At 32.8% G+C, this 52075-nt stretch overlaps 1 protein-coding gene across 1 annotated transcript; it reads right to left on the bottom strand.

Annotated features, from left to right (window-relative positions):
* Window positions 1-13594: 13594 nt before the first annotated feature.
* LOC124359734 lies at window positions 13595-51455 on the bottom strand. Its single transcript, XM_046812724.1, has 3 exons — window positions 51188-51455; window positions 24744-29387; window positions 13595-14692 (listed from the first exon to the last, which is right to left on the bottom strand). Exon 2 carries the CDS (start codon window positions 29345-29347, stop codon window positions 24902-24904), a length of 4446 nt encoding a protein of 1481 aa, XP_046668680.1. The 5' UTR covers window positions 29348-29387; window positions 51188-51455; the 3' UTR covers window positions 13595-14692; window positions 24744-24901.
* Between the last annotated feature and the right edge of the window lie 620 nt (window positions 51456-52075).

The following is a 52075-nucleotide window of genomic DNA, read 5'->3' as shown; positions in this document are numbered from 1 at the left end:
TGGGAGAAAGATTTTAATAAGAAACAGGATGCCGTTTTGGAGCATGTGAAATTAGAATTAGTATCTTTTGATCATAATGAGAGAGAAGAAACACAAGGAATTTTATCGGGGTCAATTAAGAATATTTATTAATTTCTCAAGTCAAGATGAACACAATGTGGTAGCTCTAAAGTGAAATTTGAAAAAAAAAATAATATTCTGACTGGTTAGACACTGTTGTCACACTTTATGAGCCTAAAAACGAATCAGAACATGAAGATGACGACAATATAGTAATAGAAAGACTATAAAAACCCCTTTTGTGAGCTAAGTGATAGAGAAAAGAAATGAAGAGTTCAACCTCCATTGGAGTAATACTCTCACAAGGAAAATGGATACGTTGATCACGGTTGTTTATATTATGCTGGAACCAGGCATGCCTCTTCAGTAGTTAAGGAAATATCTCAATACTCTAAGACAAGGGCGAAACATTTAAAATAACTAAGTGTGCAAACGCATCAAACAACTCCATTATATCCAGATGAAGCCCTTAGTCTTAAATCGACGTAGACTTATCACGTCACAGTTATTCTATAATATAGAAATTGTCTACGCAAAGGCAGGCCAATATCCATTATACCACAGAGTTCTAGAGACCAAAACATCATGTTATCCTGATATAAACTCAACATACATTTCAGAAACATCCGAATTATGCACGTTGCAGGCTTTAGTTGACCACACGAGCTCTAAAATAATGGCTCAGATGGATATCCTTAAATTAGCACATAGACATCCGAATCCATTGCTGACTCTTCTGTATAAGTGGGGATGCGATGGGAGTGCTGGACATTCCACCTGTAAGCAGAGGTATGAGAGTAGTGGAGAACATACCCCGAAAACTGATACCTCAATATTTGTAGTGTGCCTTGTTCCCTTAATGACCGTTTGTCACATGATGTTATCCCCCTGTAAAAATGTTATTTGAAAAGGAAATAGAAGAATTAATAAAGCGAGAAGTTAATGCAATTGATATTCAGATACAAGCTATTATACCTACTGTAGTATAATAGACGATTTTCTTATAAAAATAAAACACAAAGTGAGCCTAACAATGATTGATGGCAAAACGTTCAGTGGTTGCACAGAAACATCGGTGCAGACTTGTGGAGTTTAACGGGTCAATATGCTAATTCGGAGTTTGTGTGTTCTTGTAAATTTTCATTGGTGGACAAAATCGCTCCAGATTTTTCCAGTCCAAAAAACCTTCACTGGCTAATTTAGAGCATGTTTGTTAAGAACCAAATAATCTACGGAAAGCGCAAAATACCAAACCTGCAGCACTTTTTGAATACACAAAGCAATCTCTTGATATAGTTTTTCCATTTAATAGTTTCCTATTAAAAAGATTTGTTTAAATACCTTATTTTATTGCCAAATTCTCTTTTTGAGTTTTTAAAGTCACAATCTGTGTTCTGATTTATCCCTCACTTAATAATACAGTATTATTAGAATCATTTATCTTTCACTCAATCGTGTCATCAGTTATGTTAAAGATTTGTCGACAATTTTCACTTACTTATACGCTGGCATCAACGTTATTAAGTTCGATATCACTGCTCAGTTCTAAACTATCCGGTTCAGCAACACTTGTTTCTTGATCGATCGCCTGGACCCCTACTTGACACGTTGTGACAAGCAGCCTTCCCCACTTTCGCTAGGTTTATCATAACTGATACCTCCATCCCCATTTGCAACTAAGGGGGTTGGGGTGAGAGACAGAGTGGTAGAACCTCTCTAAAAAGTAAAAAATATATGTATAACTGCAATTCAACTGTTTGAAATACAATAGGTAATATTTTACTTCGAATTAAGCATATGTGTGGTGTGCTTTTCAATCAGATTCATCAATCATTTAGGTTTAAATCAATCACCATCTAATCATACGTTAACTATTAAAGTTTATTTTCACTTTCGTCTAAATGAAAAAAATATTTTGTGGAGGAATACCTTTATGTATAACAGTACACAGCATCAACCTTTACATATATGAGGATTTTAATTATACTTCAATTCAACAGTTACAATGTAGGACTGCCACACCTCTCACAGAATGTTGCTCTGAAGATGACCTTTCACTTGGCCATATTTGTATGATAATGGCTGCTCACACACAGGTGCTTCTAAGGTTGACCAGGTTAGTATAACCATTGAGTTTCAGAAACCACTTGATATTAAGTGTCGTAATCAGCATCAAGAGATATGTGGTATTCCTGTTTAAGTGTTGGTTGCAATCAAATTTCTACAAATTACTTATAAGAAAGCGAGGAAAATTGTTTAACTTAAAATGTAATAATTTAAACATTGTGAAGATAATGGTAGAATGTATACTTATTATATTGAGAATATTTGTCACATTGTAAAAATCATACCACTTTCCATGCTATTTAACTTGAATTCATTCACTTCATCACGTGCACAAGTACAAATTTCATACACTTAAACATTCAATGGATCAAATTATTATTCTTCTGTTTTGTAACTTTCATCGGTGTTTAATGATCACACCAACTGAGTAAATAGGGAGTTATCAGGTATTGTTTTCAGTTAGGATTTTATCGTTCATTCATAAACTTCATTCTACACTAAACAGTCAGGTGTTTTTCCGGTGCTCTCTAAATTATCTCCAGCACTGTCTTGTATCTATGTATGTAACTGGCCCAGTAAATTGGTAATCAAGTGCAGTTTCTAAAATACATAAGATTATTGTTCACAAAAACCCAGCTTAGTAAGCTTGTAAGATGAAACAATGAAAATACTTAATTATCAGAGTTCTGCAGGGTCAAGACAGAAGTACACATGGCTTGTAAAAAACTTGTAATTAATCAATTCAGACTAATTTTATTCAAAAATTCTCTTTTCACTTTCGTCAAAAACCATTTACAGTTAATTAGAAAGACCACTTGGCTGGAAGAATAGTCTACATGAGGCCCTCGGACAGATCTAGATATGATGTGCAATTGCTCTTATAAATTTAGTTAAGAGAGAATGGTTAAGTTTTCTCCACTCTCATTAGAGTGATTCACTCACTACGTACTGCCAAGTAAAGAGTTAAGTAGCAACCACAGTAACTGGTCAACCCTCTACAAGGTATGTATCCATTTATATACATCAACATGAATTTGACTATTACTCTCATTAGAGTGATTCACTCACTACATACTGCCAAGTAAAGAGTTAGAGTAGCAACCACAGTAACTGGTCAACCCTCTGCAAGGTATGTATCCATTTATATACATTAACATAAATTTGACTGTTACTCACATTAGAGTGATTCACTCACTACATACTGCCAAGTAAAGAGTTAAGTAGCAACCACAGTAACTGGTCAACCCTCTGCAAGGTATGTATCCATTTATATACATCAACATGAATTTGACTATTACTCTCATTAGAGTGATTCACTCACTACATACTGCCAAGTAAAGAGTTAAGTAGCAACCACAGTAACTGGTCAACCCTCTGCAAGGTATGTATCCATTTATATACATCAACATGAATTTGACTATTACTCTCATTAGAGTGATTCACTCACTACATAGTGAAAAGTAAAGAGTTAAGTAGCAACCACAATAACTAATCAACCCCTCTGCAAGGTATGTATCCATTTATATACCTCAATATGAATTTGACTATTACTCTCATTAGAGTGAGTCACTCACTACATAATGCCAAGTAAAGAGTTAAGTAGCAACCACAATAACTAATCAACCCCTCTGCAAGGTATGTATCCATTTATATACATCAACATGAATTTCACTATTACTCTCATTAGAGTGATTCACTCACTATGTACTGCCAAGTAAAGAGTTAAGTAGCAACCACAGTAACTCGTCAACCCTCTGCAAGGTATGTATCCAGTCAAGAGTCAAGAAGCTTTATTGTCATTAAATACAAAATTGTATAATAGACATAGTCATAAACTTAGTAAGCATGTACTATAATACTAATATAAGCTAGATTACACTAAAATGTTTTCCTTTAAATTATTAACAAATTTGTGCTCTGAAGAAAAATATTAATCTATATCTAGTGGTAGAAATTAAAAATTTATCAAATAAAATACATAATTTATTAAATAAAAATGCATAAAAGAGGAAGATAAAACAACTTAGTACTATCAGTGTGACTAGAAAGCTTCAATGTTAACACTTAAAATTAAAACAATTAAAATGATCAATTAAATAATACTAATAAATAAAAAAACAAAGTTACAGACAGATAATAAAAGAAATTTAAAAACAACAAAGTTTACAGTTAAAATATTAAGGTACTTGTATCACAGGCAAAGAATTCATTAACAGTGTATACGGGAGTCATCTTAAGCCAATTCTTAAGAACAATTTTAAATCTATTGATAGTTGTTGTCCATGCACTATCAGGTAACTTATTGAAAAGCTGAACCTCCATAAAGCAGTGACTTTTTTTACATTTCTCAAGTCTTACAGGAATTAAATTCAACATATGTTTGGCCCTTGTGTTGTAGTTATGAATGTCATGACGCATCTCATACTCATTCAGATTTTCTTTCACTTTAACTAAACAATAATATATATATATATATATATATATATATATATATATATATATATATAGATAGATAGATGGTACAGTCATTATTAAAAACTCTTTAAAAATTGGTCTACAAGATTCTATACCTTTTACATTCTTGATCAACTGCAAAGCTTGCTTCTGCCACAGGAAAACTCTTTGGGCTCCACTACTGTTGCCCCACAGAATTATTCCATATGACAGAAGTGAGTGGAAAAAGGCAAAATATGATGTTAATAACATATATCTATTTACACATAAACTTAACCTACGCAATAAATAAGTAACCCTAGATAACTTTGTACATAAACTACTTGTGTGAGTATCCCAACTAAGCCTGTCATCCAAATGAACCCCCAACAGCTTAACTGAGTTCTTGATATTTGCTACAGCAGAGCTTAAACTAAAATAAATATTTTCAGTTTTATTAGTGTTTATATTTAGATAATCTGCCCTAAACCATTCAAAAGCAACCCTCATAGCATTACTCTGTACAATGTCTATGTTAGTTAAATCTTTTCCAAAATTGAGTAAGGTTGTATCAACTGCATATAAGACAGACATACAGGGTACATTAAATGCAAAATCATTTATGGCTATAACAAATAAAAAAGGCCCAAGGACAGAGCCTTGAGGGACACCTATTTTAACAGTTTTAAACTCAGATACATGAGAGTCTTGAGCTACCATTTGCCTTCTATTATTTAAATAGGACGTCATTAATTGTACCTCTCTACCTTGTATACCATATTGGAGTTTTCTTAAAAGCAAATCATGAGATATACTGTCAAATGCTTTAGACAGGTCAATTAAAGTGGCAGATAATGTTTCCTTATTTTCTAAGCTTCTCAAGATTTTTTCAACAACCAATTCAACTGCTTTTATAGTGTTTTTACCAGGCAAAAAACCAAACTGCTCTTTACAAAGAAGTTTGCTCTCCAAAAAGTAGTTATATAATTGCTCTTTCATACAATATTCAAGAATCTTACTAAATATAGGTATTAGTGAAATCGGGCGATAACTACAGGGGCATGATTTATCTCCATTTTTGTAAACCGGTATAACTTTGACCACTTTAAGAATATCAGGAAAAATACTCTTCTCAAGTATCAAATTAAAAAGAAAAGTTAAGGGCTCAAGTATAATATTTATTATTTCTTTAACTATTTTGTTGGAGAAACCATAAACATCTTCACTTTGTGATGAGCTCAATCTAGAGACACACTCAAGCACATCATTTGAATATATCTGTCTCCAGTGGAAAATATTATTTCTAATATTTAAATTAGAAGTGTATGTACTCAAAAATTTTATAGCCGAGTTATTACAATTACTCACATTAGTTACTCCTTGAGTGATTGTGGAATTAATAAAATAGTCATTAAAAATGTCAGAATCAACTCTTATTTCTTTATTTACTGAATTTAAATTACCTTCTACCTTAATTACATTCCAAGCAGCTTTACACTTGTTTTTTGAACTAAGAATGTAATTTTCATGAGATTTTATCTTTGCCTGTTTTATTTTTGCCCTATAATGTCTTTTAGCTTTTAAGTATACATCCTTGTGTACATTTTCTTCTACAAGACCTTTATTGTTCTTGTAACGGTCATATGAATACATGACAAAATCTCTATATGACCTCAACTCTGATGTAAACCACTTATTTTTAAACCTATTTTTTCCTAAATCTATTTTTATTCTCTTTAAAACACAGCATTCTTCAAAAGAAGTTGTCAAGAAATTAATAAACTCATTAAAAATAAAGTCAACACTATTATATGTTCTTAAGTATGTCCAGTCAACCTCACTTAACACATCTCTGAAATGTCTAATTGCTTTGGGAGTTAAGTCCCTGACTAACTTCAAATTTGTTTGTTTATTAACGTTACTGTTAAGAATATCATGAAAGACTGCCCAAACACCAGAGTGGTCAGAGATATGTGGCTCGATGACTTTACATTCTATATTATTTTTTAACATATTAGTAAAAATATTATCAATACAAGCTTCATTTCTTGTGAATTCACTATTCAAACAATATAAATTAAAAGAGCGTAATAGATTTAAGAAGCTTTTAGTATTTAAATCATCTTTTAAAATATCAATATTGAAATCCCCTGAAATAATAAAATGGCTGAAAGGATACTTTTTATGCAAGAAATTAACAAAAGTGTCTAATGATAATAGAAAACAATCAATGTTAGAAGCTGGTATACGATATATAGTAGCTATAATTATATTAGTCTTAGTCATTAAAACAGCAGTTACTTCAAATACAGTATCAATACAAAATTTGTTGACATCAATGGGTTGGTAATCAATTCCATATTTTACAAAAATACTACATCCTCCTCTGGTTAAAGGTGGTTTTCTACAGTAAATATTTGCTAGACTATATCCTTGAGGAACATAGAGCTGACCTTCCTCAAAAACCAACCAATGTTCATTTATTGTTAAAATACTACAACTAATTTAATCTAAAAAAAGCTCTAACAATTCAATTTTTTTCCTAATTGATTGAACATTCAAATGAAAAACATTGAAAGACTTAAATTGATTATCATTATATGCTACTTTAGATGATCTAGAAGTATTAGTGACGAGTTTCCCGACGCCGTGGCTGCTTCTCCTTTACTTGATGCTGTCTCCTCCTCCTGTTGCTCATTCCCCGGGTTCTGTGTATCATCCAGGTTTAGCATGTTATCTGGTATTGGACTCTGATTTTGGGAATCGTCAATGGTGTTGGAGAAGGTCTTCACTGCCTCACTAATTTTATCCGCAAGCCACAGTTTTCCCTTATAATTGAGATGCAGGCCATGCCGGGTATGGAGCTTTCTTTCAGCATCATATACATTCACTAACTTGACATTAGCATATTGCTCACTAAAGTCATTCAAAACACCATTAGTCTTTTTGATTTCTTCATTGACACATGACCACTGTGCTAGATCACATCGATGTGGAATATTTACTAAAATTATATTTTGGTTTGAATGTTCTTCAAGTGTACTTCTGATCGTACTTATTGCTTCTTCTGATTCATTTTTTAAGACATCATTAGTACCACAGATCAACAGCAAAATGTCATTACCCTCCAGTTTCTCACCATGTATATTTACTGGGTTCAGAATGTGTTTAGCTCTACCTCCAGGGGTCACAAAACCTACTGTCTGATGAGTCCTAATCAAATTATTTAGATTCCAAGTCAAACCATGTCCATGACTATCAGCACACAACAAAATCTTATTATGAGTTTTATCAGGCTTATTTACTGTTGCATTGGAGGACTGTTAAAGAATTGAGCACTCAGGAAATTTTGATTCAGTCTCTGAAGTTTTTCTTTTGTTCTTAGGTCTATTTTTATTACTATTTTCATTAAGACTAGATTTAGTAGTATTTTCTTCATCATTTAAATCATCATCAGAGGATAAAATTCCAAATTGATTACTGCACTGTATTTGAAAAACTGTATTTCCTAATTGGGTAGGATTTTTAGACAATCCTCTTTTGTTATGTTGGACACCTTGAAAGATGGGGAAAACAGTGCATACATCTTGAATTTTGGGTTTTAAATTCAGAAAAATTATTTTCTAATGTTTTTTTGTCTTGTTCTAAAACTGTGATAATAGTATTTAAATTTTGTATTTCCTGCTTACAATAAATCAGTTCCTGCAGAATAATTTGTGTTTGGAAGTCTTTACATGAAGATTTCATTACAGTAGTATCTTGGGGATTAAAAATTAGGTGATTAGTATCTTTACTGTTCAAGGTAAAAGTTGTTCCTTCCTGTTCCACCTGTGTTATCATTTCCTCCCTCAGCTGTTTTTCAAGTTTTAGTTTTCTTTCTAAAGATTCTACTTTTATATTAAATTCAAGTTCCTTTTCACTATGGGTTTTTAACATTAATTTCATCTCTTCTTCCCTTTGTTGTATTTTATCTTCCAATTCTATTTCATAAGTAGATTTTTTATTTTTCACTTCATGCAACTCCTGCTTTAAATTTTCATTTTCTTGGAGAATGGCACTCCCTAATTGTGTAGCCAGTGAAAGGGAAAGATTAAAGTCACTGTTTTCATTTTCATTGCTGATATTTAATTTACTTAATTCACTGCATGATGGGCATAGCCAGAGTTCAATCTCTTGATCTGTCATATTTTTAACTGTTGAGTATGTCAAACCAATACATTTAAAATGGATCCATTTTTTACAAGAACCTGTGCAAAATATGGCTGCACTCTTGGCATACTTACCACACACTCTACAATCATTCACTCCAGTTTGATTCATTATAAGCACAAGTATAAACTACTGTGTTAACAGTGGTTTAGTTGAGAATTTGATTTTTTTTATCCCGTTATATAGCACCCTTAATTATATACAACTTAGAAATAACATTAATAGTTACAAAAATCAAGACAGATATATTAAAATAATGTTCAGTACAGTAACAACAATAAATAAATAAATACAACTCTCAAAAATAATATTTGCTCAATTTCATTTATCAAGCAAAAAGTACAGGCCTCCACTTGGATTTGATCCAGCAACCTTCAGACCCTCAGGCAGAGGTTTAACCCAGTGAGCTATCTCAGATATGACACTGGTTGATTATCAAGTATTAGGTTATCAGTCAGTTATCAGACATCCAACAATATAGTTGTTAAACATGCAATCAGCTGATTAGAATTAACTCAACTTCTGCTTCTGTCAGGTGTATAACAGTCTGGCAGTCAACCTGTCACTGCCTGAATCAAATCAAGTACTCAACTTCTTGTTAGTTTACCACAAACAATTTTTATAGTTAAAATTTTACTGTCACTATTACTTTAAAACCTTTCATAAATTACAACTTTATCACATAGAATTAGTGTTCCAAGAAAATCCAAGCTGCATTTACTCACAAAAACATTTAAATCACAGTTAAAAAACAATGCAGTAAACATGTGGTTTCATCTCCTACAGAAATGTAAGTTGCATTTTACTAAGTTTATAATTAAAAACAAAACTAAAAACTTAAACCTTATATACCAGTAGAACCCTTATATTTATTCAAGTGTAGTTAATAGATTTTGTGTAGTCAGTTTATTTACTATTAACATAAAATTTAAAAAAAAAACAGTCAACAGTCACTTTCACTACACAACTGTCACCAATCAAACCAATAACAAAATGACTACACATTTATATACATTAACATAAATTTGACTGTTACTCACATTAGAGTGATTCACTCACTACATACTGCCAAGTAAAGAGTTAAGTAGCAACCACAGTAACTAATCAACCCTCTGCAAGGTATGTATCCATTTATATACATCAACATGAATTTGACTATTACTCTCATTAGAGTGATTCACTGACTATGTACTGAAAAGTAAAGAGTTAAGTAGCAACCACAATAACTAATCAACCCCTCTGCAAGGTATGTATCCATTTATATACATCAATATGAATTTGACTATTACTCACATTAGAGTGATTCACTCACTACATACTGCCAAGTAAAGAGTTAAATTAGTAACCACAATAACTGGTTAACCCTCTGCAAGGTATGTATCCATTTATATACATCAACATGAATTTGACTATTACTCTCATTAGAGTGATTCATTGACTATGTACTGAAAAGTAAAGTTTTAAGTAGCAACCACAATAACTAATCAACCCTCTGCAAGGTATGTATCCATTTATATACATCAACATGAATTTGACTATTACTCTCATTAGAGTGAGTCACTCACTACATACTGCCAAGTAAAGAGATAAGTAGCAACCACAGTAACTGGTCAACCCTCTGCAAGGTATGTATCCATTTATATACATCAACATGAATTTGACTATTACTCACATTAGAGTGATTCACTCACTCATAGTGAAAAGTAAAGAGTTAAGTAGCAACCACAATAACTAATCAACCCTCTGCAAGGTATGTATCCATTTATATACATCAACATGAATTTGACTATTACTCTCATTAGAGTGATTCACTCACTACATAGTGAAAAGTAAAGAGTTAAGTAGTAACCACAATAACTAATCAACCCCTCTGCAAGATATGTATCCATTTATATAAATCAATATGAATTTGACTATTACTCTCATTAGAGTGAGTCACTCACTACATACTGCCAAGTAAAGAGTTAAGTAGCAACCACAGTAACTGGTCAACTCTCTGCAAGGTATGTATCCATTTATATACATCAACATGAATTTGACTATTACTCTCATTAGAGTGATTCACTCACTACATAGTGAAAAGTAAAGAGTTAAGTAGCAATCACAATAACTAATCAACCCTCTGCAAGGTATGTATCCATTTATATACATCAACATGAATTTGACTATTACTCTCATTAGAGTGATTGACTCACTACATAGTGAAAAGTAAAGAGTTAAGTAGCAATCACAATAACTAATCAACCCTCTGCAAGGTATGTATCCATTTATATACATCAACATGAATTTGACTATTACTCTCATTAGAGTGATTCACTCACTGTGTACTGCCAAGTAAAGAGTTAAGTAGCAACCACAGTAACTGGTCAACCCTCTGCAAGGTATGTATCCATTTATATACATCAACATGAATTTGACTATTACTCTTATTAGAGTGATTCACTCACTACATAGTGAAAAGTAAAGAGTTAAGTAGCAACCACAATAACTAATCAACCCCTCTGCAAGGTATGTATCCATTTATATACATCAATATGAATTTGACTATTACTCTCATTAGAATAATTCACTCATTACATACTGCCGAGTAGAGTTAAAGTAGCAACCACAATAACTAATCAACCCTCTGCAAGGTATGTATCCATTTATATACATCAACATGAAGTTGACCATTACTCTCATTAGAGTGATTCACTCACTACATACTGCCAAGTAAAGAGTTAAAGTAGCAACCACAATAACTGGTCAATCCTGTACAAGGTATGTATCCATTTATATACATCAACATGAATTTGACTACTACCCTAGAGTGATTCACTTACTATATACTGTCAAGTAAAGATTTAAACTAGTTATCATTATAAATGGTTAACTCTTAGCAAGGTATCTATTCATTTATATAATTCAACGTGAATGTGACTACTACTTTCATTAGAGTGATTCCCTCATTAAATACAGTCAAGCAATGAGTTAAACTAGTTACTACAATAACTTGATCACCCATCACATAGTATGTATATCTCCATATAATGCGCTTAAATTATAAACAAATTTATCTATATTGTGACAGTTTGAGAACGTCTACTTTTATTACTAAAATCTCCAGTTGTTCTAATCAATTATTATTCATTGGGTAAGGTTTTAAATCAGATATTTTAAAAAGTCTTGAGTTTTTGGCATTTGTAAATTATACCCACATGACAACAATCTTTGTCAGGATTTACATTTATTGTGTCAATCATGTTTTAATTGCATTGTAACCTACATTAAATTTGTTAGAAAAACCCCAAAACAAAGAGATATCATATGAGAGTTTGTCTGGTGACCCTAAATCGAATTTTTAACACAAATCACACAAGGTTTAATGCATGGATATCACCATATTACTTGTAAAAGACATATTTTTGAACATCCTAATTTAGATGAGAGTTTCTGCCGATCAGATGAAATTTGTACTTTCAATCAATAATTTTGTTGTGTCTGTTTGGAAGCATCATGTGAGAATGAGACAATACCTGCTGACCTACCTGTCCTTGTGTTGTGAAAGAGTCCTCCTTCCTAAGCCCACCTGGTCAGTCAGAGTCAAATGTTACCAGGTCCAAGGTCCACCAGACTGGAAGACAAATTGCACTAGGAGATTAATGTACAAGTTAGAATGTCTAATAAATAAAATTATTTACACCCTTTGTAAATTTTTCTTTTATAAAGAAGTATTGTTTTTAATGATTTAGAATCATATTTAGTAGATTTCACAAAATTTCTTATTCTTTAGTTATTTTAAAATACACAAATTTCATAAGGGAAATGTTTTAATATTGGCAAGATGGACGGATCTGTATAGTGTATCAATAAATTTAGAAATAGAAATTAAGCATAATGAATGGATAGCAGGTTTACTTTTAGTGGTTTATTTTAAAATCTAATCCACCAAAACTTGAAGAAATATCTCTGCATTCTTTGCTTAAAATTTGTTATTGATGGTGGATGATATGAAAGCATACTAGGATTTCAGTCATTTACCATCTTTATATGTTACAAAAAGTCAAACACTTCATTTTTGAATCTACCCTCTTCATACGCCCTTTTTTATATCTTTAGGAGGAGAGGAAAAAATTAATCCTAGAAACGTAGTGATGAACTTTTTTGTAACATATAACAATGGCAAATGTCCGAAATCCTACTATCTTTGCATTGTTTATGACTTCCAAAAATCTTTACCATTCTGAAATTTGTAACCCACATCATGCTTTTCCAATTCTAAATTAAATAAAATGAATCTGGAAAAGTTCTTGAGATTTTACATACTTTGTTAAAAAATGAGATAAGCAAAATAAAATAAAAAATAAAGAATTTAAATCAGCTATTATTTAAGTTAGGTTTATTTGAAGTAAAAATTCAATTTTTTACTTACCGGTACCAAAATTATAACACTTTGGGGCTTATTAGATGAGCCACAAAAAGTGAGGATTACAAAACTAGAACATTTTGAACTGTATATTTATCTCATTTGTGAAAACACAACAAACTCAAAGCTTGAAGTTTGTTTTTAACAATGGGAGGATTGTGAAGGAAACAGGATTTTTCCGGACATTACCATCATTTAGTGATACAAATATTACTGATTTTTTTGTATCACTGAACGATGGCAAATGTCTGAAAAAATCCTGTTTCCTTCACAAACTCAAAGCATTTAAAACTTAATAGAATATTTAAGAGCATTTGGTTTACATTTCAACATTTAAACTTCCACCGGACAAATCGATTTTGAAACGTGATCTGGTACACCAGAATGTTACCTCCAGGTTTAGAAATAAGTACACAAACATCATTTTAAAGAGGTTTATTATACATAAACACAACATAAAAAACTCTCTAAAACTTATTTGTTGTTAACAAAATTAAAAAATTCAAAGGTAATTATATTTGTTCAAAAACATACAAATGAATGAAATAATTATGAAACAAACCAACATAATGATATCCCATTTGTAAACCATATTATTAAACTTAACATCTGAGTACATTTTAACATTATTACGGTATTACAAATCAAATAATAGTACAAATTTAAACAAGATTGAATTTCTTTAAAAAAATCAGCAATAAACAAAATCTGTATTATTTAGTTAAGTTAGTTTAGTAGAAATGACAAAAGCAGTTTATGTTTTCTTGGAAAATTGAAAAACTTACATCATTATTAAAAAAATTGTAATGCCCAGCATATCAGAATGACATTCATTTTCTGAGCTTTACCCTGTAAAGCTACTGCCTTAAACAATCCTCAGTGTTGTTAAACAGTAAATATACTATGTATGTTGACTCTGACAAAAAAATAAGGGATGATTTGTTGAAATCAAGGAAACTTTATGTAGCAGTCAGGTACAGGAACTGTGATTATGAAAGTCTTACAGAACCAAAGAGCAAGTGTGAATTATCATCGAATTATAGTGGCATTAAATAGCCACTAAATAAATAGGGAAATTACTGTTTTATACACTAGTTTATCACAATTCATTTAATATATAAAATTAAATTCAACATTAAAAAATGGTAAATTTTAAATACAAAATTATAAAACTAACTTACTATGTAATAGAATCACAAAAAATGTATCATAATTAGTCTTCCATTGACTAGCAACAGGTGTTGTTTAACACAAACTGATCTGTAACAATTTTAGTAAAATACAATTTGGTACAAAAATATTTTTGTATATATACACAATAGCAGACATAAGGAAAAGTAGTACAACCTACATTAAACACTATTTACAAGCTAATGAACTATTTACATTAAAAAATGTGGGAGAAACAGTCCACAACAAACGAACAATTAATCTTCTGCCACTTGGAATGTATCTAGCCTGTCAAGTCGTTTCATTCCAGCTTAAAACTTTTGTCATGCAGAACAATGAGGACCTAACCTGAAATAAACAAAAATATGATCAATATAACACTTATAATACTTTACATCAGGTTATCATAATTTTATTAGCTATTCTGACTGTCTAATGAGCAGTTAATTAGTCTTCATGAGGAACTGAAAAAACTAAGACAATTGATCTGGAGACAAAAACCTAATCTCTTGCAGTATTGTTAATATTCTATTTCACCTAAGACAATCGATAACAGCAAAATAAATAAAAGGGTATAACAAAATTCTGTCAACTTGTAGCACACTAATTTGGGTATTACAATAATTATTATGAAAATTCAGTAATACTAAGTAATGATACCTGATATTACGCTTACATTTAAACAGTAGTAAAGTCTGCTAACATGTCATTATAGTTAGTACTAATACTGCAAATAATGTATATATACTTAGGTTTTTTGGCTTCTTATTCAACCCCTGATTATATCAGTTTCTTTATAAGAATATTTATTCTATTTCCTAGAAAAATTTCTCCATAAATGGAAAGCTTAAAATAAACGACAACCAAGCAATTTATAAAATTGACATTATAAACATTCCTATTTTTCTTCGTCATGGGTGGAAAAGTATCTTAAACATGATTCCTCAAATACTATTACATTGCTAATCTATCTGAATGTGAAGATTATAAATTTACAAAGAGAGAAGACCTTACATCCATCAGAACCTTGTGTCAGAAATCCTGTATGGTGATAGCAAATTCTGTGTAGCGATGAGTAGAGTAAAAAAGTAAAGAAAAGAAAAAATGTGTCTTATTTTACAAGGCGAAGTTAGGGCTAAGAAGCCCTCTCTAACACTTGGTGACCAACGGCTTAAAGGTGACTCCCTGTGCTGAGTTTTTTTCCAATTCAAAATCATTTTTGGATCCTTGTCCATTTGTTATTAACTGAATATAATAACCTTCTGGACCCCTTTGAAAATATTTGGGTACGTGAAGAAACTAAACTTTTCTGACTTCTCAGTGTCACAGAAATGGAATAAATATTCCATTTACTAACCTGGCTGTATCTATGCTCAAGACATCAGTATCAATGAGATCAAATATATCACAAACAGCAAGGAATATAATATAAAACTTTAATAAATTAACTTCTGAATCGACAAAACATTATAATAATTGTTATATTTTATTAGAAATGTTCTTAACTTTGGTAGTCTGAATACAAGTAAGCCACTCATGTACTGATAAAGTACCCAGATCTATAATTGCATCAGCATGTTATGTGTCAATGAATTTTTTTCTTAAATTATGAATGAGAAGTACACTGATTTCGATACCAATTAAAAGATGAGGTTCCGTAACATAACATACTGAGATTTTACTCGCCATTATTTTTAGTATAAATATAGCAGTAAATAAACTAAAACAAAGAAATTATTATTCACAACCAAATTGTACTGCAAGGTGAATCTGACAAAAATTTTGCAATGTTCACTTAATTTCAAATCTGTAAATAATAATAAGAAGCACATTTATTTTACAAGGGTTCTGATTTTTCTCATTAAATATTATAAAGTCATAAGTGGGTGATGCAGCACTCAGGAAATTAATATTCAGAAGTAAACGCAGAGCAGGCACCATAGCACTCAAAACAGTTGTAATTATATAACAATTGAATATGGAATTTAAAATTGCATACATCCAAACTGTTCTTATATTTTTGGTGCACTAAAATTTGCATTATCTGAAAAGCTGAACTAACATTTGGATTAAGAAAGAGAATCCTTCTAGCTAGTCCGCCTAGAATCAAGTTAAACAATTACTCTTATTTATTACCTGTTGTGCTACTACCTGGCAATACACACCAGTCTTGGTGTCAAATACTCAGAAATTTCAGCCGCAAGAAAATACTGCATTTGAAAATGATGACTCGTAGGGTACGGGGAAACCTAAGGCGAGGGGGCCAAGATGAAATCCTCAATCTGAAGGAAGACTTACTAAATGAAGAGGTCATTGATCAAGCCGTCAATCTGTATGGAATATTGAATACAATATCGGATAAATACACAACTGATGCCATAGTAGATCTAATCCCCCACCTAATGACTTTATAGAGAATTTTACAGAAATGAGTGATGAAATCTGTCAACTCAAAAGATGTTTAGAAAATGAAAAGATGAAACGAAAACAAGATTTAGAAGAGTCTCTAGTAATGGAAGGGATGGTTGACACTGAGATTGCTAAATTGAAAGAAGTTGACAATCTAGAGAAGCAAAAACACGTTTTGAAGCAAGAAAATGACTCACTAAATAAAAAAATTGTTACATTACAATCCGAACACAATAAATTGGAAATCGATTTTAAACTACAAAATGAAAAAAATGCCAAGAATAATGAAACTTCTGAAAATAAGTCGATCTTTCTAACGCCAAGAAGAACATTCAGACAACAAAATGGATCCTCAAAACGATTTACACTTGAAACATCAAATCAGTTTTCTTGTTTGGACAGAGAAAATTCCTCAGCGCAAAAGGATCGTCAGGACTGTAAGGTCACTACCAAAGCGCAAGTCCATCGATCTGAAAATGCCCCACCACCATCTGTAACACGTGAGACATGTGATCCAAAACACTGTAAAAAAATCATAGTGTTGACGGACAGCCAGGGGAAGGATATACATCCCTACATTCAAGACCTTTTTGGAGATTATGATGTTTTTGTGTACTCTAAGCCGGGAGCTAAGTTAAAGGAAATCATCTCTGAGGGTAAACCTTTTGTCAAAGACTTGTGCAAAGATGACTTTGTGATATTGTTAGCCGGCACAAACAACATTAGTGACCATGACCCTAGTCAGCTTTCAATCTCTCATGGACTTAAAGATCTGTTGACACTGCAAACAGATACGAATATAATAATTAACAGTGTTCCTTATCGTTATGATTTAAACCATCTTAATGATGCAATCTTCTATGCTAACCTGGCAATAGCAAAATTCATCCGAGAATACAAGGGTAAACTCAGATTGACGTATGGCGAGTTGAACTGCATCCTCTACAGAAAACACTACACACGCCACGGACTCCATCTAAACAAGCATGGAAAGAAGGTTCTGAGCTGTGTGATTGCTAAAACTGTCCAGTCACGAGTCCAGTCTTCTGTGCACTCATCTTCAGGACTTTGTCCGGCCTTGCCTGCAGAGGCTTCAAAATCTACCAGCACGACCACCTGCCGCAGAGAGACTGTGGATCTCGACCGCATAGAGCCCTGCCCCGGCCCCGACCCAGTGGGACCGCCCTCTACCACCCTGCTGCTGCCGATGGTCTGCGACTCTTCCGCTACGGTGTCAATAGATTCGCTTGTGGACTTTCCTCCTCTTGGCCTAAGCCCTGTACATGTGAATAGCTCTCTTACTCTAACAAAAAAATACTCATCGTGTAACCAGCTTAATAATGAAAAAAAAAACTCTTCTTTTTCAGACAATCTGTACTTAACAATCTAAACTTGACTTCATCTTCACAAAAAAATGCATTTCTTATAAAAAGCAGAATGAAAATTTTAGCTTAATCCATTTCAATGCTCGGAGTATTTGTAATAAAATTAATAAAATAAATGTTTTTTTGGACGACACGAATCCCGATATAGTTTGCATCTCTGAAACATGGTTACATGATGATAACTTAAATAATGTTTTTTTTTTCATAGTTATAAATTAGTTTCTTTTGAAAATAGAAGGAACCATGTAGGTGGAGGCGTTGCAATTTTTTCAAAAACTTTTCTGTGCACAGAAATCATGGAAAATGTAAAAAGCTTGAGTGTGGAATCACATATAGAGTTGACAGGTGTATCAATCTCTTTTATTTAGAATTAATGTAGTTGTTATCTACAGACCTCTAACTGGTAATTTTTCAATTTTTATAAATGGACTAAATGAATTATTTCTTTATCTTGAGTCTTCTAGTTATAGCACAATTTTATGTGGAAATTTTAATATACCCTTTCATAATCTGACTAATCAAGAGTGTGTAACTGTTAATGACATGTTTCATTTATATAGATTTGTAGCTCTTATAAAAGATTTCACAAGAATAACATCCACTGGTAACAGTATTATTGACAATATTGTGACTAATATGGACTCTAATCAAATCTTGCTGATAACAAATCTGGACATATCTTTTTCAGACCACAGAGCTCAAGTAGTATATTTTAATATTTCACCAGGTGTGCTATTTAAAAAACACATTCAAATAAAAAAACGTTATTTTACAGATAATGCTTTTGCTACATTTACAAATTTAATGCAGGCAGAGAGATGGGACAAAGTTTATAATGCTACTGACACAAATGAAAAATTTGCTACATTCTCAAGAATTTTTAGGTATTATTTTGATATAGCTTTCTCGCTTGAAAAAAAATCAATGTTAGAAAGAAACAGCCACAGAGATGGATAACTCCGGATTTAAAACATGACCATGAGAACATTCGTTTTTTACTCTCCTTATCACGGACACCTGAAATCGAACAAATAATTAATGAGAGGAAGCGTGAGTACAAAATCGAGGTTGACAAAGCAAAGCGATCTTTTCATGATAATCGAATCATAGATTCAAAAAATCATTCAAAATCAATTTGGAAAACAGTCAATGATACCTTGAAATTGAAACCACAAAAAAATAAGGAAAATATTGAACTAAGTGTCAATGACAAACGAATAAGGAATTGCAATGATGTTGCTGAGTATTTTAACAGTTTTTTTTTTTCAGGACTGGGGCGGCAACCCCTATCACAGCCTAGTGGGGCTTGGTATCACCGCACGCTTGAATAGTATGTATCTTTCTGAGGTGTCAGTTTCAGAGGTTGAGACGGCTGAGGAGTACAAATGCTGCTGGAGTGGATGAGATTCCTTGCACAGTGTTAAAGAAAATTGTTCCTTCTATAAGTGTTGTATTCTCTCACATTTGTAATTCCAGTTTATCTTCAGGTATATTTCCAAACCTCTTAAAAATCAGTAAAATCATTCCAGTCTACAAATCTCACAGTAAACAACTACCAGAAAACTATACACCGATTTCAATTCTATCGTCCTTCTCAAAAATTCTTGAATCAATTGTCTGTCAAAAACTTGTGGCATTCCTAGAAATCAACAACATTCTCTCTACTCAGCAGCATGGCTTCCGCCAAGGGAAATCCACTTCATCAGCCATCTTCAATTTTATAAACAAACTATCGCTTTCTTTGGACAATAGACTTCATTCCCTTGGTATTTTCTGTGATTTAAGCAAAGCGTTTGATTCCGTTGATCATAATATTCTCCTTGGAAAACTAGAAAAATATGGAGTTAGAGGTCACTTATTTCAATTCATGAAGTCGTATCTGTCTGATAGGAATCAAACCGTCCAAATCTATGATGGCCAAAATAAAGTTTTCTCATCATGTAGAGCCATTACTTGTGGTATTCCTCAAGGCTCAATTCTTGGTCCTGTATTATTTCTCATTTATGTATATGATCTTCCAAAAATTTCAACAGATCTCAAAGTTACGATGTTTGCTGATGATTGTTCTTTTCTTGTTTCCAATAAATCCCCACATTTGGCTATATCGAATTCAAACATCCAGTTGCAAAGTTTAAATCAGTGGTTCAATTTAAATAAACTTAAATTAAACATCAGCAAAACTAATATCATCCAGTTTCATCTAGGGAACACAAACCAGTTTAATATTCAGGGTCTTATCAAACTAGGAAGCGAGGAAGCCAAGCAAGAAACCTCAGTTAAATTTCTGGGTTTATATATCGATAATAGGCTCACATGGAGCGGCCACGTGGAACATGTCTGCAAAAGGCTTCGAACCATGGGATTTGCTCTCACCCGTCTCGCCAAGGTCTGTAGCCAAGATGTTCTACGAACAGTATATTTTTCTCACGTTCAATCGATTTTGAGGTACGGGTTAATTTTCTGGGGCCATCCAGCGTAGTAAATTTTAATAGAGTATTTGTCCTCCAGAAATGGTGTTTGCGAATAATCTCAGGACGTAGGAGATTCGAAACTTGTAAACCTCTTTTCAGTGAATTAAAAATACTTACTCTGGCGGGTCTGGTGGGGTACGAGCTATGCTCTTTTGTTAAGGGCAATCCAAAGCTTTTTGTAAGCAATGGGTACTACCATCAGTATCCGACCAGATCAAGAGAGCTGATATCTGTGGCTGCACATAGTACCAGCGCATTTGAGAGGGGTCCATACCACTTGGGTGCAAAAGCTTTCAATGCATTGCCATTGAATATTAAAAATGAGCAAAATCTACGCTTATTTAAAAAAAAAAACTAAAGACACACTTTCTTGATAAATGTTTTTACTGTGTAAGAGATTTGTTAGGTTAGATATAGTTTTTAGTATTTGACATGTAATGTAAAAATGTATTTTGCATTTACGAATAAAGATCTCGAATCTCGAATCCTTATTATTTATTATTTCCCACTAAATAATTTGAAAATAATTTTGTGTATTTTTATAGTTTCCTTATCACAATATTCCTTTTTCTTAACGTGTATCCATTTAGATAAATAATCCTGACTGTGTCTTTTATCATTAGCATTACTCATTTAATAAATACTGACAAGTAAAGAGTTAAGTTAGCTAGCACAATAACTGGTTCAAGTGATCTTTTAAAGGGTTAGACATATTAAATAAAAACTTAAATTTATTTACAAACCTTATAATATATATATACAGGGTGAGTTTTTTAAAGTGATCCAATAGCTAACTTTTTAATTACACGACTTACCACCACACTTTAAATTTGGAACTTGCTCAATTTTAAGTTTCACTCAGGGATACGCTTGATACACTTTCAAATTTTTTGAAGATGGCCGCCATTTTCCAATATGGCGGTCAACTTTAAAATCTCTTATGGAACACTCTGTATTTTATGTTGTTTTTAGATTCTACTCAACAAAATAATACATTTTTGCTTTTGAGAGTTTTTCAATATCTCTAATGGTTCAGGAGCTACGTGGACTGGAAGTTTTCATAATTTTTGCCAATATGGCGGCCAACTTTAAAATACTTTATGGAAGTTTTCGGATTTTTTCGGACTGATGATAAAAACTTGCAGTCCACGTAGCTCCTGAACCATTAGAGATATAGAAAAACTCTAAAATGCAAAAATGTCTTATTTTGTAGTGTAGAATATAAAAACAACATAAAATACAGGGTGTTCCATAAAATATTTTAAAGTTGGCCGCCATATTGGCAAAAATTATGAAAACTTCCAGTCCACGTAGCTCCTGAACCATTAGAGATATTGAAAAACTCTCAAAAGCAAAAATGTATTATTTTGTTGAGTAGAATCTAAAAACAACATAAAATACAGGGTGTTCCATAAGAGATTTTAAAGTTGACCGCCATATTGGAAAATGGCGGCCATCTTCAAAAAATTTGAAAGTGTATCCCTGAGTGAAACTTAAAATTGAGCAAGTTCCAAATTTAAAGTGTGGTGCTAAGTCGTGTAATTAAAAAGTTAGCTATTGGATCACTTTAAAAAACTCACCCTGTATATATATATATATATATATATATATATATATATATATATATATATATATATATAGTAGAAGTAAAATATTACTTGACATTCATCATAGCCTATGAAAGGGTATCATGGGTAAGGGTATGTTTCTTTAAAGGTCGGGTCACACATAGCCACACCGCGCCCGACACGTGAGTCAGCTGTGTGTCATTGCGGGCCAGGGTTGGTTATCGTGAAGCCACACATGTCCATACGCAGTCCGAACACAACAATCTCACTGTTTGTACTAGAGCATTTTTCTTTTGGATTTTACAGTGACAGATACTTAAAAAAAGTTCAGCAAGTTAAAAATTAGTGACTTGGTCTTTTGTAAGTCTTTTTATAATAACTGGTAAAATATAATAAATATTTGTAAAATATACGCTAGAGTATAATGTCTTTTCATACTCTTAAACCTTATGACTGCAGATACAATATTTTAATTTTGTAGTTAGAAGAATAAAATAAATATGACAGGTCATAACAGTTTAAATCTAAGCCTTCAGGAAAGAATTTGAGAAATAATTTCAATACATCCAAAATAAATATAGTTTTGCGCAAAATAAATAAATTCTTGTTATGTTTAAATAAAAAATATATATTTTACATTATTTTAATTTACTTGCTCTAAAATGACAGTGTACAACATATTTTATAATTTTTTATTATTAAAAAAATTTGTAATGCCGCCTAATGTGTTTTGTAGTAATTTTAGCGCAGTAAGAAATCATTACTAGTTTACTGTAAAAACCTGTTCCTCACTTCTTCAATAAATATCTCTATATCCATGATAGATGACGTTCTTAGGCCGCACCATGCCCGTCAAAATTCAATTTTACGTATCGGTGACGGTGCGGGCACAACTGTCTGGTGTCGGTGCGTTCATGTGTGGACCTGCAGGTTGAAAACTGCACTGCAATTGATTCACCATATGACAGCCAACACAACAACTCACGTTTGGGGCACGGTACAGGTATGTGTGTCCCAGCCTTAACTGAGAGGTGAAGGGTTCGTAAAGATCAACAAATATTTGGTTTGGACAATTTTCCTGAAGAATTTTTAAGATAAAAAACCAAGAAATGCACTAGAATCAAACCATAAAAAGGTATTCAAATAGTATCAAAAATCTCATTAAAAGCTAATTAATTATGTAAAAAATAATAAAATAGTATTCTTCTATTCTCACCTTATAGCCTAACATTGGTTCAATTTTTAAAATTACTTAAAAATTATGTTTTACAATGCTAATAATATCATTTATTTCAAAAGCAAATTTAGCTGAATTAGATTCACGTGAGTTTGTGTGATTTATTTTAAGAACGTAACACTCCAGTTTTAATTCGGAGAAAAGTATTTTAACCAACAACACAAATTGAGAATTTTTATTCTGTAATGAAATAACTTTGTCCATGAATAGAATTAAGAAGGTATGCACATTCCTAACATTTAGATGCAGATAATACGTTTTATGTACTATGAGATATACATCCCATGAGCCCTTACTTTGATTAAAATCAATTGAATACATCCCAACTTAAAGACAAGCTAAAAATCATATGCTGTAACTATTTTTACAGATACTTAATTGAAATTGTAGTTTTTATTCACAACTTTTCAATAGTGTTCTCTTATTTAAGATCATAGACATTGTAGGCTATAAATATTTACTGGAATTATCCAATTCAGACAAAAACTTATTCTTACCACAATAAGCCAAGAGCTCAATTTTTTTAAAGCATTTCCAAAAATTAAAATACCAATTGTTTGAACTAAGTTTCAAGTTTTTTAAACATTAATGTAGAATCTCATAACTACAAATTCAAATCACATTTAAAATAGTCTTATTATTTACTGTATATTTTTATCATAAATAATAGGCAGATTTTATTATAAAAATACAACCCTGAAATGAAGGTTAAAGTTTAAAATTATGCCAGATGCAAATTAAAATTGTTAAATCTCTCTGATAAACTAGTTCCCAAATAGTCCATAAATCCAGAGCTAAATCGCTTTTTATACTAACACTTGGTTTTTCTTGAAAAAAATTGTTTGTCACCTGAATTTTGTTGAGACAAAAGAGTTAATATGAAACGATAATTCTGTTTTAAGATTATATTTTTATTCTACTGACACGCTTAAAAGCCAAGTGTCAGGCACTTAGACATTGTTGAGTCAACACTATCTAATTATATACAGACCAACTATTTGGCTTAAAGTGCTGACTTTGTCCGTTTATCAAGCTGTCTGACAGTGAAATAACTATTATTTAAGTATATAATTGTCAATTTTAAGACAAATATTATGGGAAAAAAATTATTGTTCCATACTTTTAAGCCTTTTGATACCTTCTCATTACAAGCTCTATTAAAAATAGTGTGGTTGATGATCGATTTTAAGAAAAACCAGGTTGTGTGTTTATACAATACTAATTGGATGTCGACCCCAGTACTAAAGTAAGTGATCCAAATTGTATTACTTCTCTCTTACTTTTTTTCCCCACTCTCAAAATCAAAATTGTACTTAAAAGTTTACTAACCTCATAATGGAAGTGGACAAATTCTTCTGGAATAATCTCAATACAGAATTAAACTAACTGTTGGTAATTTTTAAGTTTATGTTCTTATTTCCTTATTGCTCACAAATTACATAAAACACTTCAGTTATTCCATATTACGTTAATAGGATTCACAGAGCTTAATTGACAGTTTTGTAATTTACATCTCGCACATGACATCGAGATTTCTTTTTTATAGGTTCTAGAGCATCTTTTAGTGGTTTAGTTCGTTTACGTGATTGTTTGAAAGATTTTACTGTTTTTTCTTTTGAGGAACTTCTTCTCCTCTTAAGATTTGTAGGGACTGCTTCAAATTCCTGTGGAACAGTTCTAAGACGGGATTTACCCTTACATGAATCTGGTACGTTTGTTGGCAGATTACTTCCTGACTGTCCACAAATTTCTTTATCCACTAATTTGGGTAATGATTTTTTATTTTTAAAGGGTTCTACTTTTATAGGTTTTTCAGCTGATGTACTTGATTGTTTTAGAGCTGTAGTTGCTTCACAACTGCCTTTTTCTTCTGTACATTTGCTAGCCGTTTCAGAAATTGATACATTTTCATCTTGAACAATTTCAAGACACGAGTCAACCTCATCAGAATGTGTTTGATTTATTGGTATGTTTCTGTCCGGATTTTCTCTTTCATTAATTTCACCAGCATAAGAGTTTGGATCTAAAGTACTAGCTTTTTCCCTGTCTGGATTTTCTCTTTCATTAATTTCACCAGCATATGATTTTGGATCTCCAGTACTAGCTATTTCCCTGTCTGGATTTTCTCTTTCATTAATTTCACCAGCATAAGATTTTGGATCTCCAGTACTAGCTATTTCCCTGTCTGGATTTTCTCTTTCATTAATTTCACCAGCATAAGATTTTGGATTTCCAGTACTAGCTATTTCCCTGTCTGGATTTTCTCTTTCATTAATTTCACCAGCATAAGATTTTGGATCTCCAGTACTAGCTATTTCTCTGTCTGGATTTTCTCTTTCATTAATTTCACCAGCATAAGATTTTGGATCTGCAGTACTAGCTATTTCCCTGTCTGGATGTTCTGTTTCATTAATTTCACCAGCATAAGATTTTGGATCTCCAGTACTAGCTATTTCCATGTTTTTTAGAGGGTTCTGCTTTGTAACCTCATGTAACTGATTATGACTGATTACTTTTCCAGTTTTATCCTTATGAGCAGGTTTGTATGTTATAGCTGTTTTACTTCTATCTCTTATGCTTATACAAGGCTCTTGCATGTACAATGGCAGTTCGCTATTATCCTCATCTAAGTTAAAATTCACTTGGGGTTTCTCATTTAACTGAGAACTCACCTGATTTTTAGGTACTTTATCAGTCTGTTTTTGTTTGGTTTTGTATAAAATTGGAGAAGACTTGGTATCATTTCTTCTACGTACAGATACCATCTCACTGTTTCTCATTTTTTTCCTGATGTTGTTAAATGGGGGTTCTATTTTTACTTTTTTCAAAAGGTTATCAATATTTACTTTGCTCTTACACGTTATTCCTCTCCTAATTTCAAAGAGTTTACGTTTAAGATCCTCACTTTGTTCTTGTATAGTTTGTCTTACTTTACTATTTCGCACATTTTCCTTTGATAATTCAAATATAGAATTTGTTGGTTCAGGAGTTGTGTTATTCATGAGAGAGCTAATGTTAATACTTTGATTGGACTCGCCTCCAATTTGTGTGACCCTGGCAGTGCTCACTTGAGTTACTTGAGTACTACCAATACTCGTTACAGCCAATACCTTTGGCCAAGTAAACAAAGTAATCATAGTTTCTTGGAACTGGTCGAGCAATCTGTCAATATGATCAGCATTAAGTTTATGTTTTGTTGTTGTCTCTTGATTTTCAATTTCTTTTATATTTTCTGTATAATTCTTTGTAGAGGCATCCTGTCTCAGTCTACATCTACTGAGCAATAGAGATCTAAATCCAAGTGTGGTGAGATGGTTTGGAGGTAGATGGAATGGTTGTTGAGTTGATAACTGTTCAAATTCTGCCACCACACCAGGAAAAGTACTCCAATGTGTTGAGGACCTGTTATTTCTTGAGTTCCAGATGTCTTTGTGCATACCATTGGAGTAGTCAAAAACAGTTCTCTTCAACATTTCACAGAAATTCAAACGTGTAACATCAAATATAGGAATATGCCATGAATCATGCATTATAATATCGTCTTCAACATCAGGTTGTTCATAATCAATACTCGGGCCACAATTCATCATTGAGGTTGAAGAATTACTTCCTTCCGGGTTTTTCATTTCATTATTAGCTGCTTTTATATTTTCACACAGAAAATGATGAAGATTTTTACTTAAATTTAAGTTATTTTTTACCTCATCTTCAGTTTTAGGAAGCTTCAAGTCTTGTCCAAAATATTTTGTCATTAACAAAATTTCATTCATGTAAACATTACAGGCATGACTATCAATCTTTGATGGTCTTATAGGCGGGTTTCTTTGGGAGATTTTGAAGTACTCCAGTAGACGATTATTTATTTGTGAGCTGTCAGAAAATATTTTTTGCTTGCGTTTCAGATCAAACCTTTTCAGAAGAATCTGGTCTCTCAATTCTTTTAATTTTTCAATGCGAAATGTGTCTTTTTCAAGTTGGGATAAATTAAAAAATGTATCCACCTTATCTATTTCCTTTTTAACTCTTTCAACATTTTTCTGAGTTAGGTTTCGTATTTTGCTAGTATTGTTGATTCCTTTACGCTTAGCTTTCACTACAGTCCAGCCTGGTTTGTTTTTCATCATCTGTTTTATGAAATTGTACCTTTGTCTAACTTGAGTTCGTGTTCTAGTTTTCATTTCATCTGATATTGCAACCCAATTTTGTTCACCATGCTTTTGTATTAAATTCAATAACTTCTCATCTTCTTCAAGAGACCAAGCACCAACTTTAGCAGTTTTTGTAAGAAGATGCCTTTCATACCTTTCACGTATTTGAGTAGGTGTTCTATTGCTCATAAGCGACGCCATTTCTTTAAAATTCACTCCAAAAACTTCTATGCCAGAAACTATCAATAAATCTTCTTCTTTAGTAAATCTTCCTTTAACCAATTTGGGATTTAAGCAGTTTGACCATCTGTTGTACACTTGACTATGTGTTCGACTACCAACATGTGTTGATACTTTTGTCCATGGTATAAAATCTCCAATCTTAGAGGCATTTATAACAGACAACAATTTTTTGTCCTCTTCTTTTGTCCACTTCCCAGTTGAAAAACCATGCTTTGTATGAAGTCTTGTCTGAAAATGAACTAAGCACTGATATGCTGTACGATTTGTGTTAAGTCGTTTAGCGATTTCATCCCAGTCTTGGAAGTGCATTTCTTCTGCTATTTTAATCAATTTCATATCTTCATCTACCTCCCAAGAAGCCTTATTTATACATGGGTTCAAATACACATGCCAGAATCTCCTACATTCCTCTGAACTGTGTAATCCGTTAAAAACAGTTGCAGAATATTTCATCCAGTCATATTCTCTGTCAGGCTTTTCTTTCGAAACAAGTTCTAAATATGAGGTGGCTTTGAGGCATCGCAATCTCGTCTGATATTCAGTGATTTTCTTAACTAATTCATCATCATCTATCATTGAAGATTTTAACAATACTCTCAATTTTAAAATTTCCTTTTTGAATTTATCTGATTTCTCATAAATTATTGTTTGTTTAATAGCTTCCTGCAACATTTCCTTGTGGCTCTTAACCCAATAACGAACTTTAGGAATTTTGGTTACAACAAGTTCTCCTTTTTCTAACTTTTTTCTGTAGTCATCATTAGGCATAGGAGTAAAGCCATTTGCATCCTCAAAGTAAGGCATTCCAAATTTTTTAAAAAAACATCTTTTAAAATTTGGCTCCCTAATCTTATTTTCAGTGGTTAGTTTTACTATACTACTCCTTATTTTTCTCTGTTTTTCTTCATTCTCATGAAGTTCCTCTTGTAACTTAATCTCCAGCATTGTTAATAAACGGTCCTTTTCCAAAATCATTCTCTGAATGGGGCCAAGCTTAATAAGAGTTTCATTTTGAGACTGTTTACTTTTGTTTCCAGTCTGTGTTTGAGTTGAGTCCAGTAGCTTTGGGTCATAATTTCCCATTACTCCATTAACCAAACTATTATTGGATCTGTTAGTTTCGTCATAATCATTGTCACTAAGCGAGCTTTCATCATCAGAATTCATTGAATATAAGGGAAGCAAAATTCTTGATGGTTCTTTAGCCAGGCAAGTCACCATTTGGTCATCTAATAGCTCTTGTATCTCTTCTCCATAGATACAATTTTGTTTTGAATCGTTGCTAAAATTACTAGGGCATGGTGAATTAGTTTGTGTAGGTTCCAAGCTGTTTCCATTGTTTTCAAGGATATTTGATTGTTCTTCAATACACATTATATTTATATCAGAAACTGCATTACTGTTATATAAGCTAACTGCTGATTTTGACATTTGTATTTCATCATCTCCTAAGCAGATATCATTGGCTATAGATTTTGCAGCCTCAATCAGAGCCAATTCATTAGATTCCAACAATTGTTCAATCTCAACATCTTCTTCCATCTTCAGAGTTATTAATACTGCCTCAGAATAAACTGTGAGTCTGAAACAAAAAAAATATTCAATAAAACCTCTTTCTTTATGTAAATTAAGCATAATAAATATACAAAACAATGCTTCCTTCCACCATTAACATTGTAATATAGAGTTGTTTGTTTTTTTTGCCAACATCACTAAAATTTGTATACCAATTGTGTGGCTGCTCATTTGATTAATATTTTTAAAGCTTTTAAATTCAGTGACCACATTAGGAAGTATAGAAAGTAAAAAAGATACTCTTCATTTGCTTACAATTTTTGCATCCAGACAGTTTATATAATAATCCAAACAATCTAAATTAAATTTTAAGCAGACAATGGATGTTTATGAAGTTTGCTTATGAATAAAATGCATCGAACTGAGATTTTCCATCAAAATATTTAATGGTTCTATTGAATTCTTTTTTGAACAAAAATCGCCTACGTACTTCAAAAGATTACACCCTACTGTACAATTTTTAGTACTTGCAAGTGCTAAAATGTCCTGAAAGTAGTGTATTATTCTGTCAAGTACTGCGCTTTTTATTTCATATCATTTTTATCTGAGATATTCAGACTTAACAGTGAGAAGGATTATGTGGAACAGTTAGTCACAGCAACCCATAATATATAACACTTTTGAACTTGACCTGTATTCACTGATGTTGTCAAACTTTTTGAAACTGTAAACAAATCTTAGTGGTCTGTTCAGCAACCTAGCGAGAACCATCACGTTTCCAAAGTCAGACAACAAGCAAAGCTGGAAGAGCATAACAAATTACAGGAACAATTGATGAGTAGTCATTGTAGTCTTTTTAGCTTGACTACAACACTTTTACATATAGGTTTGACATGACTAGAAAGCTGGTAACCAAGTGTGACATCAAAAATTGCCCATAAAAATTGCAAAAGTTGCCAATTGCATTGTCTGCAATCCAGAGTGATGACACAATGATCAATATTTCTTGGTTGAATACTTGAAGATAACCCATTCACACGCACAATAGAACTCTTATCCAAGTTGATCTGAAGCCCATGATACTTCTTCACTATCTCTAAATCTGAGTTGATATTGAGCACAGCTTCAGCTATTTCAGATGAGTTTTAAGATAACACAGCTGCAAATAATCTGTATAAGAGTGGAGAGAACAATATGTGATGCGGAAAGCGAAAAGGGACCCAAAATCGGCAGAGTAAAATTGTCAGTACAGGTAAGTAAGGCATTCCAAATTTTTTAAAAAAACATCTTTTAAAATTTGGCTCCCTAATCTTATTTTCAGTGGTTAGTTTTACTATACTACTCCTTATTTTTCTCTGTTTTTCTTCATTCTCATGAAGTTCCTCTTGTAACTTAATCTCCAGCATTGTTAATAAACGGTCCTTTTCCAAAATCATTCTCTGAATGGGGCCAAGCTTAATAAGAGTTTCATTTTGAGACTGTTTACTTTTGTTTCCAGTCTGTGTTTGAGTTGAGTCCAGTAGCTTTGGGTCATAATTTCCCATTACTCCATTAACCAAACTATTATTGGATCTGTTAGTTTCTGGTTCGAGCAAATAGTCGAGTAAAGGTTGAAAAAATCGATTTTCGGTTTTCATTCGATTATTCCTCACAAACTCCTGCTTTACAACGTAATATTGACTGTAAAGTGATATTTAGTTGGTAACATCGAAATAATCATCGATAAGGTGATTGTTGTCAGGTATGAGTAAAGGGACACAAAGTCGTTATGGAGAAATAACATGGAGCGACTTTGGGTCCTTTTACTAGATAATGTGTAATAGTTATTAAATCAACATTTCCCTGCACTCTAGCGCCATTTCAGATAACTAATTGAACTTTCATCTAACAAAAGAACATTTTCTTCAATAACACAGCTGTCTGCCGAATTTAACCAATCAGGTATCTGCTGTCTGTAACCAACCAATCAGACACCCGACACGAAACAGCTGTTTTGTTGCTGTGTTTTATTACTGTTTCTGCCCATCTCCCTCCAGTTCCCGCGCAAACTGCTGATGTAAAACATGGATGAAAAGGTTGTGTTAAAAGTTTTTAATGATAGTCAGTGATGATGACTATAAAGTGTATGAAGAGTACTTTTGACAACGTGATGTGTCCTCAAGTAGTGATGACTCTAGTGATGAACAAAGTGATGCTGGTGTCGGTAATAATCTAGCCTGTGCCGATCTATCTGAGGTTTCGCTGTTATCCGGTATACCAACTCTTGAAGATGTAGGTGAAAATATTAATATTAATGATATTATCATAGAAAAAGAAAGGGATGTTGAGGAAGAAGTTGTTGATGAAAACGACGCTGGGCAGCCACTGATTGTTCCTGATGCATATGATAATCTCCCTCCTGATTTTGATGCAGATATTGATGTTAATATAACTGAAGCCTTTTTAGAAAATGGCTGTGGGTGCCAAAAACATTGTTGCCACCAGTGGCAGGCCGATGAGCTGGTTGAAATGCGAAGAAATTATACTGAACTTGATTTTTATGATAACCATGTAAACAAACTCAACCAGGTAATTTTGGGCCAGTTACATTGTCTTACACGTGGCTCACCAATGACAACTGAGAAACATAAAAAACAATCTAAGAGACAGAAATTGAGATGCACATACCTTCTTCAAGGCTTAGAAATATGTCGAGAAACTTTTATGTTTGCCCATAACATAAAAATAAAGCGGTTCAAACGCCTTACCAAGGTGTACAATGAAAGTGGATTGATATCTAAACCACATGGTAATGCAGGTAAAATGGCAAAAACGTCACTTCTTATAACAAAATTCTCCTTGTTGTTAGGTTTCTAACCAACTATGCAGAGCAAAATGCCCTAACTTTACCAGGTCGTGCCAGTACAGTGTACAATGTGAATTTGAAACTTTTAACCTCAAATGAAACAGTAGGAACAGTTTATGAAAAATATGCTGCAAGTTGTAATGATGATATCACTGAGAAACCTATTTTGAAAAGATTATTTCGGAACGTTTGGCATGAAACCTGTGGTGACATTGTTATAATGAAGCCACGTTCAGACCTGTGTACCACATGTCAACAGCACTATACATCTGGTGCCAGAATGGCAATGGCAACAAATGAAGAAAAAATGGAAACCCTTAAAAAAATTAGAGCCCATTTGGATCTGGTTGCAAAAGAGAGACAATTCTACAAAATCATCAAGAAAAGCAAAGATAGCTTTGTTGGAAAAGAAAGTAATGAACCTAACTCTTCTAGTGTTGATGCTACTGCGCATTACAGTTTTGATATGGCGCAGCAGGTCCATATTCCAAGCAATCCCCTTCAGCCAGGACCTATATATTTTTTGGTCCCTTTTAAGATAGGGATTTATGGTGTTATGTGTGAGACCATAAACAGACAAGCCAATTACCTGATACCAGAGAGTGTAAACGTTGGTAAAGGCTCTAACCTTATTGTGAGCCTGTTTCACCACTACCTTGAGCATTTCAGCCATGGTGAGAGAATTATGTACATCCATGCAGACAATTGTGTCGGCCAAAATAAAAATAATATTTTAGTTGGCTATCTAGCTTGGCGGGTGTGTAACAATACGAACCAGAAGATTGTTCTTTCATTTTTACCAGTAGGACATACAAAGTTTTCTTGTGATTGGGGATTTGGACTTTTCAAGAAAAAATTCAAAACAACCTATGTTTCTTCAGTTGAAGAACTAGTACACACAGTTGAAGCATCCACTCCAACATCCAAAGTCAACTTCGGTGTTGCTGTTGGAGATGAGGGAGGCAATACCAACGTGTCAACCTACAACTGGCTAAGTTTTCTGGCTAAAAATGGCTCCAAGAAAATTCCCAATATCACCAAGTTTAACCATTTTGAATTTGAGAACTCCCACAAAGGTGTTATCAAGTGCAAACTTGAAAATGATGGAAACGTTTATGTTCACCGGATTTTCCCATCTGATGATGGACCTACAGGGTTTTCTGACAGAGTGCTCCTTCAAGAATTGTCAGATGACAGAAAAAAATACCTGTTTAGTAATATCCGCCAGTATTGTAAAGATGAATACAAAGATCTGTTGTGCCTTGCAGTAACAGTCACTGATAACTCAAGGGAAGAAGAGTTAGTTGACCACCCTGAACCGTGACCCGGCCCAAGTCATCCTAACAAACGCAAGCGATCAATTTAATCACTAAGATTCTCACAAATTTAAATTAATAATTAATTTTGGTTCCATTGTTTTTTTGTTTAGGCCTAAGAGGAATAATTTAAACTGTTTTGTTCAGTTTCTAATTTTGTTACTAATAAAACTTGGTTTGATGGAACATTTTCTTATTTTTTCCTTCTAACCTTATAAAAGCTATAAAAAACAGAAAAAACGTTTGATAGTATTTGAGAACAAATTATTGAGAAAAATCTATGGGCCAACCCTTGAAGATGGAGAGTGGAGGATAAAACATAATGTAGAGTTGAGGCAACTATATATGGACCCAGACATAGTGGCCGAGGTGAGAAGTAGGAGAATGAGATGGGCTGGCCATTTACTAAGGAAGGAGGACAACTCCTTAGTCAAGAACGTCCTTGTAAACAATCCGGAGGGCAGAAGACCACCAGGAAGGCCCAAGTTGAGATGGCGAGACCAGATCAGAAGAGACATAAGAAAACTGGGAAGAAGGGAAGAAGAGGCAATGGATAGAGAGATCTGGAGGCAGTGTGTTGGCGAGGCAAAGTACCACCTTGGGTACCAAGAGCCACGGCAATAAGTAAGTAACCTTATAAAAGCTACCATTTTGAAATTCCAAATTTTTATTTAATTTAATAAATTACAGAACTAACCCAAACAATTAACAAGTATGCCTAGTTTGAAGAGCCTTGATGTAACGTAACACAAGGTTGTAACCTTGATGTAAAAGGTTTTTTTTAAATATATGCCATCAAATTACAGAATGTCGAGTTTCGCTCATACATGCTCTATTGAGGTTCGGAATACTTTTTGAGCTAAAACCCCAATTAATACATTAAATAGATGTTTTATTTAAAATAGACATTATGACAAATATTTTGGTATAAAAATCTTTTCTTAAAAATGTTAAGTTACATAGCTGTTTAGATTTGAAATACTGAAACGTGTTTTTCTCAAAACAACGTTTTTACGCTCTTTACTTTCTATAGGTCATAACTTTGTTATTTTTTCATAACCATACGATTTAGGTGTCAAATTATTCAGAATTGTATACACCATTGCTTAGTAACAATAACTCAAAATTGATAAAACACGACTTTGGGTCCCTTTTTGCTTTCCGCCTCACTATAGGTGATCTTTCAAATCTGCAGCCTATTAAAAGTACAGTATTGGTCTCAGGCAACAAAATCATGTTAACTTTTGGGGTTTTTACAAACCCAGTATAGAATCCCCAATAGCTTCTGTCATATAAAGGTTTTCTGTCTACTATAGCTGGTGAGGTGTATTTATTTATTCATTCATCTAGTTGCCTTTTCACAAGTGCCTTACAATGCACAAATGAAAAACATATTCAATACAGAAGGGATAACAAACATAGAATATAGGACAAATTTGGTAACAATAATTTATAATAGAATTTTCTAAAGAATATAATTTGTTTGATAACTGTATACAAATTTATTGTTTTATTCTAAATATTTGCAACTTATTCATACACTAATTACTGGTTAGAGAAAAAGAAAATAAATAAAAACAAATGAGATCGAGAATTTCATGGTTTTTATGAAATATGTCAGAGAAGAAATCATTACAGCGAAAAGGTGACAGGAAGTTACTGGTAAAGTCTATGGTTTGTGACAGGGGAAAGCAACCACATGCAACCACATGGCAACTGAGTTACTTTCAGAATTTGCAGGGGGGAATCACCCATTTCTATACTCATGCCGACTACTCCCAAAGAACTCAGTGAAGTTTTAAATGTCCTGAAGGTAGAACCATCCGTTGGATTAAATGAGATATCATCAAGTATTATAAAGGTCTGTCAAAGTGAGATGCTTCTCCCACAGATAGTTATCACCAATCTGTCCCTACATAGTGGAGAATTCCCCAAAGAAAATAAAAATCTCCAATCATTCAACTTCACAATAAGAGAAACAAGAACTGTGTTGAAAAGTAAAGGCAGATTTGATTTATTTCATCTCTTTCAAAAGATTATCGAAAACATTGTACTGATAACAATCTTTGAGCACCTTAACAACATCTTGACAAAGAGTCAATATGGCTTCCTCCACAAGAAATTAACTCAGACAGCTGTTATAGATCTGGCAGAACACATAGTGGATAGCATGGAAGGAGGCAAAAATATCGTTGGTAAATTTATAAACCTGAGTAAGGCCTTTGATTGTCTCAGCCATGAACTAATACTTAATAAACTGAGATTTCTTGGGTTTTGGAGAAAATCCAATGAAGTGGTTTAAAATTTACCTTAGTCTTTGTGAGGAGCTTGTAGACATGAGACAAATGGTGAATGATCTTGAAACTAAAGCTATATAAACTCAGCAGTGTCCTATTCGCCCTTAGAAGAACGCAAGCAGTTAGCATTCCTGAAGCAGTATTAATTGTCTACTATACGCTTTTTGAGAGTAACATAAGGTATGGTATAATGGTATGGAGCGCCTCTTCACAACAGAACTTAACACATGTGCTCATTCTTCAGAAAAATGCGGTGAGGCTGTTGTCCACGCATGGAAGGAGAGCAGTTGATGACACTTGGTGTCTGCCTCAGGACATCAAGAGCGAGAACCCATCATCACTCAAGTTATGCTTCACCAAGTGGCTTCTTGAAAATCTCTTTTACGGTGTGAATGAGGTTTTGAACTGGCAACACCTCCAACACTAATCATGGACTCAAAACCAAAATTGATTAATTTGTAAAGTAAGATAAACTTTTAGTAATTAATTATATAAACTTGTAACGCCATTTCAGGTTTATGAGATCTTAAAATAAAGCTCTCTCTTTCTCTTTAACTTTATACTATATGCTTACTCAGCAAAGAAACATCCATAAGGAGCTAACGGCTCCTTCCACATAAGGATTAACTTTGTGCATTATACGAGGATTGTTCAACTTTTTTTTGTCAACATACATTATTATATTCAACCTCATAGTTTTTGATGGTCCTATTCAAAATAGCCTCCCTTTGAATGCGGTGCCTTTGTCCCAGTGTTTTTACTAGACTTCAAATACATACTGGAAACCAATTTTTGAGAAGTCCTTCAAAATAACCACCATAGACTTCACTACTGCTTCTGATAATGGATAATGCCATCTACGAAGGTGTATTTTCAAGTTAGTGAATAGAAAAAAGTCACATAGGGCTAAATTCAAACTATAGGAAGGGTGAGAGATACACTTCACATTGATTTTTGCCAGATATTCAGCAACAACATTGCCAATTCTGAGGCGCTCAGTAATTTGGTTTTTAAATGCAAAAAAGGTCTTCCTGTTGAAATTCACTGGCAGCTTGTTGAAGTTTATAGTGAGGGTGTAATTAACAATGGAAATTTGCAAAAATGGTGTAGGCTTTTTAATAAAGGAAAAACAAATGGTCACAATGAAGAACGACATCCATGGCCTAGTGTCATGAATGAAGACAGCACAAATCAATGAGAAAATTCACTAAAACAGTCGCTTCACTATTGACGAACTCCATCAGAAATTTCCACAAGTTTCAAGGTCTGTAGTTTATAATATTGTTAATTATAAACATCATTATAAAAATATATGTGCAAGATGGGTGCCAAAAATATTAACAGAAGAACATAAAGCAAAGCATATGGCACATTCTTTGTCTTTTATGGAGTGCTATCACAAGGATGGTAATGAGTTCTTAAGAAACATAGTGACTGGTGATGAGACGTGGATTGTGTACTACACTCCAGAGACTAAAATTCAATCCAGTACGAAGTATCACCCAAATTCCTGATGGAAACAAGAAAATTGAAGGAAGCAAGAACTTTCAACAAGGAGTATCATGATCATAGTTTTGGAGACTGAAAAGGTATAGTTTTGATAAACTGTCTGGCACAAGAAATAACAATAAATGCAGAGAGATACTGTGAAACGTTATTGAAGATATTGAAACTCAGGTGTACTATTCAAAACTGCTGGTGAGGCCTGCTCTCTAGCAACGTTGTTCTGCTACACGACAATGCTCGCCTCACATTGCGGTTAGAACACAGATGCAGCTCGACAAGTTTCCTTGGGAATTTACTGGATCATCCACCATACAGTCCTGACTTAGCACCATCAGACTTTCATCTTTTTCCAAAACTCAAAAATGTTTTGGTGGGAAGCGCTTGAAAAAAGATGACTGTTGAAAGAAACAGTTACTTTTATGCAGGGATACAAAAGCCGGTGCTATGTCTTTAAAAATGTTTAAATGTTCATGGTAAAGAAGTGAATATATGTTCATAATTTAGTTTGTAATATAATTTAAGCTCATATATAAAGTTTCCTTTTATCCATTACAAAACGGTTCTTACTTTAAAAAATGACTCCCATACATTATATTAGATCTTGAAAATTGGGAGTTTCTTGATGATTCCTCAGATGTTGAAGATATGTTTGAGACATCAATCAATCAATCAACCAATCAAAGAATTCTATATTGTTCATTTCTTCAAGAAATAATATTTAACAATGCGCTCTTGTATTACTTTGATGTAGGTTGTCCTCAAAAAAGAATAACAAGAAAAAATAATTTTACAGTACAATTGGGTAACTTCTAGAATTTTAACCTCCAGAGCAAAATTGAAGAATACTACAACATTTTTAAAACTACAAATAATGAACTGTTTAAATCATTCTTTAAAAACTATAGACAAATTTATAAAAAAAGTAATAGCTGCCTCAAAGGCCTATGATGTAAAGAAAAATATTAAAAATTCAGAAAATGTGTCAAAACGGCCTGGAACATTATTAATAAACTTAGAAAAAAATAAAGTTCCGGCTAATCCTATTTGCCTTGAGATTAAAGGAAATATTATCAAAGATCCTTGCATGGTTGCAGATAAATTGAATGAGTTTTTTGTGAATGTTGCTCAAAATGGTGGCTGTTCTACAATTAACCGAGTTCAATTGGGGCAACCTAGTGCGTTGGAATCAATTATGTTGGCTCCTGTTACTGAGGAGGAGGTGATGGCAGTTATAAGAGACATGAAACCCAAACATTCCACTGATATTTATGGAATATCAATGTGGCTTATTAAACAGTGTTTCCAAAAATTGTTGAACCCTTAACTAAAATTAATTAATAATAAAAAAAGATCACTCTAAGAGTGTAATCCATCAGTAATATTAAATGAAACCGTAATAGATGAGGTTAATGAGAAGAAATTGCTGGGAATGCATATTGATAGAATGCTTACTTGGGACACTCATATCGATGTTGTCTGTGGGAAAATATAACTAGGCATTTTTGTATTGAGAAACTTTGCGATGAGAGTACATTAAAAATGGCATATTACGGCCTCATATTATGGCATTATGGTCTTATGGCATTACTCTATGGGGTGGTTGTTAGCACCACAACATGGCCAGATGTTTTGTGTTGCAAAAAAGAGCAATCAGAAGAATTGCAAAACTTGGTTTCAGAGAGTCATATAGGGAGAGTTTTAGAAGGCTCAAACTGCTGACACTCCCACTCCTGTACATGTATGGAACTGTCTTGTACTGCCGGTACAAATGTAAAACTACACGTAGCAGGGACGTGCATGGCTATAACACTAGGGGGAGGGATGTGTTAAGGGTGACACAGCACAGGCTCCGAGCTTATGGAGCTCTACCCCGTGAGGTCAGAGCTAAATTAATCAATTTGCTTCTCCTCGGGATACGTGAGGAACACAAGCAATTTTTATTACCGGGGGGAGGGAGGGGGGTCTTCTACGACATTGCTGAGTTCGCGGACCGTGAGCCAGAGTTTTAAGGGGCCGACCTGTTTTAAGTCTTAAATTATGTTTTTAGGATTTTTATTGTATTTTAAAGTTATTATCTATTTTAAAGTTTTAACTATTTTAAAGTATTTATAATTTTACATTTTGTATTCTATAAAGATGTTGTATAAATATTGTTTATTTTGACCAAGTTTAATTTGAAGTAACCTGTACTGATTGTGTATACCTGTAATTCAATAACATATGTCATGTTTTAAATAAATACCTGTTAAATGTTATATTAATTTTAGTTTTGTGCACTAGACAGTTAGCTTAGAATTAAGATGGAAGTGACGGATGCTATACAATATGTGAATTGTTTTACAGCAATAAAGAGATTTTATTATTATTATGTCATTTTGATTCCCTAACTTAATAATCTGAGTTGTGCCCGGACCAAAAAATATCATATCTTCTGTACCATTATCACACATATTTACAAAATATTCATTCATAATGTCATCGTCCACCTATTTATAATTTATGTTAGATTGCTTCGGTTTTCTCCTTAGTATGATTATTTCATTATTTACTAAATTTAACTTAAGAATAAGGGTTTTTACAGAGTTGCTTAACCCAGTATTGTTCTCCTCCAACCCGTGACAGGAGTACTTCACTGTCTTAAGTTTACTTGCTGTTAAACTTGAAACCACTTCGTCACGTTTTCGAAGGTCCAGCTCCAAAGCCTTAATTTTTCCATCAAGAGGCATCTTCTCCCCCTGAACCAGGTTCTGAAGCTCAAAAGAGTGGTTCATCTCTGCCCATCTTTGTTCCCTCTCGAGCTCCAATTTAGATGTAAGAATACCAATGTTATATTTATACTGTTGTAAGAAATTATTATACTGTTCACATTCACTGGATCAAAGTTTTTTAGAAACTCTAATCTTTTAGAAATGTTATCTTTGAAGTCAATTTCAGGATGATTTGATCTCAAGACATAGCACATGTACATCACTATTTTACTTGCGACCATTATTCAAATACCATACATATGATATTAGTTTGATTGAATTAATTTGGAACAATAATGTTGGAAACCCAATTACGTTATAGGCTTTTAAGACTGTAGAAATAATAATACTTTGGTTACATTTTTAACCATACAAAACTAACCTCTTTACAAAATGATAGCCAATCTGAAATTGTATTTCTGCATGTACTGCTGACGTGAAAACTATGTTCATTTATTAGAAAGTCATTGTTTGGTTAAAAAAAAATATAGTACATGACTGTCAATATATTCATTAATCCAAATTTATAGTGATAGAAAAGTCTTATTAAATGTGTTTATTGTAACAACGTGTTTGTTTTGAATTTCCTTGTAATAAAACACTATTGGATTCCCCTGGATTTTCATCTCCTCACTAAAAACTAAACATTTTGGATTTATAGGAACAATATTGTTGAGAGCATTGATGGCGTTGTCATGGTCATTGTTCTTACCCATGTCATTACTCTACACAATAATGTTACTTTTTTTGTATTAACTTAATTTTCAGCAATATAGTTATTCACTAAAATACAACATGCTGGGAATTATTAATTATGAATGTCTATTTACCAAATGCTTTTATATTTGATAGTTTAGATACTTCTAATCTATAGTTGATTTGATTGTCATAGTGGCCTACAATACAACAACCCAGTTTGAGAACACCTAAAGATTCATCATTCTGGAAGTGAAAGTATATAGGCTAAGGCTATTTAAGAAATTATTAAAAGTAATTTTAGATTGTTTTAGGCAATATGGTTAAAGTAAAAAATATCCGTAATGGCTGCTACTGTAGAAGTGCACATAGAATTCCTATTATGAAGTAAAATAAAATAACATAACGTCTTTTCTGCCCATTCTGACACAATAATAGTAATAGGGGCTATACTTTAAGTGAAATTGCGACCAAAACTTTTACATTGAACATGCAGAAAAACATCACTCACTAATATCACAAGATAAAGAACACTCGTTTCTGTAAATAAATATACAACCAAATCTAAACAAAAAGAAAAAACAGCACTATGAAACTGCCCATTATTCCATCCATAGAAAGAACTAATCCTCTGACCCAAATCCTAACCTGGTTCATGAACTACACCTGACCTAGTTCCTGAACTACCACCGACCTAGTTCCTGTAGCAGTTTAATTAACAAAACTAAATTAATTTTATTATTTGAAAACAAAAAGGACAAATACAAAAATAAATCTATTGAATCTACTTAACTGGCATTCTAAAACTAAAAATTCCGGTTTTCATGATCAAAGTGTACTTAATTTCACAGGACAAATGCAGAAAAAATTAAATCTATAAAGGACCGTACCTCAAAAACGTAGGTGCAGATTTCAATAAAATTTTCTATACACATTCAATACATTGTCTACTGTATTGTATTACTACCCTCATTCTTAGGCAGCACCTATTTTCGGAGATATATCGCTTTTACATGTTAAATACTGGAAAAACATATAGATAGTCATACCTCAAAAACGTACAAGCTGATTTAGATAAAACTTTCTATACACATTCAGTACATGTTCTACTATACTGCAATAGAAGCCTCATTGTTAGGCCACGCCTATTTTCGGAGCCATACCAATTATAAAGGTTATGTGCTGATAAAACCAATCTATGGATTGTCGTACCTCAAAAACGTATGAGCAGATTTTAATAAAAATTTCTATACACATTCATTACATGGTCTACTATACTACAATATAAGCCCCATTCTTAGGCCGCACCTATTTTCGGGACATATATCGATTTTACATGTCAAATACTGGAAATCATATAGATGGCTGTACGTCAAAAACGTACGAGCCGTTTTTTTATAAAACTTTACACATTAAATACATGGTCCATTATACTACAATAAAGCCCTCATTCTAAGTCTGCGCCTATTTTCGGAGCCACACCGATTGTAAAATCAAATCTATGGATGACCGTACATCAAAAACGTACAAGTCAATTTTGATAAAAAACTTTCTATACACATTAATTACTATACAGTACAAAGCCTGTTAAATTGGTGTGGCTCCAAAAATAGACACAGCCTAAGATGAGGGTTGTATTGTAGTACAGTAGACTTTGTCTCAAATATGTACGTATATAAAGTTTTATCAAAATCGGCTTATATGGTTTTTAGGTACGGGACCATCTATAGGGTTTCTCAGAACCTGTTTTGTTGAATGAGTACAATCCTCAAAATGTCCACTATAAATGGCGATTATTATCATAAAAGTAGTCTTTGTTCATTTAAAATCTATATTTGTAGTATTTATCTACACGTTATTAAATTAATATATATTTTGTATGGTTTAAGTTGATGAACTAGGTTAGTATCAAGTTAAGAACTAGGTCCGGGTACTCATACTTTTTATGGATGGAATCTATGGCCAGTTTCATGTTAGCGAAAAAACAATTTTGAGATACTAAAAGAAGTTGTGCTATAGCAAACATGACCAAAATAACAAAGGAAAAACTATGAATAACCTTACTATGGAGGTAAAAATGATAAATAAACAGTACTTTGGTATTATCCGGTGGCCACTTTTTTTTAAACAATTTTTCTTTCCAGGAACCTATATAACTACATTATTAGAAAGAACAGACTTTATTCATGTACTGTGAAAATTTCACCTCATTATGACAATCGGTTCTTGTTTACAGCCAGCCAAAAGGAAGTAATGGCAGCGAGAAGAAGGCCAATCTGTCCCTATCTACTTATCGTTATTACGCTATACAAGTAGGTTTAGACTAGGTTATCATAAATACATTACTAGTATTACCAAAGTTAAATATAAACTCTACCAGCACTAACGTGATAATAGCTTAAATTTGGGTAATATTTCGAGGGAATGTTTTTCATTTTTCGGGGTGAATCCTTTACTGATGGAGAGAGGGATGGCTGCAGTTAATAAGCATTTAACACCTGAGTGATCGATAATATCAAATCATCAATTAGAACAATTTAAATGCTGTGAAACATGTTTACTCTGTTAAGTAATTGTAAGTATTACGCTGTTTAAACTTAGTATAAACAAAATTGTATTATTTTCTATTATTTAATATGCATATATTACTTTGACAAATAAAAATATAACTTCACTGTAATATAATCTTCTAAAATTTTATTAATATTATAAATACTAAAGTGTCTTTGTTTTGCTTTCATGTGTAAACTATTCTCCTTCAACCGATTGTACTGAAATTCGAATTGTACTTACTTACGGTCCCTGGGATGAATGTCCCATTCTATTGTGCTTCTTATTTTGAAAATCCCTCTGCGCTATGCCCCACTGATCTTTAAAGTATTGAAAAAAACCCATCTTGGTCTCTTTAAAGTTATGAAATATTACAGTAATATTAAAAGAGCATACGTATAACTTAATCAACTGTTCTGCGTAAAAATTGTTTATTATTTTCAATTTGTTTACATTTATAGAGTGTACATTCTCTAAGAAATAAAAATACATTTTGCATGCCGTTTTAGATTTCAGTGATTAGGTAAGTACTCATCCACCTTACAAAATGTTGTACAACATAAGATGGTCAGAATTTGACACCGAATACTCCCTTTGAAGCAGTCGGCAAGAACTATACTAGGTGAAAGTTCACTGAACTGGGCTTTTTACTGATGATCCAATATATATTAACAATATTTTTTAGTTTACAAAGAAACAAACACATAGTGTCATTTTAACTATACATTTTTATCAAATATTAAGTATTAGATATAAAAGTCAATGGTATTATCTAAACTTTACTATAAATTTAAAGACTGATATAAAACCCATATTAGTTTACTTTTGAAAGAAGTAGGTTTTTCTGATCTGTGATATATATATATATATCGGAAAACAAGACAAAATCAAGTATGGACCATAACATACTAAGAACAAAGTAAATTACAATGGCTATAAATATAAACTTTTGATGTGTTTTCTTGATCGTGGCAACAGACTAAGTAAACTTAACAGTGGCGTCGGAAATATAATTAACTCGAACCAGCATTGGTTATACACATGTAACTCCTACTAAATTGTGTGCAAAGGAGCAGGTAACTGCTAGCAATTCAGATATATGAGACAATGTAGTTGGCTTCTCAGAGCTGTGTAATGTATATATATATATATATATATATACAGGGTGATTCATGAAGTTCTCCCCCCACTTCTACAGCACATTGTACTAGTAAAAAATAATGAAAAAAATGTTATATAAACATAGGTCCGAAAAACGCTTTGTTAGCGAGTTACAGCTAGCGAAAGATTTCGCCTGAATTCCTGGGTAAAGAGTAAAATAAAGCCATACTGAACTTTTGGAAAGGTTAATTAAGTGAGAAATATCGTGGATTCTTATGTATTTTTACCTGATAAAGCTAATAAAATAGGTTTCAGAACTGTACCTGTAGTAGTTTTTGAGGGATTCAGGGTTTAAATGCAAAAAATTGGGGCACAAAACAATGTTTTTTTAAGTTTGATGTACAATAACTTTGTTAAATTGGTAATAAATACATAAAATCAACAAACATTAATTGTACAGAATTTAATTCTGAGAAAATTTATATAATCAAAGTCTAAAATAAAACAGAAATAAGTACCAAAAAAATCGATTTTATTCAGTATAATACATTACTAGCTGTAAAGAAATACCGTACGGTATTTAGATAAAATAAAACAAAAACAAAAATGTTTGTTCCTTAATGATGAGATAAATTGAGAAAACAAGATTAACTGTTAAATAAAATTTGTTTGTAAATAAAAATATCATGTTTTTATTACGTTGTATTTTTTTTTTAAATAAAAATTTACATCAAATGTTCGAAAATAAATGAAGCAAACATTTTCCCATTATTGTTTACTAATCATCGAAATGCAGTTTTTTGTTTTATTAATTTCTAAGTTGGTAACGCACGAATAACAGCTGATCAACAATGGTATTCTGTACTGTTACGTTTAGAACTGTGTATTAGTGGTGTTTTGCAAGCTACAGCAGGAGATCGGGTTCTGTGAATCGTGTTATTAAATGCAATTTTTCTGTGAGTTATAATTCGATTGTTTTTATTCAGCGAAAAAATGCCTTACTTATTTACATCAGAGGAATACGCTGATATGGCTTTTATTTTGGGTTTACTGTAATGGTAATGCTAGAGCTGCTGTAGAAGAATATGAACTACGTTACCCTAATAGGAGGATTTCCAGATACCAAAACAATTTCAGGAACTTTTCGTACTCTTCTGGAAACAGGATCACTACCAAGTACTAGAACCAATTATGAACGAGCTGTTCCAACTTGATGATGATATTGTTATTAATGCTGTTCATCGCAGTCCAGGTGTAAGTACACGACGTATTTCTAGGCGGATAGGAGTTTCGCAGTCAACGGTGTGGGAGGTCACTTAATCGAAACAAATTTTATCGTTTCATAAACAAAAGGTTCAACATTTACAGCTAGGGGATGGTCCGCTTCGCTTGGAGTTTTGCAACTTTTTGAATATTAATAATCAACTCTACAAGCGTATTTTGTTTACGGATGAGGTACAATGCACTCGGGATGGTGTCAATAACTTGCACAATGAACACTCATGGGCAGAAGAAAATCCACATGAGGTAGTGGAACAGAACTTTCAACACCGATTTAGCGTCAATGTCTGGTGTGGCCTTTTGCACAATCGGCTGATTGGACCTTTCATATTACCTGGACGCCTAAATGCTGAGTTCTATTTGCATCTCCTTCAAGAAAAGTTGCCGCAGCTGTTAGAGAATGTTCCTTTACATTTCAGACAAAAATTTTGTACTTCCAGCATGACGGAGCACCTCCCCACGTTTCACGTGCCGTTTCTGCTTACTTAAATCATCAATTTCCTGGACACGGGATTGGTCGTGGAGGGCCTCACCCTTGGCCACCAAAACCACCAGATCTATCTCCATTGGATTATTGCATCTGGGGATGGATGAAAGACATTGTATACAAGACAAAAGTGAATTCTCGTGATGAATTAATTGCCCGTATTATGGATTCGGCTGTGCAGATACAGGGAAGTCCTGAAAATTAAAAACGCAAAAAAGCAATACACAAACGTGCTGCAATATGTATTGATAATGATGGCCTCATTTTCGAACATCTATTATAAAAAGTGCGTACGGTTGGCCCAACCTGATTAATTTTGCTTAAAACTAGTAATGTATTATACTGAATAAAATCGATTTTTTGGGTACTTTGTTTCTGTTTTATTTTAGACTTTGATTATATAAATTTTCTCAGAATTAAATTCTGTACAATTAATGTTTGTTGATTTTATGTATTTATTGCCAATTTAACAAAGTTATTGTACATCAAACTTAAAAAAACATTGTTTCGTGCCCCAATTTTTTTGCATTTAACCCTGAATCCCTCAAAACTACTACAGGTACAGTTCTGAAACCTATTTTATTAGCTTTATGAGGTAAAAATACATAAGAATCCACGATATTTCTTACTTAATTAACCTTTTCATAAGTTCAGTATGGCTTTATTTTACTCTTTACCCAGGAATTCAGGCGAAATCTTTCGCTAGCTGTAACTCGCTAACGAAGCGTTTTCGGACCTATGTTTATATAAAATTTTTTCATTATTTTTACTAGTACAATGTGCTGTAGAAGTGGGGGGAGAACTTCATGAATCACCCTGTATATATATATATATATATATATATATATATATATATATATATATATCACATAATAACATTGCATAGTGTAACATGTTCATTCCTAGCCTCATTGCTTGCATGAAATGGCCTCGGCTGTTATTGGTTACTGAGTAAACCTAAACCAAAAATTCCTTATAAGAATACCAAATTATTCAGCCCAGCTGTTACTAAAACAACAGCATCCCAGGGACATGCTACCACTGAATTACCTGTTACCGATACTAATACTGCAGATCTGTAATGGCAGCAAGTGGAGTGGTTATGCACATATTTTATTTGTGCCAGACACATTTATCTTTCAAAATAGTAAAAAGTAAGTAGCCTTAATGTTAATGTTTGGTTTGTTATATTTTATAAATATCCTAGATTGTTTTTTACTCACCACAATATTATTACTTTTTATACTGTAATTTTAAATACAAAGTAATTGAAATATAACATAATTTTTTTCTCTAATAATGTAGTTTTTGTATAAGAAAAAACCTTGGTAAGAAAAACTGTTAAATAAATAGTGGCCTCCACATAATACAAAAGTACTAAATTAACTTCACAATGGAGGTAGAAATTTTAATCACACGAAAAAGAGAAAAACGTTCTGAAAAACTCCTAAATTACCTTCAAATGCTGTTGGTAGCCATATAGATCCGGAGGCCACTAATTTTGGAAGATTTCTTTACAGGGGACCTACAAAAACTACATTTTTAGAAAGGACACTTTTTGAGTGGAGAACATAACGTCATTATGACAATTGGTTCTTGTTTTATGCTTCCCAAAATGAAGTAGTACCAGTTAAGAAGGGGACTACTGTAATCTAACCTTATCTATTACTTTCATTACACGATGGTAGGTTTAGATCACTTTATCATTTATATTTTACTAGTAGTACCAAAGTTAAAGATAACCTTTATGAGCGCTAACGTAATCTTAGTTTGAATGTTTTCTTGGTACTTTGGGATTATACCGACCACACCCAGACATGAATCGTTATTTGACATTTTGCTTCTTCTGATTACTAGATTAGCGTAGAACAATATTTCGTCAATATAAAACAGGAATTGTCTTATCGCAAACCCCTCTCCATCCTCAGATAGAGGTCAAAGTCGAGCGGTCTAGTAGATAACGTGATTGCAAAGTCTCGCCGCCCGTTCAGCTGTTGCGTCGCTTTGTTGTACTTCTGTGTTTTACCCCTACATTTCTCCAAATACAAAAATTCAACAAAAACAAACATTACCAAACAAAAACTAAACTCTTTATTGAAAAAAACACTCAAAACTTGTTTTTATTCTTGATCACACTCCGCCACCCAAAATGCAAGTGCCTCCGGCTATCAGCGCGGGCTTCAGCAGTGCTGCCCCGCGCTGATGTCAACGAAAGAAAAACATCCCTCGAGATAGTACCTATCAGTAAAATATCAAATTCTAGAGGGGCTGATCAGAAATATAAATTGAATTGTAATGGAAAGGCAATTATGTACCGTGCAAAAAACTTAAATAATCATGTGATGCCGCGCGGCCTGGCGTAATCGGGATTCTCGAGAAAGATAAGATAACAGCGACAACAATACCGATCACAATACCTGGAAATGCTTGTAAGTTTGTAATTAAAGAGTTGTTTTTTCGTTCTGTCATGTTTGTTTCTATAAATTTATATTTTTGTGTTCTTCATACTGGTGTGGTCGGTATAATCCCAAAGTACCGTTTTCTTTTTCTGTCAGAAGTGTGGGGTGCCCAGATTAACCAACTTTTTTGACGTCAGATCATGTTGAACAATCTAGCACATGATCAGAGGTTGGAATAGTATTGATCGGAAATACCCCGGCCATCAGTGAGGGTTCTGGTCGCCAACCCGCACTTCTGGTGAAATAAGTAAAACATCCCTTAAGATAATACCTAAATTTAAGCTCAGATCATGTAAGCGCTCGTTAACTTCTACATATTTATAATATGTACATATGTATTTATCTACTTATATAGACTAATAACAAATAGTAGACAGGGACCGAGTGGCCATCTTCTTGCTGACATTGGGAGGCAGAAAACCAGAACCGATTGACATAAGACATTTTACTTTTACAGTAGAACTAAGTCTTGAAAATAAAGCCTGTTACTTCTAATAATTTAGTTTTTTAGGATAATGAAATAGAATAGAATAATACCAAAGTAACGACTTATACTTCCCATTCAAATTCTCGCATGAATAGTGACTCTTATTCATTCCTGTTATACCTAGTCCAACTCGTTTACAATATAAAATTTGCTACCATCAAAAAATTCTTTGTTTTTTAATAAATTGTTAATAATGGTTTTATTTCATTTTAGGTAATGTGTATATAGTAAACATTATCCAATTATCATTATGATATATGGGTGAATAGACTATCACTCAAAGGGTATCTATGAGGTTAAAGGCTGACCTGGAAAATCACGAATTTGACGTTATTAACGTATTCTGCTCATCCTCCTGAACAAAAAAATATATATGGTTTTAGGGGGGTGCAAATGTTAAATACATGGTTTTTAGGGGGTATATTCATAAACAAGTTTTTAATATTTTAATGTTCTGTTTGTGTGCTGTGTGTCTCGATATCTATGTATGAGCTACAATGTAATCTGTGGCCGGGACTGATAGCTTATGTTATCTGAGCGCTCCGGGGCTGTGGTCCGGTGATTCATAAGATATCATGTGCTGTAGTTTGGATCGAGTGAGTGCTTGTCAATCATGGGTCAACCATCCACTAGTTCGATGAATCGTAGTGAATTGTGTGTGTCAGAGTGATTTGTCGGACATGTTAGAAGTTTACGTTTTGACCAAAATGAGATTATTTCCTTTTAAGGGTAAGTGTTCTCTATTACTGTCCATTTATATATTAATATTGGGTTCTTATATGATTTATTACGCTTTTTACACTTTCCACAAATTCTTTGCATTACTTTTCAATTTATATATTAATTTCTGATCAGCCCCTCTTGAATTTGATATTTTACTGATAGGGATATCTCGACAATATTCTCGAGGGATGTCTGCCGATGATGTCAACCCGATAACAAATAATTCATTTGTAGCTCGGAATTAAGATAAACATCATTCATTTCAGTCAAAATTCTGCTCATTTCAGAGTTATTCTTCATTTATGTTTCCAAAGATGGCGGGGCATCCGATGAGGACATCGCGAGGTTGAATCACGTCACAAAAGGTCATGTGACGCCCAACGCGGATGTATAACATGGAAATATTGCTCTGCACGTGAAAAGTAGTTCCATTTATTATGTTCTACAACTTCATTATTTCTCATTTCCACCCCATAAAACCTTATATTGTTTTGTTCAGTACGACGATTCCAATAAGTTGACAACGCAAAACTCGAAACTCGTATTTTGCTGCTCCAGCCATTACTTTCACAAATACCCCTAAAGGTAACACTAACTAAATTTGAAGAGACTTTAATATGTGGCCTACACTTGTTATTCGATTGTTATTATCGAACAATTTGTTATATTATCCAACTTCGATATTATATAATAAACGTACGCTACAAGAATTATAATAGGCTACATTAGTAACAAGAATAATACATTATAAGTTTTAATTAAATAAATTTAACAGTAGCATCAAAAAATAACAAAACCAACTTTGCCCTAGAGCGAACTACCAGAAAAACTACAATATTTGCAGCTTGCCCGGATAGCAGCATACAACCGTTTTTATAAAATAAAGTTAAGGATTCTCCCCATTGAGCCAAGAGCCAAATCCACATCTTGAAGATACTTGAACAAATCTCATCACTTTTAAAAGATACCAATCTCACATAATTTCCTCATATTCATTGTCAATTTCAAGTTCTCCAAAAATGGCATAAGTTACTTTTTGTCTTTTATTTTTTTTAACATTAAAAATTATTATTGTAATTAATAAATTGAAATCATACGTCAAGTTAAATACATTTTAATACCAAATTATTCATTGGATAAAATCAATCAAAACATTAGACAAAAAATTACGACATAAGAAGTCTAATGAATGTAGGCAACTTATTAAGGTCTAGCCTACCCCTAAGTTTTATGTATATTGCCATCACAAACACTATTCTAAAGATTCTATTTATAGGTCTAGGGAAGTGAAATACATTTGTTTATAAAACTAAAAATAATAGACCTGATATAATATTTGTTCAAAATAAATACACTGGAATAGCATACATACCAAAACTATGACTCAATTCTGAGCAACACGGAGTTAAGTTGAAAAAGTATTTTTCGTTTCTTCTCAATCGATAAATCTACTGCACTGTAAATCCCTCACTACTGCAGAAAAATGTTATTATTACATTTCACATAAACATATGAAAAATAAACGCAACCAGATTACAATTTCAGGTTAACCTATTTTGTTTTGAAGCTATCCTATTATAACAGTATAACATCAACAGCAATAATAAACAAATCTAGCGTTCCAACACGTTCAACCAACGTTGACGACAGTTGAGAAGAAGAAGATGCAAATATATAGTGGAGACACAGACTGAGAATGGAGACTGTTTTTGTGTAAACTTGATATTTCATGAGCATTAAATTTATTTTAGCTTATATATATATATATATATATATATATATATATATATATATATATATATATATATATATATAACTTTTGGTTGCTGTTTTGTTTATTGTGTATATATTTATTTATACTTTGAAGACATACTTTGCACTCTTATTCTCAAAATTTTAACACTATATATATTTATAATGGTTTCAATGTTGTGTACTTTGCTAGCATAGACATGAAGCAACTATTGAGGGAAGAGTTGATTAATGTGAATGTTGAATTTACATAACTCCAGTTCACCTTCTTCTTAGAGCAGCGTCTGGAATCTGACGTTGTCACAGACTTAACTCCTGGAATCTGAAGTCATGCTCGTCTGAACAGAAAAAAGTGAGCATCGAAGAAGCTGAAAATGAACTCTTTACAACGTTTCGACATCAGAGACACATATACTGCAAAATATAGTGTCATCTAGGCGAAGAGGAGTTATCGTTGCCTCATAAAGGTGTACAATAGATTGCACTACTAAAAACTTCTGATCCAGCG

The sequence above is a fragment of the Homalodisca vitripennis genome, chromosome 4, assembly GCF_021130785.1.
Source record: "Homalodisca vitripennis isolate AUS2020 chromosome 4, UT_GWSS_2.1, whole genome shotgun sequence".
Taxonomy (NCBI): Eukaryota; Metazoa; Arthropoda; class Insecta; order Hemiptera; family Cicadellidae; genus Homalodisca; species Homalodisca vitripennis.
The sequence above is the reverse complement of the archived record's forward strand: the minus strand, read 5'-3'. Positions and strand labels throughout refer to the sequence as shown.

Excerpts from the sequence above, each read along its gene's own strand:
- LOC124359734 (XM_046812724.1), bottom strand. The coding sequence starts at position 29,347 with ATGGAAGAAGATGTTGAGATTGAACAATTGTTGGAATCTAATGAATTG.